This window comes from Equus caballus, chromosome 12 (assembly GCF_041296265.1).
Source record: "Equus caballus isolate H_3958 breed thoroughbred chromosome 12, TB-T2T, whole genome shotgun sequence".
Taxonomy (NCBI): Eukaryota; Metazoa; Chordata; class Mammalia; order Perissodactyla; family Equidae; genus Equus; species Equus caballus.
Window position 1 is genome coordinate 49,970,845 of NC_091695.1, and position 56,733 is coordinate 50,027,577.

Genomic DNA, 56,733 nt, shown 5'->3' on the forward strand with positions numbered 1-56,733 from the left:
CGGGCTGCAGCCGTGGCCTCCTCCACGGGGCCTCCTCCACAAGGCCTCCTCCCGCGGGGCCCTGCCGAGGCCACAGCCGGCGCCTGTCCTCCCAGGTCGTCTCGAAGGCGAAGATGAAAGCCACCCGACACGGGCGCCCCGTTTCGCTGCTTTACACAAACAGCCATCATCCTTCCCACGCCCATGCGGAAATCAGCAAACAGAAACCCGCTCAGAGTGGAGCGGTGAGGCCGGCAGGGGAGACCCAGGGTAGGCACCAGTCCGTCAATCGCAACAGGAGGAGAGTACTCGCATTTCTAGAGCAAGTGACACTACTTTGCTAACTCCAGGAGGAGGAGGGAAGATTACCTTCTCACCCGGCAACAGCTCAGCCAATGAGAAGCCCCGCAGCTCAGCCAATGAGAAATAATATAGCTCAGCCAATGAGAAATGCTGCAGCTCAGCCAATGAGAAACACTGCAGCTCAGCCAATGAGAAGTGCTACAGCTCAGCCAATGAGAAGCCCCGCAGCTCAGCCAATGAGAGACTGTCACAACTCAGCCAATGAAAGGCCACTACACTTCCGACGCCCATCTTCCTCCAGCGACTCTTCCTGTACGACAGCGCCTCCCACTCCCCTTCTCTGTAGGAGAAGATCCTCTGCTTTGTTTCCCTGGACCTGCCTGTGGTTCATAGATTGTACGTCCTGAATTGCAATTCTTTGCTGTTCCCGAATAAACCCATTCAGCTGGTAAAATAACTGACTTTTATTTTTAAGGTCAACACCGATACTAATGAAAAGATGAAAAAAAAAAAAAAAAAGGTGCTGCCCATCGTGATGCAACTGCCCTTCTATACTTGAGAAAGTCTGCTCACCCCTCCCTGACAGGCCCACCCGGGTCTTGTCGGGAGTGCCAGGATGCACACTTTATCCCTTCTCCCTCTATTGCCTTTGTGACTGTGAAGCTCATGGGGGAAACTTGCAAACTTTACCACCAAGAACCACGTGAGATAAAATGGGAAAGACAAAGAAGAGGAGAATTCATTTATCATATGATATCTCAGAAAGGAAGAACATGCAGATCCATGCTAGGGTCTTCATCTCTACAGCTGGACAAGCGGCAGGGGTTGGTATTTATGACTTTGCCTGTAGCCAGCCCCTCCGTAGGTTGCATCTGCACCTAGAACAGTGACCCAAACCATCATTCCTGAGGAATATGAGCGCTGGGTGATCCTGCCTGCATCTGGCTGCTATAATCTTCTATGAGCTGTTACCCTTGGGCGTGGTAGTCCTAGGAGGTGTTTCGGGCAATCCCCCAGATTCCAACCATCTTCCTTCCTGTACCAGCAATCCTATGTCCCCTTCATAATCTGGGGTTCAGGTCCCTGCTCTTCCACTTGCTGGGTGACTTGGACAGGTTGTTTGATGTCCCTGTGACTCAGTTTCTTTATTAGTGTAATGGGAATAACAATGTTGCCAAACATGTCATAAGGAGTTTCATGAGGTCACAGGTGTAGGCTGAAGGTGGGGGAGCAGGGAGGTACGACTACGCCTATCGGGAGTGTGACCCACCTGCTCGTGCAACTTACCTGTGCTCAAGGTGAACCCCTTCCCCCTTGATGATGGAGTACTGCTGGGAAAGCTCCACTTTATGGCTTCACATCGCCCAGTCTGTAATGGGCAGTTCGGATCACATGGTCATGTGATGTCCCATGGTCTTATGTATAGTCTGAAGTGGAGCCCAGTGGCAAGCCAAAGCTTGTGTCTCAAAGAATCATGATTTATTTCCTGAGAGGATGTGGCTTTGCTCCCAAACCCTGGGGGCCTCCTATCTCGCCCTTCTGTTAGAGTCTGCCACAATCTCCATGAGCACCTCATCGAGCACCACTGGATCTGTTGAGTCAGAAGTGCTAAGGGGTAGAAGTGCTTGTACTGCAGCCTCAGCTGAACCCGTTTCTCCATCTGGGGCACATGCAGAGCTGGTAGATTCCTAGGTCTCTTGTTAATTAGATAAGAACAGCACATTCAATGAACACTGGTCCCGGCACACTGCTCCTGGCGTGCTCGGTTTATGGGATGGGGAGGGGAGTATCTGCCGGATCCATCACTGAATAAGTGCTGACTTGCTCTAGGAAGGACACCACATTTGGAAGGACAGCTGCAGTTGGAATCATCGTGTCTTTAAACTTGCAGGGACCCACTGTCAATCACCGACATGCCTCCGTCTCCTGTACAGACAAGGTATGTGAGTGACATCGGAATGTGACAGGACCCCTGTCCTTGCATCTTTCAGGTCTTTGATGGAGGCACTAACTTCTGTGACTTCTCTGGAGATGAAGTTCTGCTTGTGTCTACTATTTTGGCAGGGCGGTCGAGCTGTAGGGTTTCACTTAGCCCTTCCTTCTTTCCGTCCATCCATTCATTTGGCAAGTCAGTGCTGAGCACCAGCTATGTGCTAGGCACTCAGAATACAGTGGTAGATAAACAGACGAAAACCTGCCTCCGTGGAGCTTACAGACCAGTGCGTGCAGACAATGAAAAAGAAAGAGAGACACTAACACATTAGAAAGTGCTAAGCACTCTGCAGAAAACACCAACGATAGGGACGAGGAGTGCCAGATGTGCCCGTCCCCCCAAAAGAGGTATGTTGACGTCGTAACCCCCAGGAACTCAGAATGTGACTTTATTTGGAAATAGGGTCATTGCTGACGCAGTTAGTTAAGATGAGGACATAATGCAGGAGGGTGAGCACCTAATCTGATATGACGGGTGTCCCTATAAAACGGCAGAAATGTGAGCACAGAGGGAAGACGGTGTGACAACACACAGGGAGAAGACAGCCATCTACAGCCATGGAGCCGCCCGGGTCAGATCCCTCACAAGGAACCAGCCCTGCCAACAGCAAAGAGTTTGGGGCGGAGGACAAGGTTCCCAGGACAAGGGTGGCTGCATGGCCAAATCCTAGGAGGCAAAACTGACTGATCAATGGCTGACCCAGGACACAAGCCCCTTCTTTTTTGCCGCCTCTGGCCTGACCCTGTCTGTCCCACGGGCCTGCTCACTGCCGCCAGGCGGGCCCCTGCCCACAGTATGGGGGCAGATGTTCCGGCCGCTCTCCCTTCCCCTGACAGCCAGTGGAGATGTGGTCAGTCAGTGGGTCCAGAGCATTCCCTCACCATGTCCAGCTGCCCCCCAGGAAGCCTTGGCGTGGGGCGGGCCTCGTGACACACATTCTCCTGCACTCCGGAGGGCAGAGAACCGTGGGTCCCTCTCACCTCCTGAGCTGGTTCCTGTGCTTGGGACAGTCCCAAGTAAGGCTGAGGGTGAGGGACAGCAGTGCTGGCCAACAGAGGGCCAGCCCAGTCGCAGCAGCCCCACCATCCCCTCGCCCCAGGGGGTCAGTGTTTGCCTCGTCTCAGAGAAGCCTAGGGGTTTGCTTTGGGGAAGGTGCTGCGGGAAGCCAAACCCCTGGGAGTTGCCGTGATCAGTGGCCCCCTGCCCCCCTGCCCCCCGCCTTCCTCCCTCCCAGGGCATCGGCCCTTCCAAGCCTTCAGCAGATACCACAGATGCCTTTCTGCAGCCCTGTGCTGGACCAGCTGCCCGACACATGCTCCTTAACTCAGTCCCCACATGGTTCCAGGCAGCGATTATCAGGTGGGAGACCAAGGCCCCCAGAGGGACGGGGGCTTGTCCAAGGTCCCTCAGCGAGCAGGTGGGGAGCCGAGGAACCCTCTGTTCCAAGCCTGCTGTCTTCCCTGCCTCCCAGAGGAGCTCTCCTCCCTGGGTCTTGAGGAGACACTGGAGGTGGTCACTGGCCAGAGCAGCCTGCAGAGTGGTCACTCCTGTCCAGCAGTGGCAGAAAGGCCGAGCTGCCCCCAGAGACCTCCAGGCTTCAGCCACCCCTCACCACCACCCGCAGAGGCAGGAGAGCCCCGTGTGGTGCATTTTGCTCTGAGGGGTGGACTTCTGCCAGGGATCAATCAGGGCTCAGGGCCACCTATCAGTAGGGGCGCTAGTAATCAATACCACTGAGTCACCTCTGGGTGCTTCCCACCAGCCAGGAGCCAGGCTAAAGCTTCCTGTGCACCACCCATGGCCCCTCACTGCACCCTCCGGTGAGCGCCCTCAGGGGCCCGTCTTGCAGGTGTGGCGAAGAAACCTGGCCCAGGTAACACCCTGGGAGGCCTTGGGGCCAAGTGCTCGTGCTTCCAGTTTCCTCATCACTGCGCACTGTCACCCTCCCACTTCACACCTGGCACCCCTCCTCCTCCTCCTCGAAGCCCCCTCCCTGGAACATGCAGGTGATTGCAACAACCCCCGATGAACACTTTGACCAGCCAAGGTCCACTGAGAACCAGGGACAACCAGTGCCTCTGCTCCCAGAATGCCAGCTTGTGTATTTAACTGAGGGCTGCTGGCACCTGGAGGAGACTGGAACCTTTTAAGTTAACAACTTCTTGTATTTTCCTTGCTGTCCAGAGGGTCATCACTGTGCTAAGTTCAGATGCTGTGCCAGCACCGCCTCCCCCCATCCTCCCTTCCCCCCACCCCCAACACATTGGCTGTCACTTTAAGACTTATGTGTATAAACTTAACCATTAGAAAAAAACGAATTGAGATTTTGGTGGGAGGTTGTATTAGTTTCTTAGGGCTGCTGTAACAAATGACCACAAACTGGGGGAGGCTGAAATCAACAGAAATGTGTTCTCTTGCAGTTCTGGAGCGAGGAGTCTGAAATCAAGGTTTCAGCGGGTCTTAGGGGTGGATCCTTGCGTCTTCCAGCTCCTGGTGGCGATGGCGCTCCTTGGCTTGTAGACGCATCCCTCCAACCTCTGCCTCCGTCTTCACGTGGCATTCTCCCTGCGTGTGTTCTGTCTCTGTGTCCAAACGTCCCTCTTTCTATAAGGACACTAGTCATCGGATCAGGGTCCACCCTAATGACCTCATCTTACCTTGATTACATCTGCGAATACTTTATTTCCAAATAAGGCCACACTCACAGGCACCAGGGGTTAGGGCTTCCACATACCTTTTTGGGGCACCCAATTCCACCCCTAACAGGGGCGGTTCCTCAGTCACCTGACCCAAAGCACATGTGATGTGCTTCTCTGAGATTTCGGTGGGACTCCTTAAGTCCCCAGTGAGTCTCAGCTACAGATTTGCCAAGTGTCATTGATCCAAGTGCAACTCGTCATTAACTGCAAGCTGGTTTCCAAGATGACAGTTCAAGCTTCTGTTTTAAGAATTAACCCCTAAGGCACAGCTCGGTGCTGTCCTCACCAGCCCTGGAAGTTTTGGTTTCCACTCCCTGGAATCTCACGCTGGGGTTCTCAAAAGCACGGCTCACCTCATCTGGGTGCTCCCTCGGCCTTGACTCTAGGAGGTGAGCCATCTTCCTGGACCCTCCTGCTGCAGAAGAGGAAGAGCAGGTGGCCTGGACCCGCCCTCTCTGCATAAAAGTATGCTCAGCTTTCTCTGTGCAGAAGGGGATGGTTTCCAGCTTACTGTTCCTTCTGCTGTCCAGCCAGGACGGTGAGGAATGACTTCACCAAGGTGCGTGTGTCCTGGCCCACATGTCCCATCAGAAAAGGGCGGCCAAGATCCACCTGATCCCCCACCGGTGATCGCTGCCTTGACCCCAGGCCCAGCCTGCCAGGTCTGCCTGTCTTCCAGACGATGCACGTGCATTTGCCCAACACTCTCGACTTGCTCCCACACTGTGCTCGACGTCCCCGGCACGAGCCAGCCTCAGCAGGAGCTGCCCAGAGCGTGTCAGTAAAAAGGACACCCTGGAGCCCAGCACAGGGCTGGAACCTGAGCGGGGCCACAGGGAGGCGCACAGTCGCAGGGGTGCACTGGCAGCCTAGTGCCTCTTGCCTCTCCCTAGCCCCTGCCTTGGCCCCGGGACCCTCATTCTAGACCCAAGTCCAGAAAGGGAGAGTGCAGGAAGGTGGCAGCTGCTGGCCTCAGAGGGCGCCCCAGCACAGCCCGTACTGCCTTAGCCCTGCTGACCTGTTCCCTGCCTGTGCTGCCACCCCCCACCTTTTTAGGCAGTCCCCCCACCTCCCGCCTCCTGGGGGTCCTGCTCCCTGCAGAAAGGAGGAGAGGTGGGAGAGTTCCGGGAAAGGGTCCCATCTTCCTCCATTCCCGGGAGAGGGGAGGGAGTATCCAGCAGGAGGCGGTGCCCCGACCCCAGCAGGGTCAGGCTTGGGACAGGGTGGGTGTGGGGTCAGGGCCCAGGGGAGCCCCTGCAGAATGCAGAGGCGAGAGAGATGGGCTTCCCCACCCCAAAACCCAAGACCCTAGGCCCCACCTCTCCGTAGGAAGTGCGAGCGCCCCTACCCTCCCGTGCCTATTCCCTCTCATCTCCCCAACAGTCCTCAGACAGCCTTACAAGGGGCAGGTCATCCGTGAAGCCCAGGGCTCAGGGGTCGCCCCCCCCACCCCCCCACCCCCCGGCCAGTGGCTGAGTGCAGTAAGGGCCGAGTCCCCACCCCCCCCCACCTTGGTTGGGGAGAGCACCTGGCAGACAGTGGTGGAGACCCCTCAGGTTGACCCTTGAGGACCCCACCCCACAGGGTCACCTGCAGGCCACGCCTCAGAGCAAGGAGGTCACTGACCAGCCAGGTTAGGAATTGCGGGTTGACCGGTGGGTTTCAGGTGCCAGTCCTCTGGCGACCCTTGCTGAAGTGCCCACCTGACCAGTCTGCTCCCTTCACCCTTGGGACAGAGTCCAGGCTCCTTAGGAGCTGACTCAGACCCGGCCCCATCCCCAGTTCTGTGCACTGCCTCACTCTGTACACCCCGCCGAGTGGGCCCAGAGTAGACGCCCAGTCAGTGAATGACTGGCGGCCTGAACCAGCAGGCTCGCTCACATGACAGGACTTCGCATGCACTGCTCCTTCTGTCAGGAATGCCCTTTGTCCTAGAGAACTCCTGCTCATCCCTCAAGGCCTCTCTCAAACACCCCTTCCTCCAGGCCCCCTTCCTCTGAGGAGTGGCATCTCTTGCACATGCCTTGTCACAGACACCACTAAAGTCACTGTGGTGGCATGCTGCATGGCCCCTGCTACGCATCTGCCACTGCACTGGGGCTCCTAGGGAGGTCGGGGGACGGGGGGGCGGTCTCTCTTATTCAGATCCCCAGCACTAGGGGGCTCCAATATATATTAAGTGAAAAAACCCACAACAGGTGGGAGCAGGACAGTCAGTCAGTCATGTTCCCTCCCTGCCCCCGACTCCCATCTTAAGGCCGAGAAGGTGAGGCCCTGGGAGGGAGGTTCTTGCCCTGGGTGGGGCAGTGAGGGTCTGGCAGAGCCAGGATGGACACAGGCTCCCGACTCCTGGTCAGGGGAGGCCACTGGGTCTGTTCCCACTGCCTGTCCCTGATGGGGACCCTGAGGCCCACGGACAGGCTGGGCGCTGCCAGGCCGGCTCTGCTCTCCTGGAGAGACAGAGCTGCCGTCAGCTCCACCCCACCAGCCAGGAGCTGGGATCTGGATGGCACGTGGAAGATGCTGTCCTAGGGGAGCCTTGTGCCCTGGGAGGGGTGCTGTGGAAATGAGCACAGGGTGCCTGGGTGGTGGTGGGGCATGTGTTGGGGGGAGAGTTGGAGCAGCAGGGCGCTGGCTGCCCCCCAAGTTCCAGCTGCAGCCTGGCCTCGCTAGGAAGGCTGGGCCTCCCTCTCAGAGACCTCACCTGGGCCTTACAGGGCACCCTCAGCCCCTCTCCAGTTGGGTGGGGTCCCCAGAAATGTCTGAGGGGTAGGAAGAGGCAATGGGGACCACAGAAGCCTCACTCCCTTTCACCTACCCCTTCCAGGGGCTCTTACGGTACCCCCCTCCCCAACCCCTCCTGTACCAGGTGGCCTGCCAACCGAATGTCGTGGCTTTGAGCTCCAGCCAGCCAACAGAGCATGGAGGTGCCTGAGGTCAGGGGTCAGGGGCCATTGTAATCCCAAGGCTCCCTCTCTGCCACCACTATTCCATACATCTCCCCCCTCACCCACCCACCAGCTCGAGTCCCTGGGTTGGCTGAGGCAGGGCAGGCTGAGGGTCCCTAGTCCATGGCCCCTGGCAGGTGACAATGGGAGGAGCAGGCCTGGGAGGGAGCCAGGAGCCGGCCTTCCTCCTGACACTGCCACCAGCCAGCTTGGGCTCACCCCTCGTCCCCTCCATCCAACAGGCAGGGGCCACTCAATCAAGGGTCCCCAAATGACAGATCTCCTCATCAATAGGCACAGCAGAGTCCCAGGTGGAACTTTGGGAATACAGATTCCTGGGCCCTGTCCCTCTTAGTGTCTGTCCCTCTTACAGGGCCCAGTTCCTCTGAGAGTCTGACTCCATAGGTCTGAGTGGGGCCCAGGGATCTGCATTTGAAGATGCTCCCAGTTGACCCTAAAGGGCAGTCGGGTGAGAAGCCCTGGACCAGATGGCCCTAATGGCTCTTCCTGAGCAACTCCACACCTGCTCTGGTCTGCTAAGACCCCAGTCAGCCCAGGAGGCCGGCTCTGCCCTGCAGAGCCCCAGCCATAAAGCCCAGTTCCCAGGGAGAGCTGCTGAGCATCAAGAGCTGCGAGAGGTCTGGAGGGGCTTCCCCCGGTCATCCTGAAGTGTGCGTGGGTGCCCTCTCCCTCTGCTGATACCAGTTATGGCCTGGATTGTGTCCTGACCACCAGGACCTCAGAAGGTGACCTTACTTGGAAATAGGGCCTGTGCAGATGTAATCAGTTAAGATGAGGTCACTAGGGTGGGCCCTAATCCAGTATCACTGGTGTCCTTATAAAAAGAGGAGATCTTGACACAGACACGCACACAGGGAGAATGCCATGTGACATGCAGGCAGAGATGGGGCCTCCCAGTGCCAGGCCCTGCTGGGCAGTGGGGGGCAGAGGCAGACCCCTGACAAGGGGGACAAGTGCATATGTCCACTCAGCAGTGAGGGGTTTGATTGAGGCCCTGTCCCTAGGACTGGGGGAGCCCAGTGAGGAGCATGGTGTACATGGGCAGACCAGGGGAGGGCAGCTTCCAGGAGGAGAAAGGGACCCCGCAGGAGGAGGGCAGTGGAGGACAGGTGAATGGAGAGAGGCTGGAGGCTGGAGGCCTGGAGGTTGGGGTAACCGTCCAAGTAGGAGGTGCAGAGGTGGGTGGGAGGGTCAAGAACAGGCAGCCCTTACTGAAGGGGCAGCCGGGCAGGTGAGGTGGGGGTACGGGTGTGTGGGGGAAGGGGGAGGATTTGGAGGTGTTGAGATGAGATGCCAGCTGGGCTAGACACAGGTGGCACCAGCACCTTGGCATTTCTGAGTCTGAAGATCAAGGATGAAGCTGGCTGGAGACACACCTGGGGCAGTTGACTCCCTTTGAGTGTCCCTAAAGCCGTGGATGTGGCTGACCTTCCTGTGAGGCCAGGAGGCCCAGAGCAGGTGGAGGCTGCAGGCAGTTGAAGCTACAGACGGGCTGAGGGAGGGCGGGTGGGGGCCGCGGGGCTGGAGACCACTGAAGACCCGAACCCCCGGGCACGCCGCCTCCCAGTCTTCAGGGCCCAGATAGACGGAACGTGCGCGCCTGGCGGCTCCGGCCCGCGACTGGCTGCCCCCTCCAGGCGCGGACAGCAGATGGCGCTCCCGGGCTGCTCCCGGCCTCCGGGCTCCGGGACCGCGCGGTCGGTAGCCCGCGAGCCCAGGTCGGAGCCCGAGGCCGGCGAGGAAGGCAGACGGCGGCCCCGGGCCCGGCAGGCCGACTCTGGAGGGGCGCCCGCCCGGCCCGGCGCGGCAGGTGTTTGCCCACCTGGGGCCAGGCCGGGGGTGGGGGGCGCGCGATGCCCCCGGCTCCGGGCCGGGCCTGCGAGGGCGCGCGGAGGGACGGGCGCCCAGACCAGCGGCGCTTTGAGGACGAAGGGCGTCCGGCAGGGCGCGGCCTTCCCTTCCCGGCGTGAGCTCATCGCGGCCGGGCGGCGCGCCCACCGCGCCCAGCCTCCCTCGGAGTGTGGGGGAACCCGGCTGCGCGCGCGGGGGGCGCGGCTTGTGGGCTCTTGGGGGGCGGTGGGCAGAGTGTGATGGGTCCAGAGGCCAGCTGCTCCCGCCCAGCCGCGATACTGGGGGCGCCCCTACACCTGGACTGACATCACCGCCCAGCCGGGTAGCCCTGCCCAGCCGGTGCGACCGCGCCGCCTTCCCCCGCTGGTCCTCGGCCTGCGGGTGGGGCGGGGCGGGGCGCGGCTGCCAACCACCTGGGGGGAGAGATGAGGGCCCCGAGCGTCCCCTCCCCCGCCCGCCCTACTGCCCTGAATCCTGCCCCTCCTGGAGTTTCCTGTTAGGGCTGACTCACCGGGAAGGGCCTTATCAGCCGAGCCCGCCATCCCCTAGTTCTTTATCAGCCCTCACACCTGCCGCTCAGCCGCCAGCCCTCAGGCTCCCCTCCCCACGGCTGACCCCCAGCGGCGGGCACCTGGGAGGGGGAACCTCAGAGAGAGTGAGGTCCTCAGGTGGGAACCCTGTCTGAAATCACTGGGGGTGGGGGGGGGGCTCAGGGAGGAGGCCCTGGGGTTCTCTTTTTGATCTCTAAGCCCACAGCCAGTGGGATGGCCCAGCCCCACGGTGGGGGCTCAGTCCTGCAGACCTGTGGCTGCCCAGTGTTGGCCTAGGTTCCCAGAGCCCCAGGTAAGTGAGCAGGAGGAGAGAGAAGAACTTGAGCAGAAAGTCCGCAGGTTCTCAGGCTCCCGGCCCCCAGGACCTCCCATAGGCTGTCCTTGGGCAGGAGGGCAGTGCCTCCAAGCTGGGAGGTTCCAGAAGATGATGCAGGTGAAGCCACAGAGCGGAGCTCCTTCCTGCCAGGGTGGGTCAGGCCTAGTTTCCACTGACACCCCTCCCTGAGGAGAGTGTGAGGGTGTGGGAGGGGTCTCCAGAGCCAGGGGTTCCACCAGGGAGCGGGAGAGGAAACAGAGGCACAGAGTCTCCTTTCAGCTGGTCCTGGGAGGCATCAGGAGGGCGTGGGAGCTGAGGTGGGCAGCTGTGGTGGGCACAGGTCCTCATCCTGTCCCTCACAGCCCCCCACCCCAGTCACCCCTCTGGCAGCAGGCCGGCAGAGTTCCTAACTTCACCTCGCTTCCCCAAGCGTTTCCAGGTGCAAACACCTCACTGGACAGGTGGGTGGGGCGAGGCCTCTGGAATGGAGCATTGTTTCCCTCCTCTGGTGTCCGATGCTTGATGCTCAGGCCCTTTTCCCCTTCTAGCCCCCTCCTACCCTCTCCCTTTCCCCCACTTCTATTTCAAGCTCTCCTTGGCTATTTATAGCCATGTCCGGCAGTTGCATCAGGACAGTCTGACTTTCGTGGCCCCGATGCCAATGGTGCCACCCCCATCCTGCCCATTCGCCAGCCCTGCAGGGTCCCGGGCAGCTGCCCCAGGTGTGTGTGCATGAGGGAGCGAGCAGAGGCTGGGGCTGGGTTCCCCTAGAGAAGCCGAAGGAGCATCTGTGCTGGGGGGACCGGGGGACCCAGGACCTCGAATGAGGCTTCATTCAAGCCAGGGAGGGGGTAATTCTGTTCCCAGAATTCCCCTGCTGGGCTGCCCTAAGGAAAGGCCTTCGCTGCTCTGGTCTCACATTTGGTCTTTGCAAAGAGATGGAGAGCCTTGGGGGCTGCTCAACTGCTGCACCCCAGACCTCTTCCACATTCCGGAATGAAGGCCCCCAGCCCCCAGTTGTGAACCTTCTCTGGCCCCATCCCACTTCAGGGAGTCCCACCCTTCACTCCCTGAGACCATCCACCTTCCAGCTCCTCCTTCGGAGTTCCCAGGACGGGGACATCTGAAGGCTTGCTCTGTTCTGAAAGGCTGGAGGCGGGGGAGCCCCCCAGGCACAAAGGCCTGCCCCCCCCCCCCGCCCTCCCCCACCCCGCGTCACCCTGCCCTGGGCCCGCGTGTTTGGGGGAGGCAGGGGAGGGAGCAGGTCTATCTTTCCCCACGCCCACCAGGACTCGCTCTGGGAACTGGCCCCCCATCTCAGCCTCGCTGCCTCCTGCCTGACCAAGGCCAGCTCTGGTCCTGTCCTCAGCAGGAACAGCTCCCTTCTTTCCCTGACCCCTCCTCCTTCATAAAGCCATCATCACATCATCAGTGCCTGGCCACTCCTTCATGAATGACCCCACATCTGGAGACCCCCATCCCCAGGGCAGAAGCAGGTGCTGAGCCTTCCTTTCCAGTCTGGACCCTGTCCCTGTCAAAAAGGATGCGATTCCTCTGGGGGGTTGGCTCCTCCAGCCGTGCCACCTGGGAGGGATGACTGCACCTCCCCAGGTGTCCGTCCTAGCTCCACAGGCACCCCGAGGAGTCAGCCCCTCACCCGCCTGTCTGATGGGTGCCTAGCCCTCTGTGCCGCTTCCTGGGAGAATTTCCATTCCGCAGACTCTCAGAGGCTCCAGGATGTCTCCTCCATGGCAGAGGGCCCCTCCCTGCTCAGGACCCCATGCTTTTCTGTAGAACAGATTAAACTCCTCCACCGGCCTGCCATTCACAGCTGCACAGAGCCGCAGCCCCTTGGGCCTCCCCTTGGCCAGAGGTGGTCACCTCCTGCAGGGCCCTTTCTCTCTCTGTGGCCCTGGCTGCAATGCCCCCTCTCTGTACACGTGCCCCACCTTCTCCAAAGACAGCCTGCTGCAGGGGCCAACCTCCCCCTCCCCAAGTCTTCCTGAGGACGAGCCCTCTTCCCTCTTGCCCTGCTCTGAGCTCCTTCGGGTCTGCGCCTCAGAAGCACTTCGATGAATCCTTCCACAGAAGCAGGGTCTGAGCTGGAAGGGGCCTGAAGCCCCACTGAGGCCGGCCCCGCCCGGGATACTTCCAGGGATGGCTCAGCCTGAGATCAGGGAACTGAATCTAACTCCAGCTCTGCCCTGACTCTCTGGTGGATTCCCCTCCTTGGGCTGTGGAGAGGGTTGAACTCAGTCTCAGGGGGTGTCCAGCTCTGAGACTGTTAGTCTGTAGTTTACTCATTGAACATTCACTGGGCGCCTTCTGTAAGCAAGAACCGGGTGCCTGCCTACAGTCCCGTGGGAGGATGGAGGTGAGCACACATCATAGGGCAGACAGAAGTGCACTGTGTAATACAGTGTTACTACTCATCTGCCTTCTTTCCTTCCTCCCATCTATACATCCATCCACCTCCTATCCACCCAACCACCTACCAGTCTGTCCGTCTACCCACTCATCCACCCATCCATCTGCCCACCCAACTATCCACCCCCTATCTATTCATCCACCCACCCACCCATCCTCTCATTTACTCATCTGTCCATCCATCTACCCACCCACCCTCACATCCATCCATCCATCCACCCCCGTTGTGTAAGTGCCTAATGATTAGCTTTTTTGATTATAATGTAAGTGCCTGACATTAAGCTTTGATTGCTGAGGCAATTTCAAAGACATCATCTTGGGCCTGCCTGGTGGTGTAGTGGTTAAGTTCTGCATGCTTAGCTTCTGTGGCCCAGGTTTGCAGGTTCGGATCCCAGGTGTGGAACTACGCTACTCGTCAGCTATGCTATGGTGGCAACCCACATACAAAATAGAGGAAGATGAGCATAGATGTTAGCTCATAGCACATCTTCCTCAGCAAAAAAAATAAATAAATAAAGACCAATCTATATGACAAGATAACCTATTTAAGATATTAACCTATTAAAAAAAAGATATCATCTCAAATAAACATATTTCCAGCTACACCCCTCAAGTTCCCCTTTCAGGAAGCCCTGGGTGACCTAGATAACTGACCCCTCTGTGACCCCATGTTTTCATTCCTGCTCCTCAATTCGTGTTCTTATGTTTTAAATTCACCAATAAAGAGTGAACCTACAAAACCCTAGCTGCCCCCACCAGACCCCAATAAAGGCAGAGTCCAGGTCTACACTCTGTCTCTCTACCAGCAACTTTGCTGCGTGGCCCCACCAGGGCCGCGAATCCTCCAGGACCTGTGAGTCATAAACCTCATCTTTTCAAAGTTCCCTGATGGTTATTGCTGAGGTGTGTCCTGCAATCATAAGAACCACAAGGTCGGGTCCAGCCACAGGGAAGCCACAGGAGTGCAGGCCCAGGTAAGGCTCCAGAAATCCCTAACAACGGCATCGTTATCGATAGGCTGAGAGACCCACCCCAAACCACCCTTGCCCACCCAACTATCCACCCTTCTGAGGCCCATCCATGCCAATGCTCTTGGCTAGGGGCTGGGGAGACACAGAGGTGGATGCAGGGGCACCCAGTGTTCAGGAGACGAGGTGTGACGGGCACAGTGTGCTGGCAGAGAGCGAGCGGAGGCCAGCCCACCAGGGTCGAGTCCTGCCTCACTGCCTGTCTTGCACAGCCTGTGGGCGAGTTGACCCCAGGGGCCTGGTCGACTTGGTAAATGGCATTGCCACCCCCATTCTGAGGCTTACACTGGCCCCCAGGGTCCTGAGGTGGCCACCCCCTCTTGCAGCCGCAGGTGCTCCCGGGCATTAAGGGCGGGGGGAGCACCACGTGCTGCCTGAGACAGCCATCAGCTTTTTTCCAGTCCTTGGTTTTATTGACTCCAAGGGGCTGCCAGAGTTATAAATAGATGTTCTTGAGCTAAAAATAGCCTTGCTGGAGCGACAGCCCTTGCTTCTAGCTCTCAGCCTCTTTGAGGACTCAAGGATGCAGGACTCAAGGACCGCCCTCCTCCCGCAGCCGGCAGAAGGGCTGACCTGCCTCCTACCCTTTCCCCCGCTTCCTTCCTCCTCCTGCCGAGCCTCCTGGAACACACACACACTGCACGCACTTGTGTGTTCATACAAGCACTCACACACACCCACATTCACACACACACACCCACATGTGCTCTCACACATGCACGTGTGCTCACACACATCCACATATGCTCACACATGCAGTGTGCTCGCATACCCACATATGTTCACACAAATTTGCTCACACATGCAGGTGTGCTCATATACATGCACATGTGCTCACACACCATGTGCTCACACACGCACATGCACTCACACACCCTTGTGTGCTCACACTCACCTGCAAGCACTCACACACCCATGCATGCTCACACACATGTGATCACATACACATGCATGTGTACTCACACATGCCCACATATGCTTACATACACACATGTGCACTCATACATGTATTCACATACATGCACATGTGCTCACACACGCACATGCGCTCACACCCATCCACATATGCTCACACATGCATGTGCACTCACATAACACACACACAGAGACCTGTCCCATGTCCCTGGTTTGGGCCACCTGCCTGTTTGGAAAGTGAGAAGGGTCCATAGGATAAAGCCGCCAATCCTCCAGGAAGTTCAGACTCCGCAAAGCCTCGCACTGCTTCGTGCAGAGGACCACCAGGCCGAGGGCACAGCTCCAATGGGGGGCCGCCTGGACACTGGGAGATGAGAAATGCCCGGAAAACACCTACTGTGGGGCCTGGCGCATGGTGAGCACTCAGCATGTAGGAGCCGTGGTTACACTAACAGCCAGGTAAACCCTGGAGTGACCCAGAGGAGGCACGTCTAAGAATGTGTCCCACGAGAGCATCACACGGTGCTCAGAGCTGTGACTCTGATTGCACACGGTGGTGGGGGGGGAATGAAGCTCGGCTCCACAGGGGGGCGGTGGGGGTGGGCACAAAGGCTGCACCACACTGTGGAGTCCCCTCAGTGGGGAGGGAGGCTGCCTCCAGGGAGCGGAGCCCAGTGTCTGGGGACAGGGTGGCGGATACAATACTTCCCACCAGACGCCCTGTGTGCCTTCGGTCCTCGCACCACGTGCACACATCACTTCAGGAAATAACTTAATATTTAACGAGCTAGTTGCAGACCCTCTACATAGCTGGATCCCCCTTTCTGTTAAAAAGGAAAAGCTACTGTGTGGTATGTGCAACGCTTGTCCACATGTGCACACGCGCACACATGGAGGTCTGCGGCGGGCAGTGAACCATTCCCAGCGGTCACTCCTGGGCAGTGGGGTGCAGGGGAGTTGAGGGGCAAAACAGAGTTTTTATTTTACATAGCTCTAAGTTAAGTTTTCACCAGCACGTAACAAGAAGTGTGCTCTACGTTCTGGGTGCAGCTGAGGGCCTGTGCTCTGCCTCTGTCCTTCCTGGGCCCTCCTCCAGCGCTGCTCCTGACCCTGCGGCACCTGCCCTCTGGGCTTGGGGCAGTATGACTTAATACCCAGGCCCAATACCCCAGCCTCCTGGCCTCAGGGAGCCTCCAGAACCGCCCCCCACCCTCCACCCCAACCACCACCAGCCCAAAGAAAGAGGCAGCCAGAGGCTCAGAGAAAACATCCATCTTAGGATTTATTACAACACATTGTTTCCAAATACAAAAGAGGGGTCAGGACAGGGAGCAGAAGGTGTGGCGGCGCTGGGGGAGGTTCTGAGGCCGGGTGGTGGGCGGCCCAGTCCAGAGAGACTGGGAGTCCCATAGGGGACCTGCCATCTCTCCTCCGCTGGACTTTCCAGCAAATAATAGGAGGAGGCTGGGTCCATTCTGGGGTGACCCCCATGCCAGGGCACTGGGCCGGGCGGGAGGGGTGGGAGGAACGGGAGAGACTGGAGAGGGCTGGGGCCCAGCCCCTCCCTGCCTCGGACAGTGGGTGGAAGTGACCAGGGAGGGGCTTGTGCCCCATGCCTGGTCCCCAGCACAGGAGGGGGCGCAGCCGAGACAGGACCCTCTTCCCGTCACAGCTGCTCACTTTGGGGTGACCAGTGCCTCAAGAGCAAGAGCCCCCACACGCCCCAGGACAGAAGCCACAAGAGACGCTGCAGCCCTGGAGAAAGGGGGAAGGGAGGGAAGGACAGGGGGCCATAGGACCTGCCTCCAGAGTTTTGGGGCCCAACCAGTGGCCCCAGACCACTGTCTCCTGGACAGCACGGGGTTGGGGTGCGGAGGCGGGGACCAGTGCATCCTCCACACCCAGGGTCACCTCAGAAACCCAACGCGATAGACAGACAGGAGGCAAATTTACATAATCAATAATAATAATAATAATTAACCAATAATAATAAATACTTAAACCTCTAATCCATAGATTGCAAATACAACAATGATAGCTTATTTTCTCGGGGAACGGGGTGGGGACAGAGGGCACAGGAACAGGACTTTTGCTTAAAGGAGGGATGACAGGGACAGAGCGCTGGGGGTCAAAAGAAGAACAAATAGAAAAACAGCCAGAGGGCCAGCCGGGGGTGGGGAGGGGCAGCTGGGGGGCCAGGCACCTCCCCCACCCCTGCCTCAGGACTCAGTCCTGTCCGGGCACCCCTCCTGCCAAGCCCCTGGCCTCTTCCCCAGGTGACCGGCCCCCACTCCCAGACTCTAGGACATCTGGAAGGTCGGGGACATCTACTCCTGCCCCCACGAGCCTTGGGTCCCAATGACCCAATAGGGTGTGAGGTGGGGGCGGCTGGGGCTTTTCTGCTGCCCTCACTCCCAGGCTGGCCCACCTGGGCTAAAAAGCCACCTGGGGGTGGGGCCTGGCATGTCACCTTGAAGACATTGGGGAGACTTCAGAGGGGAGAGCTCCCAGGGAAGGGGAGCACAGGGGGTTCCTCTCCTCCGAGGCCCCAGTGGCAGTGTGGGGCAGACGTGGGGGACACCTCCTGCATCTGCTCGTGTCAGGGGTCTTATCTGCCTAGAGATCCCCCTCCCAAAGCTAAAGACCCTCACTCTCTCGAAGCATAAGGATCTGACCAGGGCTTAACTGTCCCCTCCCTCTGCAAGGCAGCCACCCTTCATAGAGGCCTCTCAACCTGCAGGAACAAACCAGAACTCCAGATCTGGCCTGGGGCCTGGGGCCTGGGGCTGGGTTGGGGGAAGAGCCCAGAACAAAGACCAGAAATGCGTCTGCCCACCGACCCACTGGCAGGCCCTGCTTCTCCCACAGGTCACCGCCCAGGGACCAAGCTCTCTCCTCCTATTGTTTCCCCCGCCTGGCAGGTGGCACTAGGGGGCACCGGCAATGTGGAGGAGAGGGCAGCAGGCCCTCTGAGCAGCCTTACTGAGCCCATGAAACCAGCCCCTGGCTCAGGCAGGAGTGGGGGACATCCCACCTCCTTCCCTGTGGTGGGGACGCATTATCATCTGACACTCCAAAACTCCCCCTCACCGAGCCCCTCTGAACAGCCTGTGTCAGCCCAATGCTCGTCAACACCTGCCAGGCAACAGCCTTTGGGGACGGGCAGTGGGGGTGCCCTCCTCGGCACCAAGACTTGGAACCTCCAGCTGGCAGGGGGCTGACAGTGCCTCCCAGGCCCCACCCCAGCTCCTGGGGACACCTCCCCCCACCTATGGCTTTGGTGCAGAGCCCAGAAAGGAGCTGAGCAGAAGGGAGAGTGAGGAGAGGAGCTGAGGGTGGGGAGAGGGAGGTTCGGCGGCTCAGTTTGTGGCAAAGTTTTTTTTTTTCCTTTTTTCCCCTTTTTCTTATGTAAAAAGTGCTCGAAAGCTCGGCAACCTCTTTGCAAGGGTCAGCAGTGTTTCCTGGGGGGAGGGGGGGCGGGGAGGGGACCCCAGGCCTGGCACCTCAGCTTGGGGCTGAAGGTGGCCTCATATTGCTTAGAAACGTGTGTTTCAGTTTAAATACCAGACAGTAAAAATAGAGCTCCGAGGGCCGCCCGCACTGTTGCCAAATCATTGCCAGAATGAACAGCTTAAATAAATAAAAAATCGAAATATTTACTTCTCGATAAAAATCGCAGTAAAACCATTTACCTTTCTCTGCATTATATATAATATATATTTATAGTGGGCCCGGCTGCTGGTAGCCGAGCGGGGACCGAGCGACGCGGGGCGCTGCGTCCCGGCCGCCGTCAGGACACCTCGATGACCTCCACGCTGCCCGAGAAGCTGGCCTGCTTGCCCAGGGCGGCCAGCTCCTCGCCGCGCGCGCGCCCCTCCACCATGCCCTCCTCGAACTCCATCTGGCAGCTTCGGCGCTTGAACTGCGTCTCCGGGGCCGGCTCGTCGGGCCAGCCGGTCCGCGCGTCCCGGGACTCGGCCCTCGCCGCCTCTCGCCGCCGCAGGTCGCCGCCGCCCACGGCCTGCGCGCCCGCCCGGCCGAAGGGCGCAAACCGCGCGCCGCCCGCGCCCTGCGCGCCCTCGGGGCTGAAGCACCAGGGCCCGTCGGGCGACGGCGTGCCCGGGGAGTCGAGCGGCGGCGCCCAGCCCCCGGGGCTGGCCGGCTGGCCGGGGCCGGGCAGCCCGGGCGCCGACAGGGCCGACAGGCCGTGCCGCGGAGTCTGCCGGGCGGCGTCGCCGAAGTTCAGGCCGAGGCCGTGCGCAGGGGAGCGCGCTGGGGAGCCGGCTGGAGGCCGGGGCCGCCGGCGGAGCCGCGGGCGCGCCTCGGGCGCCATGTCCGGGCTGTCGGGGCCCGGCGAGGGCAGGCCCAGCGTGCCCCCCGACGGGCTGTCCAGCTTACAGAGCTTGGGGGCCTCGCCGGGGTCGGGGGGCCCGGGGTCGTCGGGCCGCCGGCTCGGGGCGTAAGCCGACTTGATGTCCAGCGAGAAGGAGCGCTTGAGGCGGTTGGTGTCCTGGAGGCGGTCGGAGGAGAGGTGCAGGCCGCGCAGGCCCTGCTGTAGCGCGCTGGTGGCGGGGGCCGCGGGGGGCGCGGGGGGCTCCCCGGCGCTGGGCGCGCCCTCCTTGGCTGCGCTGGCCGCTGCGCTCCCGGTGGCAGCGCTCTCTGAGGTAGGTGGTGGCGGCGGCGGCAGAAGGGCCGCGGGGCCGGGCAGGGGCGCGGGAATCCCGGGGTGTGGCGCCCCGTCGCCCTGCAGGGCCGCCAGCAGCTTCAGGCTGCGCTCGTACTCCAGCAGCTGGCCCAGGAAGTTGAAGTTTGGCGAAATGGACGGGCGCCGGTCCTTCACGAACCTGGGGGAGGGGCAGCTCCATCTGACGGGGCTTCCTCTGGCCAGGCGGCTGGAGACTCCCCCCTGCCCCCTCTGCCCATTCTCGGGGACGCTTGCTGACAGGAAGACCAGAGTGGGCTGGGACTGGGCTCAGGCTTCCCCCTCCCCTGCAGGGCAGCCCAAGTCAAGGGGCCCTGACCAAATTGCTGGCCACTCTGTTGCTAGTAGGTGGGGAGGGGAGGGGGCGCTGTTTCCAGCCACTGGCTGCTAGGCTGGGGAGGGAAGGGGGGGCTACCTGTAGGCGTCGTCCGAGGACATGCCCATGGTCTTCATGATGTAAGCGATGGCGATGGTGGCAGAGCGGGAGATGCCGGCCAGACAGTGGACAATGACTTGGCAGCTGGACAGCTTGGCTTTATCTGGGGGCAGGGGGCCAGTGGGGACCAGGTGAGGGCTGGGACAGCACAGCCGTTCCCACACCAGGTCGGGACCCTGCCTTCCCCACTGCCAACAATCCCAGCTACTTGTCAGGGCTGAGCACCTGCAAGGACAGCTTCCCCCTGCCTCCTCCAAGCCATCCTCTCGTGAGGACCCTGCCCCTCCCGGAACAGGGCAAGAGGGCGCCTCACCGATGAACTCGATGGACTTGTCCAGCCAGGGCAGCAGCCTCTCACAGTAGCTGTCGCTGACGGGGATGCGCAGGAAGCGGCTCTCGCAGATGAAGTCCGGCTTGGGGCAGGAGTTGCTGGCGTTGAGGACATAGCTTATCCCGTTTTGGGTCATCAGGTCCTGGAGGGATGGGAGGACGGGCTGGAAGGGGGTGCAGCTGCGGAGGATTTTAAATCCAGGGATGCTCTCCAGGTGGGGGCCTGCGTCCTGCAGCCTCAGCATTTGTGCGAGCCGGAGGGCCTCCAGTACTGGGGATGCGGGATGCTGGCACCTCGGCGAGGCCCGCCCACAGCGTGCGGGAGGCTCCCAGGAATTCCACCGAAGGCTGCCTGGGCGGGGCCTATACCCTCTTCCCTCATCACCATTTTTAAAACACGGGATTCTTTTAGCGCTGGCCAGGGGCCCAGTGACATCAGCAGTCTGGCATGTGGGCTCCACCACCGGAGAGGCAGGGAGCTGCTTCTCCACCCAGCCCTGCCGGGCCCTTCCCAAGCCCTGCTCTGTCCTGGCAGGGCCCCCTTGGGTCCTCCTGTGCCCCCAACCCAAGCTTCTCCCACACGTGTGCTCCTCCGGCCGGTGGGCCTTCAGCTGCCGCCTCCCCTGAGAGCAGACCAGGAGCTGCTCTGAGCTCCTGCCTCCTCCCCCTCCAGCAGAGCCCAGCTGCGCACACACCTTGTTCAGGACATCCTTCTGAGAGCCCAGGTAGAGGTGAGGCAGGATGCGGGTCAGGCCCACACTGGGCACAGGCAAGCAGGGCTGGGAGAGGCTCATGGGCAGCAGGGCGGCAGGCTTGCCCTCACAGAGGCCGGGGAAGCAGGACGAGAAAGTGGCGAAGCCCCCTGCAAAAGGAGGAGTTGGGGAGACGCACGTCAGGGGGCCGGGCCGGCTGGGGCAGGAGAGCAAGCCCAGGGCGCCTGACAACCACCACCACGTCTCGGCTGCCCGACCCTGCTCGATCCCACGCCAGCCTCTGCCCTGAGCCCCTTCTCTCAGCGCTGCGTGCTGGAGTGCTGCTGTCACCACGGTGGGGCGCGTGCTGTGCACATTTACAGCCGGCCCCTACGCCCACATTCCTCCTCAGGCTAATTAGGGGCTGGCCCACTGAGGACGCCGCTGTGATGCCCGTAAATATGGGGTCAGGGTGGCTGGACAACGCGGCACACACAGGGCCTGGGCAGGGGTGGGCTCAGAGGCCACAGGGGTCTTCCTGTTTAGGGTCTGGATTGCCAGCCCCTCCATACCCTTGGAGTGGCCTGGGGCCCGGCCGGGCCTTCCTGCCTCTCCCGCTGGGCTGATGCAATCTCTCCCTGCCTGCAGTTGGCTAGGAGCCCCAGGCCAGGCTTGGGTGCCAGGCCCAGGAGGCAAGGGCTTCAGAGGCACCCTCCCCCCCCCCGCCGCCGGGCATGACATCACCACTGGAATTGGCACAGCCTGCTGAGGCCTCTGCACTCCTGTTACAGCTCCACTCCACCCAGTAGACCGACAGAGCAAAGGCTGGGCTGGGAACTGGGAACCCTGGGGACAGGAGCACACAGGGCATGCAGCAGGCACGTGGCTGGCATGTGTTCCGCCTCCTTCCCGCACATGTGAGCCCTGGGCCTCAGTTGGTGGGAGGAGCCCCTCCACTGGCTGGAAGGACCAGAGTGGGACCCCCAGTACCAGTGATTCAGCGAGGGAGCATCATGCCTCTGGCCTCAGTTTCCTTGTCCCGCCTGCCACATGGCATTGCTGTGAGGCTTGCAAAAAATGACCGAGAGGATGCACTGAGGGTGGCCCTGCCCACATGCGGCCTGGCTAGGGGACCGCTGGGGACCGCTGGGGACCGCTGACTCGGACCTGCACTGGGCAGTGCCTGGTAGCCACCTGCTCTCGGTGGGGTGAGGTGAGGCTGCCCGGCGGCGCCCTGGGACTGACCACTTCTGGGGACACAGCCCCAGGGCACATTCCCGGTCCCGAGCCCAGCAGGCTGCCGTTTCCAGCTCAGTGGACCCATTCATCACTTGACACAGCTAGGCCAAGGCCTGCCCTAGCCCACTGGAGGAGGCGGGGTCTCAGGCCCTGGAACCCCCAGTGGTCCCTCGGCCCACTGGTCTGCAGAAGCAGATGGTGCCAGAGACCTAGCTGATTCCTAAGGGCAGGGATGCCTGGTGGCCTCAGCCTCACCCCTGGCCCAGCTCAGTGGCTGGTTTGTACGAACCCCCAACCAAGATGCCTGTGTGTGAGCTCCCTGTACCCCCCAGTGAAGGCTTGATGTTGGGGGGCCGTGGCAGTGGGGACCTCCTGGCTGGGGTAGTGGAGGAGAAGGGGTGCCTTTCTCAGGAACCTGCTTGTTGGACAGGGAGAAGCAAGTGACATCGGCAGCAATGATGCCACAGCTTGCAGGTTCCTGTGAGAGGAGGCGGAGCTGGGCACTGGGGGTCGGCCCCGCTCAGTCCAGGACCAGGGGACTCCAGATGTCCCTGCTGGAGGAGAGACCCCCCCGGGAGGGGCAGGGCCACGCCGTCCCTCCACAGACCCTCCTGTGTGCAGGTTTCCCTTACTCTCCGCCCGCTCTCTTGGGGCCTGGCCATGGGGTGGGGAGTGGGGGGGATTCCACAGGGCTGCCCCAGGCTCTGGGGAGCAGTGACAAGGGAGGGACACCAGGGACCAAATCAGTGGCAGTAGGCCTGGACCCTCTAGGCATCCCCGAGGGCACCTTCCATCAGGAGGGACAGCCTGCCCCCCACTAACCCCGCTCCTCCGTTTCACGAGTCATGGAGGGCCAGGGAGGGCACAAGCAGCTCCCTGCCCTTCACAATGGAATCCACGACTCGCACAAAAGCACGTGCCCCTGACGCATGCTGACCATGGGCACTCCCAGCCCAGCTACTGCCCCCACCCCCTGGCAGCCACAGTCACGTAGCCCCACAGCCCCTACTGCCCGTCCGGCTCCCTGTGTCCCGGCGGGGCCCCCACCCACCCTGCAAGCTGGAGCCGCTCCTGCCACCACAGTCTCGGGCCAGGGTCCGAGGGCAGCGCATGCAAGGGGCGGGGCTGCAGGGTCCCCAGGGTCCCTGGGGGCCCACCCTTCCCGATGCTGCGGAGACACCACCAGCCTGCATTCCGCAGATGCACAGGGAGGCAGTGGCTCCCCAGTGAGGTCGGCCCGCCGCTTAAAGGGCCAGGCTCCCTTTCCCATCCCCGCCCCCACTGAACATCACCAGCCAGTAGGTGGAGGGTGGGGTGGAGTGGGCACAGCAGCCAGTTTTAGGACCCCAGAGCCCTGTGCCCACCACCCTCTCCTGCTTCCCGCAAACCCCCCCTCATGGAGAGGGATCTCCCTTCTCTCCGCCCTGCCGTCCTCATATCCCACCCCACCTCGTGCTGGCTCCTCAGCCCCATCCACAGAGGTGTCGCCCAGTGCCTTCTGGCTGCTGCTGAGCCCCCTCCTCTGTGCTGGTGATCCCCAAAAGTCACTTCCCCTTTCTGGGTGGGTAGCCCCATCCCCAGCCTTGCCTTCCCCCCTCACCAGCTCAGGGGCTTTGCCTGCCCCAGGAGTGGGGCTGTGGGCAACGCCAGGAGGCTGTCCCCAAGTCTGGGTCCTGATTTGATGTCACTATGAGCCCTCCTCACAATACAAGGGGTCAGGACTTCTTCCTGGTTTGGTCCTTGGAGAAGCGGGGCAAATACTCTAACCTTGCAGAGTGGGGCAGCTCAGAGGGCTCAGCCAGCCGGGTGGGGCACAGCCAGGTCCCAGGTGCGTCCTCTGGGGGCATCTGAGACAGGCCTGCCCTCTGAGTGCTGGGTACAGGCCTCAGCCTCCCAGAGACAGGCCTTTCCAAGGCAGCCTGGGGGCAGGGACGGTGCTGCTCTGGGACCCTCAGACTCCGAGGATGGCCTGGTGGTTCCCACTCTTGGCCAGGGCACATGCACACACGCTGGGGTTCCCAGATGGGCCCTGGAGGATTTCTGTTCTGTCCTGTTAGAAGCCCAGAGCTTCTGTCTTCTCCCCACCCTCTCAGCCCCTAAACTGAACCCAGGGGGCGGTGGTTAAATCAAAGTCTGCAATTCTGCAGCTTCTGGTTCCCAGAGTTCACACATATGCACACAAATCCCACATCCGACCTAGACAAGTGTGGGACCACCATAAGCAGGAGACTCACACACGCACACACACACGGGCAGATGCTGACCACTAGACTCCTAGAGACACGCACAGATCCAGATGGGCAGAGCGCTTTACCAGCACCCAGACACATGAGTCGAGGCAGCAGGCACACTGCACACGACGCTGACCCACCACCAGGCGCTCCAGGGCTGTGCCCCTTGGCACCTCCTCCCAGAGGTGGGCTAAGCTTCCCCACTAAAGCTGCATCAGGCCCTGCCAGCAGCCTCTCCCACAGGCTGTGCTGACTGTCCGTGGTCCTGCTGTGCCAGTGCAGGGCCCAGCCTGGGGCCATCGACCACCCACCATGCATGTGCACAGGAGCTGCTCAGGGCAGCTACACAGAATGAACAGGAGTGTCCCATCGGCTGTGTGATGGTGGAGGTGGTACCATCTCCAGCCCTCCACACCCTCCACTCACCAGCCACAGCCCCTGGCACACAGAGGCAGGAGGGCCCACACAGGCCCCAGACCTGGGCGAGGAGCGTGCACATCCCTGGGATAGGCCAGCGCCACACGGCCCTGGAACCTGGGCCACCTCTGCGAGTTGGACTCTACAGAAGTGCGTCAGCCACTGCCTCCGGGAGGAAGGAGTCAGCGGGAACCACAGTGCAGCCTGTGTGCGTGTGTGTGCGTGCGCGAGCGCAGGTATGGGGTGCCGGCCAGGCTGCTTTTGGGGAACAGGAAGCCCTGCGGGGACCTCTGCTGGCCCCCAGGCAGCAGTCACCATTAAGAAGGCTGTCACTAGGCCAGCTGTGCTCAGGTGCAGCATTCAGGGACCTCCCCTTGTCGGGCCAGTTCTGGTTTAGACTGGGGTTTCGTGATGGTGGGATGGATAGCGAGCTGGGGCAGCGGGGTGGGGGCAGCTTCCAAGGCAGAGCCGCATCTTTGCCTAGATCCCCCTGCAACAGGCGAATGCTGGGGGTCCCTCTGTCCACCTCTTCACCTGCTAGTGGTGGGGGCAGGCCCGTGTTGGAGGGGGTCCTCAAGTGTGGAGGCCCAGGGGAGGGGATGGTGGAGCCCTGAGAACTCCAGAGCTCTGAGACCCCCAGTGCCCCAGCAGACACTGGTCTCCAGGCTCAGGGAGGAGAGCAGGGGTGGATCCAGAACCTTGACTCCTCAGGCACCCCCCGAAGCTGACAGCGGGGGGAGAGAGTGCCCTGCAGCCCCCGGCCTCGGAGCTCACCTGTGAGGATGGCCACGCTGTCGAAGCAGCCGTCCAGCTTGCTGAGCAGGATGGAGAGGAAGCTGTCTGCAGCCAGCACACTGGCGTCCCGTGTGCTCTGGTCATAGACCACCACGTCCTGTGGTTCCGCGGCCTCCACCTGGGGGCCGTGAGGGCAGAGGTTAGGGCACTGCTGGGCACCTGCTGGATGCCCCCATCCCCTGCTGTCGCCTACCGCTGCTGGTCAGGTGATGGGAGGGAGAGGCTACTGCCACTTAGCTGCCTCCAGGGGAGGGCAGGGACCAGCCACATGCCTCACTGCTCACACCTGGACAGGTGCAATCGCCCACAGCCAGTGAGGCAGGCCGTTGGAGCAGGCAGGGACAGTGGACACTTGTCCCCTATGCAGCCACACATTCACACGAGGGAAGGAGACGGACACTCATGGGCATCCACCATGGGCCCATGCAGAGGAGATGCGGGTGAACATAAAGGCATTCCTCAGGACGCATGCGCAGGTGCCCACAGTGACAGGCGTGCACCGACACGGCCTGTGCTGGCTCCCACGGTGGCCGAGACAAAGGGAAACACACCCGTCCTCAGGGTCCCTGGGAGGCACATTTGGAGGATTTTGAAGGCAGGGTGCTAGCTCTCCTTCCCTTCCCAGCCAGTGATGGGGTGGCTGAGGGCTGCAGCAAGAGCCCCCCTAGTTCCGGCAGAACTGGGGTTCCACCTGCCCTACCCCCCAGTGCCGCCTTGGGGCCAGATGTGGAGCAGCTTTAGCTCCTGAGCAGCTGATGCCCCCGCCCCTAGCGCACTCAGCCTTTAAGCCAGCTGAGCCGCCAGCCCCGGCCGATGATGTCATCAGCAGCCAATGGGATCGCGCTTTGACCAGGAGTCCTCGCTGGGGGCGATTAATCACCGGATTCCCCTCTTTGGAGGCTGCGGGGAGCCAGTTCTGCCCTTGGGGTGGGGGACTCCTGACAAGCAGCCGTCCCCCACCTGGGTCCTCTCACATCCTAACTGTACACGGGGAAGGGCCTGTGACCAAGCCCCTCTCACAGCCTTGGGGCTGCCCCTCATGTCCCCCCACACTCCACATTGGAGGTGCCACCGCCTTCCCAGGTCATTGGCTCCGCGGCCCCTCCCCAGTGCTGGACTTGATGCTCCTGGAAATAGAGACAGGATTGTCCACTGTGGTGACCCAAGACGTTCTTGGGGGGCCACAGCGAGAATCCTGGGTCACTTGAGACTCCAGGGGGGAAAGAACTGTGGCTTCTCCACGTGAGCCCTGTGGTCACCCCTCCTGTCCTCTTCTGAGTCCTTGGCGATCAGAGTGTGCGCTGGGCCTGGCTGCCTCCCCGCCACTGCCCTCTGCTGTCTGCATCCCCACCCCGGGCCCCAGTGCATGGTCATACCTTGCTCATCCCTTCAGCACCCCTCTCTTAGCCCCGTCTCCTGTGTGGGGAGACCTCCCTGTGGGGGCTGAGTGAGGACCTGACAGGGTCAGCAGGCTCTGGGAGGTGACCCGTGTCTGGGGAGACGGGTGTCAGTGCAGGGCCTCCCTGGGGAGCATCCACGCAGCCCTGAGAGGGAAGCTCAGGAGAGAGGGCTGGGGAGGGGCCGAGGTGTAGACTGGCACAGAACTTTCTGATCCAGGAGCCCAGTTTGGGTTTGGGTTTGAGGGCAGAGAGAGGGGAGGCTGACCACAGCCAGGGCCCTGGGTCACCTGGCTGAGGGGCTCAGCTCCTGACTCTGGAGGTGACGGGAGCCCCAGGGACTGGACAGGGACGGGTGCAGGGGCAGCGGCCGGGTACCTGGCTGCGCACAGCCGGCTGGATGAGCTCAGCAATGGTCACTTTGCCCTGCTGCAGCCGCCGCTTCACCAGCTTGGAGCAGCAGATGTTGACAGAGCTGAGCACGTGCCAGCTGTTGTACTCCACGAAGGAGCGGCTGTCGATGACCAGCGGCCCCCCGGGCCCACCCCGCAGCAGGCTGGCCAGCTTCTTGGCATCCATCACCTTCCGAGGGAGCCGGTCCCCGGCCATGGTGGGGCAGTGGGCGGTGGGGAGGGGGCGATCCCCAAAGCGAGCAGCGGCTGCTCCGATGGCCCGGGCTGTGGACTAGCGTTCAGAGTGACTGGGCATAGTGCCAGACCTGCAGGGAGAGGCAGACGGTCAGCAGCGCCGCAGGCCCCCAGGGTGGGCACCTGGCCAGCTCCCCAGGTGGGCCGACCTCAGAGGAACAGGAGGTGGGAACCGAGGGCACCAGAACGTTTGAGCCTGACATGCGCCTATGGGGCCCTGCCTCCCGCGGGTGGATGGACATCCCCTCTGGCTCTTCTATGAAATGAGGCCCCTAACATCTGAGGTGAGCCAGCTGGAATCTGACACATGCAGCTGGAAGGTCCCGTCCTGCCCTGCACTGTCCAAATCACGGTGCCAGCAAGGATGCGGCAAGGCAAAGGGAAGGGTCTCAGGGCTTGCACCGGGCTGGAGAGGCAGGACAAGGTCTGAAGGTCCCTCCTCTGGGCCCGGTCCAGGGACCCTCACTCATTCCAGAACACTCCATTCCGCCCCATGGCTTCTGTCATCCCATCTCTTGGGTGCAGACCTCTCCATTCTCTGGCTTCCACATCTTCTGGATCCCCAGGACCCCTGGCAAGGCAGGGATCCAGAACATGCCCTTTGCCCTCCTCGCCCTGGCACATCCTTCCTCTCTGACCCCACACAGCTCAATCACTCCATAAGCCGATAATCTGGACCGGGCAGATGGGGAGGGGGTCGGGCTGCCTGCACAAGTTGACGGGCTCCCGGAGCAGGGTGGCCAGGCACTGGAGGGGGCTCAGGAGTGGAGGGGGCTCCTCTGCCACCATCGGGTGCGCAGGCCTGCTGCACAAAGGATCAGCGCTGATGTCTGTTTCCTGTGTGGTGTGTCACACACCCACAGAATGGGGTGGCCGTACAGGCACCGCAGAGGCTTAGGGCCTGAGGGTAGCTTCTAGGGGCTGGCAGAGCCCAGGATGGGGCGTGGTGGGGGGCACCTGAGGATGAAAGTCAATGCGGGTGACCCGTATCTAGGACCTCAGGGGGGCTGGGACCCTCGGCATGCCTCCAGGGGTCCTCGGGCTGAGGAGTGCATGGAGAGAGTAGCATGTGGGTAGGGACATGGGGTCTCCAGAGCCCTGGGTAGAAGCCCCCTCCTGCAGGTTCAGTGCCAAGCCTCTGCCACCCCGCACCCCACCTGCCAGATGCCGTCTCCCCTGTCACCTGCCAGGACTGGGCTTTCTCGAGGCCAACCCAAGCTTTACAGCCCCCCAGGAGGCATGCCGCATCAGGGTGACGAGTTTGCTTTAGAGATGGGGAAACTGAGGCTCAAGGAAGGGGCGGGACCAACCCAAGGTCACACCAAGGAGACTGAACAGAACCCAAGGCCTCTAACAGCTGCCACTCAGTCAGGGTCTTCCCTCCACCACATCCCCACCCAGCTTGGGGTGGGGAGGCTGGGAGACAAGTGTACCCCCAGGGTCCACAGAGAGGGGACCTCCTCAGCAAGCCCCCAACCTGCAGCAGCAGAGGGCATGGGGGTGAGGCAGCCTGGGAACACTCGTCACGTTTTAAACAGCCATGAGGACACTGGGGACAATGGCAGCAGCTACCACCCTTTTTGGACCACCCCCTGAGTGAGCTCCTGGGCTAGGGGTGATGGTGCAGTTCACAGAGAAGCGAGAGGAAGGTGCGGATGGTGTCCACCTGAGGCGGGCAGCCTTGGGCCAAGCTGGCACCAAGGGAAGTCAGGGTGTGGGGCCTGGGGATCCCATTCACAGACACCTGCTCCCAGGCTGGTGCTTGGGGCTCCTTCAATGTGGAGGCAAGGCCTGGGGGTGCAGTTGGCCCTTAGACATGGGACCAAGAGCCCAGCTCAGAGGGCCAGGACCCTGGGAGGGAGGGACACAGTGGGGTGGGGGCACTGCGGCCCAGAGGGTCCTGCCCCTCGTTTCAGTGTCTTCATCAGTTATGTGGGGTAGATTATCTCCCACCCAAAACAACAGAAGCCAAACAGCACTTGAGCGCAGGGATGAGGGCAGGGGCTGGAGAGAGGTCTTCCCCCAGCCAGCAGCCGCCCAGTGCACACACTGCCCTTTGGTCCTTAAACTGCCCGGGGAGGAGCCCGGGCGTGGAGGGACGCCCACTCCACAGACGTGAGTCGAGGCTGGAGGAAGAGCAGGGAGGCAGGGAGGCAGGGAGGCAGCTCGGGCTGAGAGGGCCAGTGAGGAGGCGAGGGGAGACCCAGAGGGGAGGGAGGGGGCAGAACAAGCCGGCAGCAGACCTGAAGGCAGGGGAGGGAGGGTGGGAGCTGGGGAGGGGTGCGGGGTGGGGCACCCAGGACCGGTACCTGGTCCCAGTCCCCGCCTGCCAGTGGAGCCTGTGCTCAGCGCTATTAAGCGCTACAGTATTGTTATTTGCAGCCGAGGGGGACTCATTAGCAAGTTAGCACCTCCGTTGTCGCCATGGCAACAGCAGAGGTGCCAGGCAACGCTGCTCCTGTGGCAGCAGCCACGGTGCAGGCTGGCTCTGCAGAGCCACAGGCTCCTCCTCACTGCTCCCACCCCCTTCCCACCCCTGCAGGTGCCCAGAAGCTGGGGCCTGGGATGACCTAGGCCCCCACAAGGCCCCAGCCAGCGGGGTAGATGGATGCCTCCAGGCCCCTCCCCTCTCTGCTCCACCTGGTCCTAACCTCCTCAATGTCGGGCACCACGTGTACAGGCTCCCACCCCTTGGAGGCCTTCTCCAAATGGTCAAGTTCTGGCCAGAGCCCCTCCTGTGGGAGACCTCTTGCACTGAGCTGACCTCCTGAGAGCACATCCTCACCCACAGGGCCTCCTTGGACCAAAAGCTCCTGGGGGCAGACCCCTTGCCTCCTGAACATGCTAGGGATCGGGACCCAGAGCTGTGTAGTGGTGGAGAAGCTCAGAACAGATCAGTCGGGCTAGAACAGGCAGGGTGGACACAAAGGAAACAGACATTGTTGGGTCTTGGGCTTCCCTGCTTTCAGGGACCTACCCCATCTCAGCCTAGATCCCACTCCTAGGGACAGCACCTACTACCTACATTCAGGAGCCTGGGTGCAAGTGGGAGGAGGCAAGCCCCATACACCTCTATCCATCAAAGGGCTTTGAGCCAAGGAGACAGCAGTTCCTGGTCCGAAGGCAGAAGGAGGCTCCCCCTCACCCTGGTTAGGTGCAGCCCAGGTGGCCACAGGCAGCCACCCTTCCCCAGGAGGCCAGGTCCACAACACAGCATGGCCCCTGTGCTGAGTGCATGCTGCTGTGCATGCTGGGACAGGCCCCTTTGCATGCTGACCACACAGAGGCCTGGTGCTCACTCCTTTCCCACATCCACTCCTCCCTTCCCCATGTGCAGTTATTCACACACAAACGTGTATGCACATAGATGTGGTCACTGGATGCACCCATCCTCACCCTCTGCATGCCAAATCCCCCCAAATCCCAGGATTCCCGAACCCTAGGTGCCAGCTCCAGGACCTCCTCACGCCGTTGCCTCCCAGGGCCTCCACGAGGCATGTGTGTGTCCCTGAGCACATGCATGGCCAGAAAACTCCCAATTGCCGGCACCCTCACCACAGTACCTTCTGCTTAGCATCTGGGGATGGGGAACTCACTACCTCCAGAGACAGCGGTCAGGACCATCAGCCACGGGAGGATGGGGGACTGTGGCTCTCACTGAGTGTGTCCCCAGCTGGAGCAGTGCCTAGCAGACTCTAAGGAAGAGCTGGCAGTTAGGGACCCAAAAGGCTGGAACGTCCAGCTCACTGTGACCCAGGGCACAGCTGGAGGCAGACACTGCCACACTATGAGGCCAGGAGAGAGACGGGTAGGGGTGACCTCCAGGAGTCCAGGGGCCTGAGTGCTCATCCCAGGTCAGCCCACTTTACTCTCATCAGAGACCCCCAAATGCTCTGGCCCCTGCTCCCTGCTCAGCTCCCTGGAGTGAGTGGGATAGAACCCAAGCTGGCCTACACTGACCCCTGGCTGGACCAATGGTAAAGCCAGGCAGAGCCACCTGGCTGGGGAGGCCATGGGCCCTGACCCCTCAGTTCCCAGGGGTCTGGGCTGAGCCTAGGGTGGGAAGGATTGGCCTAGGGGTCCTTGAAAGGGCAGCTCAGAATGCTACAAATCTAGGTTTCCTTCATTCCTGCCGTGGTGTGTCCCAGCCCCACTGATCTGCAGGACTTCTATGGGTCACTGTCCCCGAAGCTACACACTCGGACCAGCCCAGGGCATCTACTGGTCACTGCCCCAAGCAGTCCAGGCAGAAGGTGCCTCGGCCCATGCAGTCCTGGTGGTCAGCCTGATCCACACCTCTCTTGCTGTGGTCTGGCCCCTTCCTCCCCTTTCTCTATGAGCTGCACTTCCAGGGATGCAGCCAGGACACCCTCGGGCTTTCCCCGACCCCAGCCCATGGCTCCTCGGCCCTCTGTCCAGTTGAGGCTTCTGGGTCCCGAGGTCAAGCTCAGCCCAAGAGGATGATCGGGGGAAGGGTCCTGGAGCAAAGGACGACTTCAAGCATCCTTCTGCATCTCTGTGCGTGGAGCTCTGCTCCCAGAGGCAGCCTCTGGGGCCCAGGAGCCTTCCTGAGGGCTGAGGGCAGTAGGGACCAGAACCTGCCCAGCAACTCTCCCAGGTCCCTAGGCTGACTGCAGCAGGAGTTATTTCAGTCAGACTTCAAGATGAACTCCCAGCTCCAGTCACATGATCTGCCCATCCTTGGCGGGTGCTTATTAACCATCTGAGGCGCGAACGCGCGGGACATCTATCCTCCCTGAGCTGGGGTGGATGGGGGGGCTGGATGCTACATTCATTTCCTGGGCTGCCCTGGGAGCAAGAAGGTCTGAGGGGAGGCCACCGGGACTGTGCAGACCCTCAGACCTCCCAGATCCCCAGGGGCAGGGGGCAGAGAGCAGAAAGAGAACATTGCTCTCCTGGCCTGCAGCTGCTCCCTCCCCACACACACACCTGCACAAGAACGCTGTAGACACCACACTAGATCCTGCCACCTCTCCTCCACCCCACGGAGTGCCCCCCACCCCATCACTGCAGCACCAGACCCCCAGCTCCCCCAGCAGAAGCCACTACATGTGCGCAGCAGGAAGTCAGAAGGCAAATTCTCCCAGAAGGGATGACCTGGTGGGCGCTGGGCCCATTGTTGCCCCCTCCCCTCCAGGGCAGATCATTAGGTACCCCTCCACCCCCAGGTGGGCAGAGAGGCCGAGGGAGGCTGGTTGCACTCAGCCTGGCAGTGCCAGCCCCTCCCCCAGCACCCGCGGCTGCCTCTGCGGCAGGCTGGCTGGCGGACGGTCTTTATTCCGCAGAGGCCAGCTGAGCACCCAGAGGTGGGGGTGCCCGCGGCGGCCCAGCCAGACAGGGGAGATGGATCTGCAGTCCCTCCCTACCAGACACGGAATGAGCCCTTTCCTGAGCCTCCCACAGGCCAAAGGCCCTCCGCTCCCTTGGCCAAGGCCTCCGCATCTCCCCGCCCGGCCCGGGGCTGGGACGACCTTCTCCAATTCTGGGCCCCAACGGGGAACCGTCCGGGGCGTCTGGGGCTCGCGAAGAAGGCTCGGACAGGTCCCCGCTGGATCTCAAACGGCCCTCCTGGGTCCTTAATTCATGCCCCTCCCCCACCAAAATGAGAAGGAATTGCAGGAGAAAGGCGGCCAAGCGGCGGCCAGGTGTGGGCAGGGCTGGGGTCCGCGGGGCGCTGCGGGAGGCGGGGGAAGGCTGCCCGGCTCGGTGCGGGGCGACCCTGCGAGCCGGGCTGGGGGCTGGGGGCTGGGGCCGCTCACCCCCGGGCCGCCTCCTCCTCCCGGGCGCCCGCCGGGCGCAGTCCCCCGACCGCTCTCGACGAGGCGCCCCCCGGGCCGGCAGTGCGCACGGGCTCCGCGCCGGGCACCCCTCCCGCCGCGCCCCGCTCACCTCGCTCCCCTCGCTCGCGCTCGCCGCGGGGGCGCACCGGGGACCGCGCCGCGCTCAGCGCGCCCGCTCGGCCGCGCCGCCCATGGGCCCGGCGGGGGCCCGCGCAGCCGGGCGGGGGCCGGGGGACGCGCGCGCACGGGCCGGGGCGCGCGCGCTGCGAGCGGACACGCGCGCTCGCGGCCGCATCCCACCCGCGGCTCGGCGGGCGCGGCCGGGCGGGGGCTCCAGCTCTGGGCGGGGGCGGGGGCGGGGGGCGCGGGCCGGCTCGGCCGCCGCTCGGCCGCGAGTGACAGGCCCGGGCGGAGGGCGGGGCCGCCGGGGGATGAGGTCATGCCGGGCGAAAAAAGCCCCTGACGTCACCTGCAGCCAATCAGCGCGCGCGGCTCGGGGGCAGGTGACGTCAGCCGGCCCGGCTCACGGCGCAGATTAGAGGCGGCGGCCGCGGGGGGCGAGGGGCGGGCTCGCCGCCCTCCGCCCTCTGCCCTCACCCCTCACCCTGGCCCTGGCGCTTAAAGGGGCCGCGCGTCCCGAGGCCTTGCCTGGGACCCCACCTCCAGGAAGCCTTCCCAGCCCCACCGCGCGGCCTCCCCGGGGACCCCTAGCCGCGCCGCAAGCACACCGGCGAAGGGTCCTGCGCGAGGGTCCTCTCCACGCCGCCCCGGCCTTTGTTGGTGCGGGACCCACACCGGGAGGTCCCTCGCTCCCCCTGCCGAGCGTTCTACCCTCTCCACGACCCCTGGTGGGGAGCCGGGGTCTCCCCTCTACTGGGGGCGAGATTGGAAGCTCAGAGGCGAGATGGCTTGCCTCAGGTCATACATCTCTTGAACTCTGGTGGGGGGAGCCCCCAGCGCAGTGCTGTCCCCCCAGCCCCACCGATGACCTCCACCCCTTGACCCGACAAGTGAAAAGGTACCCCAAAACAGCTCTCACTGGGGTCCCCCCTGACAAAGTGCGCCCCCATAAGACCTGTTGAGGGTCCACCCCCAGCTGAGTGCGGTGGGAACACAACCGGTCGCCGCTTGGACGCTGGAGTCCAGCGCGGGCTCATAGGTAATTACACCTCGGGCAGGTGTTGGGCTGAAACAAACAGAAGCCAGAGACGCCCTGGAGCGGGTGGGCGTCCCGGAGGTGGCGACATGCAAGCAGTGACTGGAGGCTGGGAAGGCGCCGGTGGTGCAGGAGGGGACCCCCGAGGCAGGCAAAACCTTGGCTGTCCCGGACCAGGAGGCGGCCGCCGGTCCTGGAGTGGAGGAGGCGGGGCGCGCAGGGTGTGGGAGGGCACGCACTCAGACATCTATCGATTGCTCGGTATTTATTGAGCGCCTGTCCCTGGCACTGGGGACTTAGCTCCACGAAATGGGACAAGGACCCCTGCCCCGGAGCCCACGAGCTGTGGGAGACTTTGAAGGTAGTTATTTTTGGGAGAGGTGTGACCGGATAGCCCAGACATTTCTAAAACCCCTCCCCCAGGGCTGTCCCATGGACAGTGAGGGCGGCCCCTCCTCCATCTTGGAGCCCCCAGCCATCCAGGCCTCTCAGGGCCACTCTGAGGCTCTGAGAGGGGCTTCGGCCCCCCGGAAGTGCAGCCCCTTCCCGTGAAGGGAGGGGTGTGGGAGGCGGCTGTCAGCCTCCCCTGGTTGAATGAAAAGTCACCAAAAACGCAGCAGGCATGATTGGCCTCCTGGGCCAGGGTGGGCACTCAGGACCCCAGAGCTCTGAGTGGGAGTGGGGGAGGACAGCGGGCAGCAGGTGGGTGCTGGGTAAGGCTCCCAGGGGCCCTCCTCCCCTTTCTCATACTCAGTTCTCCAGACCAGTCGGTGCTGCCTTGAGGCTCAGAGTTGTGCACATAGTAGGTGCATAGGAAGTGTTTGGGGCGCCTCCCTCGCTGGCCTGAGGAGTGTCTGGGCAGTGGTGAGCATATGGGGTCTGTGTGGGGGGAGAGTGTCCCTGGCTCAGAGCCAGCACAAACATCTTTTGGGGAGTGAGGCTCTCCCGGAAGGAAGCGCTGGTAACCCAGGGGCTATTTGGGGCTGGTCCTTCCTCCCTCCCCTCACAAGCTGGGCCCCAAGGAGGCGCGTCCTGCTGAGAAGACAGGTGCTGGCCGGAGGTGGATGGTGGATCTGAGCTCTGGGGGGTGCCGAGCCTGGATGCATGGCCAGGTCAGTGGTGCATTGCGGGGTGTGGTGGGGGCTTGCTGGGTTTGACCTCACTCCGTGTCTGAAAAGTGGGGGAGGCCAGGCCCTGAAGGGGGGCAGGAGGATTCCGACTGAGCCCCCAGAAGCTTGCCAGGTGGCCAGAGGAGGTACGTGACGCCCTTGGGCAAACACAGACAGACCTGAAGGGCCTGTGACCTGCAGGACTGGCGGGTTGTCCCTCGTTAGATAGAGGAGCTGTCACTTGGGAAGGGGGGGCAAGGATGCCCCACGAGGCTTGTCCCCTGCCAGGCCCAGGATGAGCCCAGGGGAGAGGAGAAAGGTGGAGGGTGTCCTGCAGGAGGGGGTGTGGCCTTCTCCTCCTCTGCCCAGCCCTGATGTGGTCAGTGTCTGCATGTGGCCTGGGGATGCCCTTGGCCCCTAAGAACTCTGGCTGTGCCCTAGGCAGCTCCCAGGCAGGCCTGAGCAGGCGGCAGTAAATGAGGGGCAGGTGTCAGTGTCCTCGCCCCCTTCTAGAAGCTGCAGGTGAGTGGGTGTGTGGGGCGCCTGGCCAGGGGACAATGTTTGGGCATGACTGTTTTATAACCCTGATGGTCATTTTTTCGTGCAAATGAGCACTTAAAACCTGTGGTTCTGCAACAGTGGGGCTGAGGGGTTGGGTGGTACCATTTCTGGAGGGAACAGTGACTTTCCAAGGCCACCAGCTCTGCTGCCTAGGTTCTTTCCAGCCCGAAGTTGGGGTGGGGTGGGGAGGAGTGCTGGATTCTATGCCCTCCCTCCTTCGCCCATCTCCCTTGCGCCCCAGCAGAGGCCGGTCTCAGCGCCTGCCTGGGGCAGTGGGCCCTCAGGCTCGCCGCCCCCACCCCCTCCGCCCCGCCCTGCCCTCGCCGGGTCAGCTCCTCCGGCGGCCAGCATCTCCGGGGCGCGGAGGGGTGGAAAGGCAGGGGTGGCCTGGGGGCGGGCCGCGCGTGGAAGGGAACCCCTCGCGGATTTCCAGCTCCCCAGCGGGGCCGGGCTTCAGGCAGTGGCCGTCGTGCCAGGTGGGGCAAGGTCCGAGGGCGGGCTGCCTCCTGGGCCCCGGCTCCTGGCAGGTGATCGCGGTCGCGCCTGCCCGGATGCCGCCTTGGGGTCCTCGGGGTGGAGCAGGACCCTCGTATGGCTCGGGGGCGCCAGGGCCGCGTCGGGGTCGGGTCGGGCATCCGTCGGCGGGACCCGCGCATCCGGGCGGGCAAGTCGGAGCGCAGCCGTCCGGGCGGTCCGTGCGCGCCCTCTGCCGCCCGCCTCCGCCCGACGCCGCGGCGGACGCCTCCTAACGCGTGCAAGCAGAGAAGTGCGTTCACTTTTTCTCTGGTTGGCCGCTCATGTTCCAACTAACGACATGGAGTGAACACGTGTCCTTGGCGTTGCATTTTCCACAGCCTGACTTTTTAAAGTCAAGGCTAGTTAATAAAGGGCACGTATCAGGTGTTCAAGAAGATGGGTTGTGACAACTGTGTGGGCATGTGTGTATTATCTCTTTCGCTGTCCATAACGAGACCTCGACCGTTTCCATCGCCCCCAAAAGTTCCCGGCCGCGCCTTCCAGCGGGTTCTCTCCTCCCCTCTGACCTGTCACCGCCGGTTAATGTTTCCTGTTCTTGAAGTTCATAAAAATGGAAACTTAGCCGTGTGTTCAAAAAGTGTCTGGCCTTTTTCCATCAAGAAAATGTTGAGATTCATCCATGTTCCTGCTTTCCCACCACCCGATTATAACTATGTGTGTGGTGCTGTGTTACATGGATGTGTGGTGAGATTTGAACCAATTCTCTGTTTTTATATCTTTGATTATTTCCGTGTTTGGCTATTAAAAACAGTTCGGTGAGTGGCTTCTTTCTATGTGCTTTTCATAACACATTTCAGATGATTTTTTTCCCTTTTTTTAAAATTATGATATTAAAAAAGGCTTACGAATAAACACAGACAATGATATAACAAACACCTCGCTCATAGACCCAACTATGTCAGTATCTTGCCATTTTTGCCTCGGATTAGAGCAACAGCCGTGCAGATGCTGGTGCTCTCCTTGTACCTCTGTGGCCTCTCTGTCCGGGGGCAGCGGCCATGCAAGCTGGTGGGGTCTCCCTAGTTGTGTCTTTATCATTTTACTGCATGTATAAATCCTGTGAACAACAGATGGTATTGTCTTGTGTGCTTTTAAATACTTACATGTAGGTATCATGCCGCAACTGTTCTCCTTCAATTTCCCTTTTCTCACATCTGTTTATCCTCCTTGTTGATGGTGGCAAGCCTAGTTCCTCCATTTTTGCTGCTGTATAGGTTTCCATTGAATGAATAGACTGATTACTTGGCCGTTCCTCTATTGACAGACATTTAGCTTGTTTTCAAGTTTTTCTCTTGATGCAGTGGGGCAGCATCCTAGCAGACATCTCCTAGCGCAGGTTCCGCCGCTGCGTCAGCATCGCCTGGGACCACGTTGCACGTGCGGACTCTCAGCCCCCACCCCAAGCCTCCTGAGCCAGAACGTGTGTTTTAAGGAGCCCAGGAGATTTGTATGCATGTTCAATTTTTTGTTTTCCTTTTTTGCATCACTTTAATTTTTACAATTATCATATAGTAAAATCAAGTTTTTAGTTGACATTTTTTATCGTGGTAAGATATACATAACATAACGGTTATAATTTTAACCATTTTTAAATGTACAGCTCAGTGGCATTAAGCACATTCACATTGTTGTGCAACCATCACCACCATCCATCTCCAGAACTTTCCATCTTCCCAAACTGACACTCTGTCCCCATTAAACACTAACTCCCCATCCTCCCCCACCCCCAACCCCTGGCAACCACCACTCTACTTTCTGTCTCTATGAATCTGATTATTCCAGGGACCTCATATAAGTGGAATCATACAGTATTTGTCCTTTTGTGCCTGGCTTATTTCAGTTAGCACAATGTTTTCAAGGTTCATCCATGTTGTAACATGTACCAGAATTTCATTCTTCTTTATGACTGAATAATATTCCATTGTGTGTACATACCACATTTTGTGTACCCATTCATCCATTCATCTGTTGATGGATATTTGGGTTGTTTCCACCTCCTGGCTATTTTTAATAATGTTGCTCTGAACATTGGTGTACGAGTATCTATCTGAGACCCTGTGTTTGCTTCTTTGGGGGATAGACCCAGAAGTGGGATTGCTGGATCACATGGTAATTCTGTGTTTAACTTTTGATGAACCGACAGTTTTCCACAGCAGCTGCACCATTTTGTAGTCCCACAAACAATGCATCAGGGTTCTGATTTCTCGAAATCCTCAACAAAATGGACTCTGAATTTTAACACGTGTGTAGATTCGTGTACCATCATTATAATCAGGATAGAGAACAGCTGTGCCATCCCGGGACTCTCCCTCATGCTGTTCCTTTAGAGCGACGCCCTCCTTCTGCTCCTACCCCTTGGCACGCACTGGTCTCCTCTCCGTCACTATGGTTTTCCTTTTGAGAACATCGTAGGAACGCAGTCATTGCCGAATGTAAGCTGTCGAGACTCCTCTCGCCTCTGAGGTCGCCAGGTTGCTGTGTGTATCCACAGTTGATCCCTTTTTACTGCCGAGCAGCATTTGACGCCATGTTTAAACCACAGTTTGCACTGTCGCTTGTGGAAGGACATTGGGTCGTTTTCGGTTTTGGAGATTATGAGTAAAGCCACTATAAACATTCCCATGCAGATTTTTGTGTAAATCCAGTTTATCCCTTCTCTAGGATAAACACCAAGAGTGTGCCTGTGAGGTCACGGGGTGGGTGTAGTTAAACCTACCCCCACTACCGGGCCGTCCTCCAGAGTGGCCGCAGCATAACTTGCTCAAAGGTAATTAAGCTTTGAGAGACACTGCCCGGGGACCTTGGGCAGATTCTCTGAGGCGTGTACCAGAAGTGGGGTTGCCAGGTTGCCTCAGCTTTCTGGGTGTTGTTAAATTGCTCTCAGAGTAATTAATCATGCACCAGCAGAGGACGAGAGCTCCACTTTTCAACTTCCTTGTCAGCACGTGTGATTTTAGACATTTCGACTGCAGCTGCGTTGAATTGATAGACTAATTTGGAGGAGGACACCATAGATCTTCTCGCCCCTGTGGATGTATTTAGCTTTTTAACATCCTTCTATGTGACTTTATAATTTCCTCCAGAGAGGTCTATCCATCCTGTTAGATGTATTCCTACTTACCTTATAATTTCTGTTGCTATTGTGAAAGGCTCTTTGTAAAAGTCACAATTTCTGATGTTGTGACTTGTCTATGGCAATGCTCTCGATGGGCGTCTCTGAATTTCCTCATCAGCTCTAACAGACTGCCTGTCGATTCACTAGGATTTTGTAGGTAGACAGTCAAGTCATCTGTGAACCCCCACAGTTTTTGTTTCTTTCCCAACTTGGCATCGCTTGTTTCTTTTCCTTGTCATATTGCGTTGGCGAGGATCCCCTATTGTAATGTTGAATACACACTGTGAAGCTGGGAGTCTCAGCCTGAGTTCTCTAAGAGACGTCTCGAGGCAAAGCTTAGTGCAAATGTGTCAGTGAACAGTCGGTCCTCGGAGGCCAGATGAGGGGAAAGAAGTGGTGGCTGGTTGCTTGTCCACGCAAGCCACCTCCAACATCTCATGGGGACATTGCATCTCAGGACGGTCTGCAAGGAGGGAGAAGGGAGAACGCTTTATCCTTCCTGTCTTCCTCTCTCATAGATCAAAGTGCGCCTCATGGGGAATTTACTTCCCTGCTATTTTGGGTTGTGTGTTAAATCGGCCCCCTGGGCAGCCACTGGAGGGGCCAGAGCTTCTGAGTGTTCACTTACATGTAGGTATCATGGCGTAAAGTTGGACCAGGGTCCAGCAGCTCCTGGGGTTCCTGTTGCTACAGGCATGATGAAGGTGGAACTGAAGACTGGCCCTCTCTGGGAAGCAAGGCAAGGGACTGAGGCTGGGAGGCGGGGTGGTAGATGTGGGAAGGCAACAAGCTGGCTCCTCTACAGTGGACGTCCACTCTGTTAACTGACTAGAAAGGGAATATTCCATGGTTTTCCAGTCTGAACTAGCTGCTCTCCATGCCTAGCCACAAAAGTGTCCTTCTGGACTCTTCCTGCACACCATTAGGCGACTCATTGGGGCATCATGTCCCAAACAGCCATAAGGATTTTCAGCCCCTGGTGCCATGTGCACTTGCCCAGCTGTAGGACCTGGGTCCCTCAGGGATGGAGAGACCCCAGCCCCATACTAACTCTCCTGAAGGCTGTCAAATCAGGAGAGGGGTGTAGGCTGGGAAGTGGGGGTGCCCACGGAGGGGTCTGTTCTCAGGTCACTGGCTCTCTGTCTGGCAGAGGGCGTCTGACCTCCATGAGGACCTTGCTTCGTGGTGGCCCTTTTGGTTTCAAAGGCGCCTGAGTGCCCCTCTGGGCCTCCCACAGCTCCTCAACTGGCTGGAATTTCTGGGGTGCTCTCCCCATCCATCTCATCTTTGGGACCCCCCCCCCCCCCGTTTTAACAGTCAGCTCCACCATGTAGTGTGGCCGGGTCCCTTTGGGGAGCGTTTGTTACTCTCGTCCTTGGTTTCGTGTGGTATCATGGAGACTGTCTGGTTTGGGGGGGCATCTGTGTTTATCCAGGGTACTTTAGGCCCCAAAGCATCACAGCCCCCCAGCAGCACAGGACCTCCTGGTGCTGGCGAGGAAGGTGGCAGAATGCTCCTTGTAGGGGCAGCTCTCGACAACTCATCAGTCGTTCTCCGGTGAGGGCCTCGTCCTCGGGCTGTCAGTCTGTCCCTCGCTTGGCCCGTCCAGAGCAGCCACAGCCCTTGGGCTTCGGACAGCTCTCTCCGTGATGCCCACAGATTTTATCAGCCTCAGGGACATCTCCTTGAGTTGGCTGTACGTGGCCACTGAAATGGAAATCCAGATAGCAAGCCTGCAGAGTGGTTTGTGGGGAGCACGACCTTTGTGGGCCCCTCGGCTCTCTGACCACTGCCACTGCCGGGTCTGCTGAGCCCCTCCCTCCCTCTCCACAGATCTGGGCCCAGCACTTTGTGGGGGGTTGGCACCCTCGGGTGGTCCCGGCTGTGGCCATCAGGGCAGGGTGCCCTTGTGTTTCTTCTGCGGGGACCAGGGGCTCCCCTTGTGCTCTGTCCCATAGGAGAGCCAGCAACAACCCCGGTGCCGCTGGGGCCTTGTCCAGTTGCTGCAGTGGGACCTTCCGTAAATATTACATTCCTCTGGAAGCAGACGCTTTCCTCCCCTGGTTTTTATGTATCACAGCCTTCCTGTTTCCCAGGTTAAGAGGGTGGCTCCGCCCAGACCGAGTGGGTTTCGACGCTGGCTCCCTACCTCTCTGCAGCAGGACGATAGACAAGGTGTCACTGTCTTGTGGTTGCCCTGTGGGGGGCGAGATCAACCCTCTGCCCCAAACTGGCTCAGATGTCAGGACTGAGACATCGCACATACACCCAGAGGGTGGGACAGGGTTCGTCACTCTCACCGTGAGGCTCTGGTGAGCAGGGCAGGCGCCTGGCTGGTCTGGAATGGCTGAATGAAGGGAGGACACCTGCTTTGGATTCTGTCCTGGTTAGGGGAGGGGTCTGGGCTTAGGGTTCTCACCCAGACTGGGGTTTGAGTGGTTTGAGCTTACCCTACCGTGGTGGGCTTCCTCATTGGCTCACACAGTTGTGGGGTAAAAAGAAGGTGGAGGGTGGGGCCGGCCGGAAAGCTGTCAGCAGTCCAACGCCAGAAACAGGGTTGGGCTCAATTCCACCTTCCTCTCTGGGCTTCATTTTACGTCAGTCCCTCAGGGCTGTTGCCAGATCCGTGTAGGAAACCCTCAGAGACAACTTCATTTCCGTCTGGCTGCTTCAGGAAAGACCAGAGGGCCATCGCTGCGGGAGCAGGTGGGTGCCGGAACGTACCCCTCGGCCATCACCAGAGTGTCTTCTCACGGCTGCCTTGCCGTCCACAGAACATTTCCCACGAGGACGGTGGTAGCAGCAGCCTGTTGTCCAGGTGTGGACTTTGAGGTTCTGGGAGGAAAAGTGATTTGCTCTGGGCTGCTCAGCTAGTCCGCGTAGCAAACGCACACAGGGCATTTAGGAGACACGGGGCAGATCAGCCTCAGTCGAGGATGCTGTGGGAAGTCGGACAGGTGGGTTGTTTGCAGGAACTGAGCACGGCCACAGGTGTTATTCCAGTGCACACTCCCCCCACCCACCAGAGAGATGGAAACAGATAAACACACCAACACGGCAATGGGGTCCGAGGCCAGGGGCTTTATTAGATACTTAAAGGACAGAGAGGGGTCTGAGCAAGCAGTGACCGCAGAGCAGGCAGGGCTGAGAGCCACTGCTGCCCTGCTCAGAGGTTCTCAATGGGGAAGTGCCAGGCGAGCAGGGCTGGGGGCGGCCTCCGCTGCAGGTGGCTGGAAAAGATCTCCAGCTGCTGGAGGTGGGCTCTGGAAGGCGTTCTTGGACACAAGTGCCCACAGCATTTCTTGGCAGGAGGTCAAAGAGAACTGGGCAAAGGAGGAGGGTGGGAAACAAAGCACTAGGGTGGCTCAGGTGGTGCAGGGAAAAGGCGGATGATGGCTGTACTGGAACCCGGGACTTCTGACCAGGGATGGCACCGGCTTTGGGAAGGGTCCCTGCAAAAACTGAAAATCAGATCTTGCGCTGGCAGCAGATGGGGACACAGCAGCTGGACTGGGAGCAGCAGGGTTTGCAGCAGCTGGATTGGGAGCAGCAGGGTTTGCAGCAGCTGGACTGGGAGCAGCACACAGGGACACAGCAGCTGGACTGGGAGCAGCAGGGCTTGCAGCAGCTGGACTGGGAGCAGCAGGGCTTGCAACAGCTACACTGGGAGCAGCAGGGTTTGCAGCAGCTGGACTGGGAGCAGCAAACAGGAACACAGCAGCTGGACTGGGAGCAGCCACAGGAACCACAGCCCCCCTTGGAGCCCCCACAGGATCCACAGCCCCCCTTGCAGCCCCCACAGGAGCCACAGCCCCCCTTGGAGCCCCCACAGGAGCCACAGCCCCCCTTGCAGCCCCCACAGGAGCCACAGCCCCCCTTGCAGCCCCCACAGGAGCCACAGCCCCCCTTGCCACAGCTCGAGCAGGAACAGGCTGGCACACAGCAGCACACGGGCTTGCAGCAGCACACGGGCACACAGCAGCTGGAGCCACAGCCCCCACAGCTGGAGCCGCAGCCCCCACAGCTGGAGCCACAGCCCCCACAGCTGGAGCCACAGCCTCCAGAACAACCACAGCAGCCCATGGTTCTGGTGAGTTGAGGGTGGAGCAGGTCAGAGGAGCAGGTAGAGAAGGGAGGGTCAGGTGTGGAGTCCCCTTGGCCTGGAGCCCTTTATACACCTGTCCAGGGTCAGGTGTGATGCTGGGCACATGGTCACTTCCTGGTTCCTGTTTGTGCCATGTTTAGGACCTCTTCCTCCTTGTTTTCCTCTCGTATCAGCCCCTGGTGTAAGGTCCTCTTGCCGTTAGCTGCTCTGGGTCACTCCTCAGGACCCCGCTTTCTTGCTGAATCCGTATCCAAACTTGAGGGAGGTACCTGAGGGTCCAGCCCATTTACCTTAACTACAGAGTCTCATTGATTAGAAAATGATGTATTTCAGCTGTACAAAGGATATGGGTAATAATATATCAAATAAACCTGTAAAAAACACCCAAGCTATGAAAAAAATCCCAACAATCGATGAAGCCCCCTTCATGCATTTCTCTGCGATATTTCCCTCCCACCCTGGATAGATTCCTGAACTTGGAATTCATCACTACCACACAGTCTTTACATTCTTACTAAATATGTATGTTTTTAAAACATACTATTTGCATGCTTTAAACTTTAGTTGGTAATACAGTATATTTCTCCTTCTGAAAATTGTTTTCAAAAAAACCAGTGTTATATTAAGAGATTTCTCAAGGTGATACATATGGCGCTAGTTTACCCATTTTCTTATTTTTTGTGTCTAGGTTCCTAAATAAGATCGCTCCGTGGTTTTCGTTTCTCCTGGGCTCCCCCTCCTTGGCATCAAGCCCCTTCTAGCCTCATATTTGACGAGGTGGGCCTGTCCCTTTTCTCCACGCTACAACGTTTGTACACATCAGGAATTGTTCATTCCTTGACCATTTGGGGGAGCCTGTTTGTGAGGGGGTCCAGGTGGAGGCAGTGAGTGTGGGAGGGCGAAGTCTGACTCCGCCAATTTACGTGGCGGATACAGCCCTGGTGCTTTTTCTGTTTCTGCTCAAGATGAGATGTCATTTCACCCATGCTTTTGGATTTGTTGACAGACCCCTTTTCGCAGCAGCCCCTATTTCCAGAGCTGCGATGTGTGTGGCTGGGGAGTGTCCTCTTCTCCGTGTACACCTTGTCCTTTTCTGATCAGTGTCACTAGATGCTGTCCACTTCCGCCCTCCTCAGAGGACAGCCTCGGGTCTCGTTCATCTTCTTTATTGTCTGTTTTCAAACCTGTTTTATTTGTTTTTTGCTGTTGCCTTTACTTCTTTCCTCCTGCTCTATTATTTTTCTCTGTTCCTCTTACACGTTCTTAATATGGACACGTTGCTCGTTCATCTCCAATCTTCCTTTTTCTGGCACAGGCGTTTAGGGCTGCACGTTATTTTAAGGTGGAGTTTTTGTTCGATAGCCCCTGTTTTTATACATAGTATTCTCATTTTTGGTCAAGTCTAACTATTTTCTAATTTGTCTTCTGATTTTATATTTGGCCGTGAGTTTGCTACCCGTGTTTGAAACATTCCAAACGGTCGGGGGTTTGCATTGATCCTGTGGACTGACTCCTAGCAGGATGTGCTGCCGTCCGAGCAGAGGCCTCGAGGTCTGAACTCTGTCGAGACTCCCCCGGGAGCTGGCACGTGCGAAAGAAGTGTAAACAGCCCGTCTGTGTTAAGACCTGTGTGTTCTGCAGGCTCTGTACACACTCTCCATCACCTACGGTGTCCTGGAAACACTGCAACCTTAGGAACTTTTGTTTGCTCTACCATCAGTTACTAACATAAGCGTGCTAAAAACCTCCGACTGTGATTCGGGAGTTTTAAATTTCTTGTAATTCTTCCAGGGTCTTTTCCCCAGTGGAATTCAAGGCTCTTTTAAGAGGCCCACACGATTTGGAAGCGTCCTGTCCTCCCGGCTAATTGCTATCCAACGTTGTTTATCTCCTGCCCCTAGTCACACCTCGAGGTGCCTTCTGAGGCTGACGTGTTCCTTCCAGTGGTTGTGGCTGGTGTCCCTGCCCACCCAGGTTCTCGCAGCCTCCTGTGTCCTTCTGTTTTAGGGTTGTCTCTCGTGACTGGGTGAGCCGCTTAAAAACGCCCACATTTGGGGGTTTCTGTCTTTTGTCGGCTGAATGCACTAGACCACTATGATTTCTGGCTTAGGCTTGTTCCTACCATCCTCCGCACATAACTGTCCTATTTCAATGCCTTCTTCCCACCCCCTCCTTCCTGGGGTTTTTAAAGATTCTTCTTTTTTTTTTGCCCTGACTGATCTAGAAATAATACACTATCTTCCCTGTTTCAGTGACAACCGTATACTTTTCACACGTAATTTAGAGGAAACACTGTCTGGATGTGACTGACATCTCCCCCTGCCCCACAGAAGCGTGTGAGGGACTCAGGACCAGCCTGCTCTGCGTGCTCCAGGTTGTGCGTGGTGTTCTTGGGGTCTTGGCTCCGCCTTGTTTTTCTGTTCCCTCGTTGCTCATCATCGTCCATTTACACAGTGAGTGTTGACCCATACTCACCACATGTCCACCAACAATCTACTCTCTCCTTCCTCCCCTTCCTCCTCCCTCCTGGGCTCACTTTCCTTCTTCCTGAAGGACGTCCTTGAGAAGTTCCTGTGCTGAGGTCCCTTACTTTTATTGTGTTATTGTTAATGTCTTTTGGGTTTGTTAATAGTTGCTTTCTGTGCTTTGGTGCTCCTGTCTTGGGTGCACAGATATTTATAAGTGTAATGCCTTCTTGGTGGAGTGTCCCTTTAATCATTATATATTGCCCCTCTTTGTCTCTCTTTACCTGTCTTATCTTGAAGTCTGTTTTGTCTGATATAAGTATTGTGACACCTGATTTCTTTTGTTTGTCATTAGCTTGGAGTATTGTCTTCCATCCCTTCACTCTGAGCCTGTGTTTGTCATTGGAGCTGAGATGTGTTTCCTGGAGGCAACAAATTGTTGAGTCTTATTCTTTAATCCATCCTGCCACTCTGTGTCTTTTTATTGGAGAATTCAATCCATTTATGTTTAGGGTGATTTTCAATATATTAGGGCTTAATGCTGCCATTTTATCACTCGTTTTGCAGTTCTGCTGCATTTCCTTTGTTTCTCGTCCTGTGTATTTTGGTCTACCAATTGAGTTATGTAGTTTTTTATGTTGTGTTTCTTTGTTTTCTCCTTATTTATTATTTGTGTGTCTGTTCTGCTTTGCTGTTTAGTGGTTACCATGAGGTTTGTATTCAAAGTCTCATAGATGAGATAGTCCATTTTCTGATGACCTCTAATTTCCTTAGACCAAGCCAGTTCAGTCCCTTTCCTCTTCCTGTCCTAAGTTATTTTTCTCACATCTTATTCCATCTTTCGTTGTGAGTTTGTGATTAAAATGGCAAGGTTATCTTTGTTTTTGGTGTTTTCCTTCCCTTTATCTTTAATGCTATTCTTGAGTATTTGCTAACCTGTTCTCATGTATAGCTACAATTTTCTGATTTTGTCTACCTATGTATCTCCTTACTCTGTGCTTTGTAACTTCTTTTTCCCTTTTTTTTTTTCAGGTATGAGAGCCTTCTTGAGGATTTCTTGTAGGGGGTGGGTCTTGTGGCTTATGAACTCCCTTAGGTTTTGTTTATCTGGGAAAGTTTTTATTTCTCCATCATATCTGAAGGATATTTTCACTGGACAGAGTATTCTTGGCTGAAAGTTTTTGTCCTTCAAAGATTTGAATATGTCATTCCAGTCTCTCCTAGCCTGTAAAGTTTCTGCAGAGAAATCTGCTGAAAGCCTGATGGGGGTTCCTTTGCAGGTTATTTTCTTCTGCCTTGCTGCCCTGAGTATTTTTTCTTTGTCATTCACTTTTGCCAGTTTCGCTACTATATGCCTTGCAGTAGGTCTTTTTACATTGACATATTTAGGAGCTCTGGTAGCCTCATCCACGTGGATTTCCTTCTCCTTCCCTAAGTTTGGGAAGTTCTCTGCTATTATTTCTTTGAACAAGCTTTCTGCTCCTTTCTCCTTCTCTTTCCTTCTTGAACACCTATAATTCTTAGGTTGCATTTCCTAATTGAGTCAGATATATCTCAGAGACTTTCTTCATTTCTTTTTAGTCTTAATTCTCTCTCCTCCTCTATTTGGAGCATTTCAACATGTCTATCTTCGATTATGCTGATACTCTCCTCTGTGATGTCTGCTGGAGTGTTCAGGGAATCCGTATTTTGTTTTATTTCTTCCATTGTGTCTTTCATCTCTACTATTTCTGATTGATTCTTCTTCATAGTTTTAATCTCTTTTGTGAAGTAGTTCTTCCCAAATGCATTGAATTGTTTCTCTACGTTCTCTTTTACCCCATTGAGGTTTTTGATGATAGCTATTTTGAATTCATTGTCACTTAGATTACATATTTCTGTGTCCTCAGGACTGATTTCTGGGTGGTTGACATTTGCTCTCTGGTCTGGAGCTCTAATATAATGTTTTATATTACTTGAGGGCGTGGCTCTGTTCTTTCACATCCTGGCATTATTTGGTTGCAGTTACAATCTATCGCCACTGGGTGGGGGTCAAGAGCCGTGTATTCTGAGCCCTCCGCTTTCAGCTGAGATCCCAGGAGCTGGAGCTGGCATTGGTGGGGGTTGGGGGGAGGGGTGCTTTCTCCTGCGTGCTCTTGGGGTTTTCTCTCTCTGCTCTGTCTGCTCTCCTGGGGTGCTGGCTTGATAAGGTCGCCCCCTGTGAGAGCTTTTGCCCCAGTAGAGGGCTTCCCTCTAGGCTGCAAGGGCCCTCAGGGACCTTTGATGTTCCCGCAAAGGAATGTCACCTCCCCCTTCCCTCCTTCACGGAACCTCCCACAGTCCCAGGTCCCAGTCTTTCGGGGAGGGAGAAAAGTTTTCTCTTACCCCATTCCACCTCCTCTTAGGGGGGGGTGCCAGTCTTTCTGCCTTCCATCGTATGGCTATGTGGATGTCTCAGACGTCTTTTGTGCTGTGTTTGGATGTCCTCTGTTGGAGTGTGAATGTCTTTTTCTTGTGTGGTGGAGGGGAGAGGTTACTGGGGAAGCTCACTCTGCCATGATGCTGATGTCACTCTGGGAACTTTAATTTTTAATAAATTGAACAGGGAATAGGCTCACTTGATACAGAAAATTAAAATTAGATGTCTATCTCACACCCCCTACAATTCAGATGGATTTCTGATCCGAAAGTATGTACACAAGTGAAAGAAAAAATGTACGATTGTAGAAGATAATGTTGGAGGTCATGTTTGTTATCTTAGGGCAGGAAGGCAATTCTTAAATGTGATCCCAGAGCATAAGTGAGAGATAGGAAAATACTGGGCTTAACCACCCCAGAGAAACACTCCCACAGCCCGGTGGTATTTAGCAGGGTTGAGTATCCGTGTATCCGATGACATGTGGATCCCACCCCTGGGTAGGTACCCCAGAGAAACACTTCTACAGATGCCACAGAGCAAGGATATTACTCCCAGTGTTTTCCGTGGTAGCAAAGAGCTCCCAAAAGGGCAATGGACGCCTGCAAAGTGTGGTACAAATACAATGAGCACTCTTTGGGGCCAGAAATAGTGCATTTTCATGTAGCCATGCAAGTCAATCTCAGAAGCACCAGATTTGCTAAAAACAAGTGAAGAAGCAGAACTAACTTTGTAATCATCATGAATGTAAATAAGTGTAGACACTGGAAAAATACTACATATTTGTCATGATTCTATGCACGCATATGTAAATAAACTAACAGAAGATGGGTTGGAAAGATATGCACAAGGATGGGGTCCTCTCCTGGGGTGGATGATGGGGTCGGGATGACGATGACAAAGGAGAAAATGTAAATAACAAGACAGGGAGGATTCATTAACTGACGGTTACGATGCACACAATTCTCGGCACGTATGTGATGCATAAATATGTCTCTATTTGGATGTCTGTGGATGCACGTACTAATTTACAAAAAGATGTGTGATTCTTTTACAACCACAGAGGTTAAGTCCATATGTACTCAGTGAAGAGTAAGAACCCTATAGAGATCAAAGTGAGATCTTGCCTTCTCCCTTCTCACCTCGTCCAATCTGGAAGAGGTAACCGCTGTTCACGGCTGGAAGACGCGTGTGCTTTAGCCTCCTGTGCTGCCGTGGGAGCTGCGGGGCATCTCACTGTTCAACGTGCTTGTTTCCACCTCATTCTTTTAAGCAGCGGTCACACAGGTGCTGTATTGGTCAACGTCTTTTGTTTCTTCATTTCTAACCACTGGGGAATTTTCTAGCGGCCTTTCTGTGGTTGGTTTCCAGCTTGTTTCCACTGTGGACACAAAGCATGCTCTTTCTGGCTTCTGCCCTTTGAATTTGTTGAGACTTACTTTATGGCCAGGCTTTGTTAACTTTCGTCAATGTTCTACATGTGCTTAAACAGCATACGTACTCTGTAGCTGGTGGTGCACCGCTCTCTAAGTCATTTTGGGTGAGTTCGTTAATTTTGAGGTTCAGATACTCCAAATCTGCTTGATATTTTTTTGTCTGCTGGTGTGTAAACTACTGGGCTAAGAATGCTAAAATCCTTCGCTTCCACTATGAATACGGTTTTCGCCCTGTAGTTGGTCACACTTTGAGGCCATTTCTTCATGTGCACACAAAATTCAGATGGTTAGAACTCTTAGTTTGTGGAAGTGAGACTCTTTATCTCTAGAAATTCCTTTGGGTTTTATATTTTTTTGCCCAGGATTACTAGAGCTTTCTCTGCATGTTATGTCCTTTTCCATCCTTTTATTTTTAACTTTTCTATATCCTTATGTTTAAATGTGGCTTTTGAATTTACGTGTAGTTGGGTTTTTAAAAATCGAGTGTAGCAATCTTTTTATTTAAACTAGCCTGTGGTGTCCTCTTCCTTTTAGTGTAATTTCTGGCACATGTGGGGTTTCAGTCTACACTTTATCTTGGATGTAACATTGCATCATCAGGTCTGTTTCTTTTCTCTCTTTCCCTGCATTCTTTTGGATCGATTTGTGCTTTTCCTGAATCCATTTCTCCCTGGAAGGTGTGACCGTCACCCACAGCTCTGGCTTCTCCTCTGGGGACTCCGACTACACATCTGTTGGGTCTTCTTGGCCTGTTTTCAGTATTTGTCACTTTCTCTGGAATCCTCTTCTCTCTTTCTTCATTTCTTTTTTACTTTCAAAATTTGTTGTGCTCATCAGCTCTCACGTTCCTTCCATTTCAGTCTTTATTTCCAAAATGATTTTTTCCTCTAATTTTCCCTGGAGTGCTGTCACCTTGTTTCTCAAATATTCTATTTCGGACCCATGTTATTCGTGTATGTCTCCTGTAATTTCTTCTCATTGTTTGCTGGCTTGTTTTGACGTGACCGGCTACGTTTTGGCCTGTTTTACTGCACGCCTCTCTGCTGTGCGTTCATGGTCCCTGAGGATTCACTGAGGGCCGTGCGCCCACTGCCCACCGGAGGGAGGAAGACCCTCCCAGTCTCCTGTGCTGAGCTCCAGCTGTGTGCTGTGCTTCTCCAGCCAGCACCTGCTGGCTCTTGAGGTTCCCCTGTCTTCAGTCTGTCACCTGTCCCCTTGCTTTCTCCTTCATAGAGGCCAATACATGAGGACTTGTGGTTCTCGGAAACTTGTGGTTTGGGGTCAACCTGGTTTATTATAAATTTCAACCATGAATTTTTGGTTTTGCTTTAGTTGCTTTGTCTGCTTTTATGTGGGGATAGACGGGTATGCAAAAACTCCACTTCCCCCACTCTGCCACCTTTCCAGAATTCCCCTATTTGAATTTTTGACCAAAACATCTTAAACAATATTTTCTTTCCACATCATCAAATAAGCAATGACCACATGCCCTACTAAGATGAAACCTCTGGCACTTTCATTCCCTCTCCTCATCTCCGAAATGAAATTGATATCATATATGATTTTGTTTCTAGATTGTTTCCTTTTTTTTCCTTTCATTGTCTCTCTCTCACCTTAGGAATCCTTTCTTCATAATTACGTTAGAGTTCCCCACCCTGTTATCAAGAGTTACTTAGCTTTTGCCATAGGTTTTATTGGAATTCGTTGCTCGCCTATGTTTCTGCATATTTATTTCCCTCTATCTTTCGTTCAGTGTCCATTTGGCTGGAGGACTTCCTCCAATAACGTTTGTCCTCTCCTTCCAGAAGTGGTGTCATTTCTCAAACCTTGCACATGTGACTTGTTCTGAGAATGGTCTTAATCCGGTGGCATGCCAGCAAGAAGGAGTTTTACTTTCCGCAGATTTCCCCCCAAATTCTCCACATTGAACGTGCCCTTCCTATCAGGAGACTGGCCTCTTGTGGCACTATGGGCAGTGCTGTAGCTTTCTGATGACTCTCCAGGTCAAATTCTAAACTTCTAATTTTGCATTTGAGTCACAGGTGGACTGTGGCTCCATGGGTGGCATCCTGGTGTTTCACTTCTCCCTCGCTGACTCAGCCTGCTCTGGGTCCTTCCAAGGATCAGCGTTACTGGACTGGGACCTGGGAGGAGAGAAGGGAGGGAGACCACGTGTCTCTAACTCAGCTGGGTGTGCACACCAGGTCCCTGTTCGGTTGGTTGTCAGTCAGAACCTGTCTGCCCGTCACTGCCTCCTGTGGCGGACACCCAGTGCCCACCCCCCGGGCCAAGCCCGTGCATCCTGAAAGCAGAGACGGTGAAGGTGTTTGGTGTCCGCTGGGAAGATAGAAGCCCGTGGATGGTTCTCTGGGAACGCACCAGGCATTCTGCCACAGATCTCCCAGCATTGCTGACGGCTCCAAAAGCACATTTACGAGGAAGTGGCTCATTTGTCACCACACAGGAAAGCGGTTGAAAAGAAAGAATTGCACCAAGTACACAGTTGGCTTACAGAGGCAGGAGAAGTTTTATTAAGGGGAAATTCAGTTGTTCTTTTTTTAAACAGATGAAGTTGGAGGTAACAGGAGGAAGGAAACTTGCAGGGAGAGGTGGGTCCTGGGAAGGAGGACACGGCCCAGAAGGGTCCAGGTCCAATGGCCGAGACGCCAGGTTACAAGAGTCCTCAGCAGTCACACAGAAACACGGCCTTGCAGGGTCGGAACTTGCGTCTTAGCCAGTCCGGGAAGAGGCAGAAAATGATGCACACGTGAGTTGTGAAGGCCAATTGCAGTAGCCAGCTGGCACCTGCTTCTAGGTGGAGGCATCTCCGGCATCTAGGAAATTTACTTCTCCTGAGCGAGGAGGATAAACACAGGTTCCAGAGGGAGAGCTGAGCCGTGGAGGGAGACGTGTGTGTGAATGAAGAGTAGACGGTTGTGGGAGGATGGGGAAAAGAGCTGATTTAGGAAAAAGAGAAGACTATGGGTTTCACCAAACATTGAGAAACCGAAGGTCTGGGTTCAGGGCCTCAGATCTTGCACTGGCAGCAAACGGGGACACAGCAGCTGGACTGGGAGCAGCAGGGCTTGCAGCAGCTGGACTGGGAGCAGCACACAGGGACACAGCAGCTGGACTGGGAGCAGCAGGGTTTGCAGCAGCTGGACTGGGAGCAGCACACAGGGACACAGCAGCTGGACTGGGAGCAGCAGGGTTTGCAGCAGCTGCACTGGGAGCAGCAGGGTTTGCAGCAGCTGGACTGGGAGCAGCAAACGGGGACACAGCAGCTGGACTGGGAGCAGCCACAGGAGCCACAGCCCCCCTTGGAGCCCCCACAGGAGCCACAACCCCCACCGCAGCCATAGCTGCCTTTGGAGCCCCCACAGGAACCACAGCCCCCACAGGATCCACAGCCCCCCTTGGAACCCCCACAGGAGCCACAGCCCCCACAGGATCCACAGCCCCCCTTGGAACCCCCACAGGAGCCACAGCCCCCCTTGCAGCCCCCACAGGAGCCACAGCCCCCCTTGCAGCCCCCACAGGAGCCACAGCCCCCCTTGCAGCCCCCACAGGAGCCACAGCCCCCTTTGCCACAGCTCGAGCAGGAACAGGCTGGCACACAGCAGCACACGGGCTTGCAGCAGCACACGGGCACACAGCAGCTGGAGCCACAGCCCCCACAGCTGGAGCCGCAGCCCCCACAGCTGGAGCCACAGCCCCCACAGCTGGAGCCACAGCCTCCAGAACAACCACAGCAGCCCATGGTTCTGGTGAGTTGAGGGTGGAGCAGGTCAGAGGAGCAGGTAGAGAAGGGAGGGTCAGGTGTGGAGTCCCCTTGGCCTGGAGCCCTTTATACACCTGTCCAGGGTCAGGTGTGATGCTGGGCACATGGTCACTTCCTGGTTCCTGTTTATACCATTTTGTTCCTTTGCCAGTGCTGTCCTGGCTCAGGGTGCAGCTACTTTCCTTGTTTCCTGTTTATCCTCTTCCCCTTCTGTTTTGGCCCCTATAATTAGAACCTCAGCTCCTGGCTGCCTGTGTTTCCCCAGGGGCCCCAGGACGCTGGTCACCTGCCCTCTCTGCTGACCGCAGGTGCTCCACCTGTGCTGAGTTGACTTCTCCTTCACAGTAGTCATCGAACATGTTTATATTTTAAAAATCATCCGTGGTCTTAAAGAGCTTCTTCAAGGCGAGGGAAAACAGGATTGAAACAAAAAAACAGCCCACTAATTGGGAAAAAATATTCACAAGTTATTTATCCGACAAAGGGTTAATCTCCATAATATATAAAGAACTCACACAGCTCAACAACAAAGAATCAAACAACCCAATCAAAAAATGGGCAGGGGACATGAACAGACATTTCTCCAAAGAAGATATACAGATGGCCAATAGGCACATGAAAAGATGCTCATCATCACTAATCATCAGGGAAATGCAAATCAAAACTACACTAAGATATCACCTTACACCTGTTAGAATGACAAAAATATCCAAAGCCAAGAGTGACAAATGTTGGAGAGGCTGTGGAGAAAAAGGAACCCTCATACACTGTTGGAATGCAAACTGGTGCAGCCACTATGGAAAACAGTATGGAGATTTCTCAAAAAGTTAAAAATAGAAATACCTTATGACCCAGCCATCCCACTACTGGGTATCTATCCTAAGAACCTGAAATCAGCAATTCCAAAAGTCCCATGCACCCCTATGTTCGTCGCAGCATTATTCACAATAGCCAAGTCATGGAACCAACCTAAGTGCCCAGCAACTGATGATTGGATAAAGAAGGTATGGTATATATATATATATACCATGGAATACTACTCAGCCATAAAAAAGGACAAAGTCGTCCCATTCACAACAACATGGATAGACCTTGAGGGTATTATGTTGAGTGAAATAAGCCAGACAGAAAAAGACGAACTCTGTGTGACTCCACTCATAGGTGGTAGTTCACATATAGACAAAGAGAACTGATCGGTGGTTACCAGGGGAAAGGGGGGGTGGGGGGAGGGCACTAGGGGTGAAGTGGTGTACCTACAACATGACTAAAAATAATGTACAACTGTAATTTCACAAGGTTGTTAACTATCATAATCTTAATTAAAAAAATCATCTATGGTCTTTACTGGAAACAATAAAAATCTAAAGAAAACACATTATATATAATCCTGTCACCTGGAGATGACATTTCAGTTGATCGTTGTGGGCATGAGTGAGTGTATATGTATTAATTTTGCCTCAGTTTACCCACGCTTTTGTCAGCTTTCTGGGGATACACTTTCCTTTACTATATAAATAAGAATAATCTACCCCATCCCGGTATTGAGAAGGGAATCCCTTCCCCTGCTTGAGTATTTCTGAAAATCTCACAAATTTCTCTGGTTCCTATTTTCTCCCTTCTCCACTCAGATCGTTCACTCAGCCTGAGGCTGCTTCTCCCATCTGCTGAGTCCGCCTCTCTCCTCAGCTTCACTCCTTGGGAGAAAGAAGGCTCCTCTCTCATCACTAAGCCATTGCTAACGCAAGCCTCCTTGGTTGAAGGGATGGTCATAAACCTGGAGGAGAGCATAAGAGGATTACTTTACTGAAAAGGAAAACTTAAGTCTGTGTACCAGATGCTGCTGTTCCCAGACTCTCTTGGTTGAGCTCTTGGGCATCAGCCTCCTGCTGGCTGCCTTCTTTCTCAGGTCCCCAACCCAGCTGCCCTTGGCTGGACCTCCTGCCTTTGCATGAGAATTTCACTCTGTTTCTTCCACTTTTCTTTCAGCCTCTACCTCTGATTCTGGCACTGACTAGGGATCCTCCCACTTAGCGCATTTTATGATCATCTCTGCAGAGACGCACCTTCTTCCTCATGGAGGTTGCCCTTTACTTGATTCCCTAGTCAACTTAACAGATCAGTCTGCAGCATCAGCATCTAGTTTGCACTCGCATCTCAGGGCTTCCTAATAAACGGTAAGGTGCTTATTTGTACATCTGTCAGTTTGGCTAGATTCTGATATCGAACCATCCTTGCATGCGTGCGATGAACCCAGCTTGGTCATAGCGTATTTTTATCTTGATACACTGTTGGATTCTGTTGATTAATATTTAGAAATTTTTGCATCTATATTCAGAAGGAAAATTTGGAGGAGAT

The 56,733-nt window shown here is 57.4% G+C and overlaps 2 protein-coding genes and 1 long non-coding RNA gene across 5 annotated transcripts; 2 read left to right on the top strand and 1 right to left on the bottom strand.

Moving 5' to 3' along the window:
- Positions 1 to 16,288: 16,288 nt before the first annotated feature.
- On the bottom strand, positions 16,289 to 34,033 carry DUSP8 (dual specificity phosphatase 8). 3 transcript variants are annotated; one of them, XM_023654828.2, is made up of 7 exons: positions 33,828 to 34,033; positions 27,649 to 27,988; positions 25,853 to 25,991; positions 21,195 to 21,361; positions 20,483 to 20,642; positions 20,149 to 20,272; positions 16,289 to 19,875 (listed from the first exon to the last, which is right to left on the bottom strand). In XM_023654828.2, exons 2-7 carry the CDS (start codon positions 27,877 to 27,879, stop codon positions 18,822 to 18,824), a joined length of 1,875 nt encoding a protein of 624 aa, XP_023510596.1. In that variant the 5' UTR covers positions 27,880 to 27,988; positions 33,828 to 34,033; the 3' UTR covers positions 16,289 to 18,821. The 3 variants fall into 3 exon arrangements, with proteins under 3 accessions (XP_023510596.1, XP_070085146.1, XP_070085145.1); XM_070229045.1 differs by lacking the exon at positions 33,828 to 34,033 and adding an exon at positions 33,698 to 33,802; XM_070229044.1 differs by lacking the exon at positions 33,828 to 34,033 and adding an exon at positions 31,481 to 32,919.
- Positions 34,034 to 35,114: 1,081 nt separating this feature from the next.
- Positions 35,115 to 35,997, top strand: LOC138916778 (uncharacterized). The gene is made up of 3 exons (XR_011424204.1): positions 35,115 to 35,235; positions 35,629 to 35,738; positions 35,885 to 35,997. It is a non-coding gene; the product is annotated as an uncharacterized lncRNA (long non-coding RNA).
- Positions 35,998 to 37,135: 1,138 nt separating this feature from the next.
- On the top strand, positions 37,136 to 53,959 carry LOC138916550 (transcription factor SPT20 homolog). Its single transcript, XM_070229188.1, has 3 exons — positions 37,136 to 37,310; positions 43,622 to 44,286; positions 53,645 to 53,959. The coding sequence occupies exons 1-3, from the start codon at positions 37,136 to 37,138 to the stop codon at positions 53,957 to 53,959; spliced, it is 1,155 nt and encodes a 384-aa protein (XP_070085289.1).
- The last annotated feature ends 2,774 nt before the right edge of the window (positions 53,960 to 56,733 follow it).

Bases quoted from the DNA above. Each gene is read 5' to 3' on its own strand.
- DUSP8 (XM_023654828.2), bottom strand. From the start codon at position 27,879: ATGGCCGGGGACCGGCTCCCTCGGAAGGTGATGGATGCCAAGAAGCTG. The intron at 21,362-25,852 runs GTGAGCTCCGAG...CTCCTTTTGCAG, and splicing joins CAGCGTGGCCATCCTCACAG to GGGGCTTCGCCACTTTCTCG. The intron at 19,876-20,148 runs GTAGCCCCCCCT...CCCCTCCCCCAG, and splicing joins TCCTCGGACGACGCCTACAG to GTTCGTGAAGGACCGGCGCC.
- LOC138916550 (XM_070229188.1), top strand. From the start codon at position 37,136: ATGGCTCGGGGGCGCCAGGGCCGCGTCGGGGTCGGGTCGGGCATCCGT. The intron at 37,311-43,621 runs GTGCGTTCACTT...ACTTCTGACCAG, and splicing joins TAACGCGTGCAAGCAGAGAA to GGATGGCACCGGCTTTGGGA. The intron at 44,287-53,644 runs GTGAGTTGAGGG...TTGCACTGGCAG, and splicing joins CACAGCAGCCCATGGTTCTG to CAAACGGGGACACAGCAGCT.